General features: G+C 35.6%; 1 protein-coding gene, 2 long non-coding RNA genes and 1 pseudogene across 22 annotated transcripts; all 4 read left to right on the plus strand.

Moving 5' to 3' along the window:
* The window catches only part of LOC132615306 (TMV resistance protein N-like), a 14,294-nt pseudogene extending 13,179 nt beyond the window's left edge, over positions 1 to 1,115 (plus strand).
* Positions 1,116 to 3,727: 2,612 nt separating this feature from the next.
* On the plus strand, positions 3,728 to 7,756 carry LOC132615307 (uncharacterized). 5 transcript variants are annotated; one of them, XR_009572651.1, is made up of 8 exons: positions 3,728 to 3,951; positions 4,041 to 4,123; positions 4,253 to 4,324; positions 4,688 to 4,821; positions 4,917 to 5,045; positions 5,138 to 6,303; positions 6,979 to 7,100; positions 7,195 to 7,756. It is a non-coding gene; the product is annotated as an uncharacterized LOC132615307 (long non-coding RNA). The 5 variants fall into 5 exon arrangements; XR_009572652.1 differs by having other exon boundaries at positions 4,257 to 4,324; XR_009572648.1 differs by having other exon boundaries at positions 3,729 to 3,951; positions 4,253 to 4,335.
* A 7,701-nt stretch (positions 7,757 to 15,457) lies between these two features.
* On the plus strand, positions 15,458 to 16,982 carry LOC132615357 (uncharacterized). Its single transcript, XR_009572663.1, has 4 exons — positions 15,458 to 15,849; positions 15,986 to 16,056; positions 16,302 to 16,372; positions 16,433 to 16,982. It is a non-coding gene; the product is annotated as an uncharacterized LOC132615357 (long non-coding RNA).
* A 19,351-nt stretch (positions 16,983 to 36,333) lies between these two features.
* LOC132615305 (TMV resistance protein N-like) lies at positions 36,334 to 53,328 on the plus strand. Of its 16 annotated transcripts, none has more exons than XM_060329883.1 (21): positions 36,336 to 37,167; positions 37,464 to 38,535; positions 39,237 to 39,509; positions 44,004 to 46,453; positions 46,672 to 46,976; positions 47,495 to 47,559; positions 48,102 to 48,200; positions 48,315 to 48,388; positions 48,971 to 49,052; positions 49,167 to 49,264; positions 49,505 to 49,587; positions 49,980 to 50,132; positions 50,229 to 50,358; positions 50,456 to 50,561; positions 50,957 to 51,109; positions 51,214 to 51,297; positions 51,460 to 51,536; positions 51,673 to 51,749; positions 51,843 to 51,907; positions 52,487 to 52,561; positions 52,653 to 53,328. In XM_060329883.1, the coding sequence occupies exons 1-4, from the start codon at positions 36,668 to 36,670 to the stop codon at positions 46,263 to 46,265; spliced, it is 4,107 nt and encodes a 1,368-aa protein (XP_060185866.1). In that variant the 5' UTR covers positions 36,336 to 36,667; the 3' UTR covers positions 46,266 to 46,453; positions 46,672 to 46,976; positions 47,495 to 47,559; positions 48,102 to 48,200; positions 48,315 to 48,388; positions 48,971 to 49,052; positions 49,167 to 49,264; positions 49,505 to 49,587; positions 49,980 to 50,132; positions 50,229 to 50,358; positions 50,456 to 50,561; positions 50,957 to 51,109; positions 51,214 to 51,297; positions 51,460 to 51,536; positions 51,673 to 51,749; positions 51,843 to 51,907; positions 52,487 to 52,561; positions 52,653 to 53,328. The 16 variants fall into 16 exon arrangements, with proteins under 16 accessions (XP_060185872.1, XP_060185866.1, XP_060185869.1 ...); XM_060329886.1 differs by having other exon boundaries at positions 51,218 to 51,297; XM_060329889.1 differs by lacking the exon at positions 51,460 to 51,536 and having other exon boundaries at positions 36,334 to 37,167; positions 44,004 to 45,934.
* Positions 53,329 to 72,089: the final 18,761 nt, after the last annotated feature.

Consider the following 72,089-nt stretch of genomic DNA (forward strand, 5'->3'; position numbering starts at 1 on the left):
CCGGAAGACATTGGATCCTTATCCTTTTTGAAAAAGTTAAATCTCAATGGAAATAATTTTGAGCATTTGCCTCTAAGCATAGCACAGCTTGGTAATCTTCGGTTCTTGGATGTATCAAATTGCAATAGGCTTAAGGAGTTGCCAGACTTAATGGGGATGCCAAATTTGGAGACTTTATATCTGTCAAATTGTATGAATCTTGAAGTGGTTCATCATTTTCTGGGATTTTTAAAAAAGTTCTGTACATTGGATTTGACTAACTGTAAACGCCTTAAGAGGCTTCCAGCTCTGTGCATTGATTCCCTTGAATATCTGTGGCTACAGGGGTGCTCTAGTTTACAAAATTTTCTAGAAATCCTCGGAATCATGAAACTAGAGTTAGATATTCATATGCTAGACAGTGTAATAAGGGATCTAGATTTGAGGGGTTTAGAAGTTGTAGCACTTCCGAGCATCATTTGTAAGTTGAAAAGTTTGGTTAGTCTAAATGTATCAAATTTCTCAAAACTTGAAAGCTTTCCAGAAACTATAGGGGATTTAGAAAATTTAGAGTGGATTGATGCCAAAGATACTCTTATTTCACAACCTGCACCTTCCATTGTCCGGTTGAACAAGCTTAAATTCTTGAGTTTTTCCAAACAAAAATCAAAAGTATGCCTAAAAAATGAAGTGTACTTTGTGTTCCCTCAAGTGAATGAAGGGTTACGGTCATTGGAAATTCTAAATCTCGGTTACTGCAATCTAATTGATGGAGGACTTCCGGAGGACATTGGATGTTTATACTCTTTGAAAGAGTTGTATCTTACAGGAAATAATCTCGAGCATTTGACTCGAAGCATAGCCCAACTTGCTGCTATTCGATACTTGGATTTATCACATTACAAGAGGCTTAAAGAGTTCCCTCAGGTGAATGACGGGTTACGCTCATTGGAAATTTTGAATCTCAGTTACTGCAATCTAATAGACGGAGGACTTCCGGAACACATTGGATCCTTATCCTCTTTGAAAAAGTTGTATCTCACTGGAAATAATTTTGAGCATTTGCCTCGAAGCATAGCCCAACTTAATGCTCTTCAATCCATGTGCTTACTTTTCCTTCTTCTTGTTGCTGGATATCTCGTTCATACACATCTTTTCTTTGTTTCTCGGTGTCACACCCCTTTTTAATCGGGTTGAAGTAGAAGTATGACGTATTGGTGATTCCTGTTTATTTTGTTTTAAGGAGTCGCCACCTAATTAATTTCACGGTGAATTAGGACACCTAGAGTTTAACTAAGGCAAAGTTAAAACTAAACCTCAATTAATAGTCTGCTTAACCAATGTGATTCTAGGTAAGGGCTCTATATTATTCTAAAGGAAAGGGGTTAAGCATCCTTTAGAATCCGTTAACTTACAGTTATCTGACCAAATTTGGGTTAATTAATTAAGATGAGAACTTGTATAAAAGAGGACCGTGAATGCTATAAAAACTTGTAAATATTACTAAGGCTTTAGATAAAATGTGGTTTAGAAATAAAAGTTATAAAAGGTAGTTTGCATAAAAGAGAATTTTAAATGCTATTTAAAGAAAGCTTAAAATGTTGCTAAGACCTTATATGAAATATAGTAAATGCTGTTGAAGATAAGATTTGTAAGAAATTTAATGATTGCCCATAGATAATAGCTTTTGAGAAAAAGATTTAGCAATTTTAAACTTTGGGATAACTTATGTTATATCAATGTGACAATATAGAAGAATCTAGACTTATAAATAGGATTCAAGAGGAAGTGAGTTTCCTTGCTTAATTAAAAGTATGCATGATTGATTCAAACTTGAGTTATTTATAGAATACACTTGAGTTTATATTTGCCTATTAGTGACTTCTTGGAATTTCTAGGATAGAAAGATAAAACACAATTCTTTTGATTCAAAATATAATCATGCTATTTTTTTATAATCAATTATTCGGAAAGTGAATTAATCGTTAATTGCCTTAAATTATCTACCCGTTACTAAACCCACTAATGTCTCTAAGGTTCATCTGAATTAGCAAAAATAAAAAAAATTAGACATACAAGTTAAATGTAAAAGATAAAATAGAGGAGAGCGTTAAATGGGATCAGCCCATTTTAAAGGACAACAACAATCTGTTTGTCATTGGGCTTGGCCCAGAATTCCTCTCCCTTTTTTTATGCTTGCGGGTTGCTGCTGCTATGTACATGGGCCAAGGCCCAAATATTTTATTTTTTTTGCTGCGAATAGGCCTGATGGGAAAGTGACTCGAGAATATTGTGCTGGGTTTTTAGCCCAACACCGAATGCGGGAGAGATGAGTCCCTTGGACTCGTATGCGAATTTTCATGCAAAAGTGAAAGAGAAAGGATTAGTAAATGGGAATTTATAAAAAAAAGATAATTTGGGTTCTAAACAAGGAAAGCAGTAGCTAAGAAGGATATCACATAATTAATGAACGAAGCATCTTAAAGCATATGTTAAAGAGTTAGCGAACTACCGCAAGAATTAAGAGGCAACACTTATAATGCCTATATAAATAATAGGTGACGCTTGTGTAAAAAAAAAAACAATCTACGACATAACAAGGTAACAAGGCATGGCACATTTCATTCGCACAGGAGAATATACTAACTAATCAGAACTATAGGAAAGCACGACCAGTAGCAACTGGTACCGTTGAGCAATGACGATAAACAAACAGCTATTCTAAGACGCAGATAGAGACCAGTCTTTAAAAGGGACAATATCCAATTCCTATTGAAAGGCAACAGATTTTCAATGGCAAAGTATACCAAACAACAATTGTTCTCTGGCCAAAGTGTATGCTATATCCTTCTACGGTTCAGCGAACAAAACAATCAACCATGAGAGTGAGCTCGTCAAAGCGGCAACCATTAAGACAGAAGTTAAAGTGGTTTAGGATTGACGAGCGGCAACCATTAAGACAGAAGTTAAAGTGGTTTAGGATCTAGAGCTATTTTAAAAAAATCTTATAAGCAGCAGCTGGGTTATTAAGGAAAGAATTTCGATATGACAGTCATGAAATTCTATATTATTAGCCTATTTGAGGATGTAAGAACAAAGATTTCAACATTCTAACTCTCAGACCATGTATTTCAAACAGCAAGATAGCGATAAAAGGTAATGAAGATGCAAGTAAGGAAATCACTCAAAGGGATAATTTTGTTATGCACATTTATCATACGTGCTCGAAATGGAACTTCACATAACTCAAACAATGGCAAAGCACTTCCTCATCTTCAAGACGAATACATACTTAATGATCACATTCGACTTACCAGAATAAAGAGAAAACAAATTATGATTAAGATCATGACTCAACTAAATTTTGAAAGAAATGATAATCAGAGATAAATACCACTGGCTACTGTCATTAACTCTTAGAGCTGCGCATGATGTCTTTTGGCCTCATACAAATCACAAAATCAAACTTATTTCATAATGAAAAGGAAGTACTTGTCACATATTCCTCATGAGAAAAAATAAGACCAAGGATTTCAGGGGTTTAGGCCCCAGAACAGGTTACAAAAAAGAACTTCACACCCTGAACCTGGTTCCTTTAACTTAAAACTCTCCAATTGATCTCATTGAGGCCCAATACAAATCATCTATTATTACATGGAACATATATCAGTCAACACTGTTATCAATGGTGGTTTCAACATTTATTATCTAACATAAGAGTTGTTTACTACTAGTCATACTGATATAATGCATATCTAACTGGTGACATACTTAGCTCTACACAACATTATACTAACCATGTAATACCAAATTAAACAAAACAGACTAACATAATAACTAAAAATATAGTGACTAACACATAATCAAGCAAACAAAAAAAAACTAAAATAGAGTGAAAGGATAGAAGACTAATAAACCTAACAACCACAAACTAGAAACTGAAACAAGCTGCATTGAAACCCAAAGTGAGAGGTAAGAGAAGAAAGCTATCTGCTTTTTTGAGTACCAAATTTCAAATATCAATCCTTTGTATGATTTTCATGTGGAAAGATGTTTCACAGATATAAGGATTTCACTGAGTTATCATTGGTAGATGAAGATGCCTTTTAATTTCTTCTCATTAAGTCCACAGAAAAAATAAAAGGTTTGTTATTTCCCAAAGAATCCACTGATCCATGGGTTTAAAATGTCTTAAATCTATCATTTTGATGCTCTCTGATTGTTATATTAGAGGAATCTCTGTTTTAGATATAAGTGTCTCTCTTGTTGGCAGGAAGGTCGGGAAAAGATGAAACAATTGAAGATGCAGCACAGTGTGAGACAGTGGAGGAAGCTGGAATACAAGGTGAAGTTGAGGTTTGTTCTCCTTCATTTCTTTCAGTTCCTTTTATGCTTTAATTTTTAGGGAAAAGGTGAAAACTAAGAAACAAAGTCTGTTATCTAGTTGTCTATTGCATCAGATAAATCACAGTATACTAATTGTGGTAGAGTTTAGGGCTTATCATCTATCAAATTTCTTGCAAAAACATTCAGTGCTTGATAGCAGCTCTTTTATCTCTAGACTGTTTGCACTAATTGATGACTAAATGTGATGTTGTGATCGCTCCTTTTGGATTAGGAATACACGATTTTTTTAATCGTACAGTCTTTAGTCTTGTTGACATTGATTGATAAAGTAATAACATCTATTTTTGGATTACTTTTGCAGTGCAAACTGGGAGAGGAAGATGGTACTTTTAGAACAAAAGCGGTGACATTGCCTGTGAAGGGCACATGTTCCCTTTGTTAGTAACAGAACAACTAGACTCTTTGACCGAGAAATAGATTTGGGAATGAAATTGGGTATGCTATAAGCCATTCTTCTTGAATCCATATTTTGATTACTTATAAGTGGTTTTAACAAGTTTCACTCTTTTGGTTTTGGATCACTTTTGCAGTGTAAAATGGGAAGATGGCACTTTGAGAACAAAGCCGGTGACACTGCCTATGAAGGCAATGTGTTTCCTCTGTTTGTAACAGAACAACTAGACTATTGTCCCGAGAAAGGGATTCGCGAAAGAACTTGGGTATGGAATAGTTCATTCTTTTTAAATTTCATTTTCATATATATTCACACTTCCGTTTGCTGACAAGTAGCTTGTCCAAAAACCAATTACAGATGAGTGTGCACGAAGCAAGAAAATTTTGCCCAAATGGGGCCGCAGAACTATTAGTAAGTCGCCTCACATCACAAAGCAAACAGACCAAAGGGGAACTATTTCCAGTAATCGAACGTAGCTCCGTTGTTTGAGTAGCTATTCTTCCTTTTAGATTTGGAGCTCAAATACTTTCTCTGCCCCTTCCAAGTTCTACTGAAGAAGTGTAGACTTTATTGATACCGATCCACTGTCAAATCTACATGTGGTAGAAATAGTTAGCGGATAGGAACTAATTACTAAAATTGGTCAATCTAGCAGGTGGATTAAATAGTTCACAGCAACTCCATTGTTAAGGGAACAACGAAAAAAAGTACTGGAAGTATAATTTTTGTTATCTCAGAATTGGAGTTGTGTGACATAATAGATAATTAGAATCAGAGCTATCAAAGGAGGTGAACATGTACATAGCTACCAGATATATTGATGTTGGAAAATAACTGCATCGAATTATTGGATTTTCTCTTGATTTTCTAATTATTTTTCCCTAGATCTCTAGCATTCTTTAATTCTTCATATTGCTGGCAAAGCTAGAAGGTTACAGTCATTTATCATAACATTCAGAAGGTCTAATAGGTTTTAATTTTGCTTGAATATTACGCATTCAGATGATAAAAAAAGTTGCACAGGATTTTTTTAGTATCAAGCTTACTCTGGAAGCCATTATTTTGCATTTTTTAGGACCAAGTTTCAGATTTTGACTTTGTTGTTTATATGATTTATGTGGAAAGATGTATTTTTTTTTGTTAAGGTTGTAGTCACTTTATTAACTATACCTGTTCCCCTGGTCATGTCTTCTGCTGATGTATACCCTACCAATATAAATATTTCACCGTGTTATCATTGGTGGATGAAGATGCCTTTGATGTTTGTCTAATAAGTCCACACAGAAAAGGCAAAGGGTTGTTATTTCCCAAAGGTAGCGACTGATCCATGGGTTTAAAACTTCTTAATATTTCCCAAAAAAGGTATCATTTTGATGCTCTCTCTGATTGTTATATTAGAGCTTATCTCTTTTTTAAATACATCTCTCTTGTTCTAACAGGGAGGTCGGGAAAAAGACGAAACAATCAAAGATGCAGCAGAACGTGAGCTAGTGGAGGAAGCTGGAGTATGAGGGGATGTTAAGGTTTGTTCTCTTCATGATCTCTTACAATTCTTTTTTATACTTCACCCTCCTCTTCATTTTATATGATATGTTTGACTAAAAGTGGAGTTTAAGAAAAAGGACTTTTTGCACTTATCAAAAGTACCCTTTAGAACTTATGGTTTTTAAACATGGCATTGACATTTTTATGTCTATAAGAGCATGTCATTAAGGGTAAAATAAGAAATTCAAAGTTAAAGAGCTTCCAAAAATAAAAAAGTGTCATTCTTTTTGGAACAGACTAAAAAGAGAGGACGACATATAAAATGAAACAACAGGAGTACTTCTTTTAAAGGGAAAAGGGGAAAAATAAGCAACAAAGTATTGTCTTAAAAGAAAAGCAACAAAGTCTTTGTGGTAACTTGTCAATTACATGAGATGAATGGCAGCATGCTAGCTGTGGTAGTGATAATGGTTCATGACATTTCAATTTCTTGCAAATCTTTGAGTGCTAGATTTGTAAGCCCTTTGCTCAAGACTGAATGCACTAATTCACGATTATATGTTTTGATGATTTCGGATTAGGAATATGTGATTATCTTGCTGGCTGCTCTCTTATTTGACATTTATACTGATAAAGTAATAATTTTTTATCATTGATTACTTATAAGTGGTTCTAATACGTTATATTCTGGTTTTGGATTTTTACTTTGGCAGAGCAAACTGGGAAGATGGTACTTTAGAATGGAAATGTTGACACTGCCTATGAAGAGAACATGTTTCCTCTGTTTGTAACAGAACAACTCTTGGCCTGAGAAAGAGACTCATGAAAAAACTTGGTATGCAGTAGTTTGTTCTTTTTAAATTTCATTTCGAAACATAATCACATCTTTGTCTTTGCTGACCAGTAGCTTGTCCAAAATCCAAATGCAGATGAATGTGCGTGAAGCCAGAGAACTTTGCCAAAATGGGTGCATGAAAGAGGCCGTAGAGCTATTAGTAAGTCGCTTAACATCACTGAGCAAGCGGACCAAAGGGGAATTATTTCCAGGAATAGAACGTACCTCCAGTGGTAGAGCAACTATTCTTCCTTTGGCATGTAGAGATCGAGAAGCGTAGACTCCATTGATATCCGCTGTCAAATCTAAATACTAGAAGAAGTTTATGAATATGAATCACTGAAAATGGTTAATCTAGCATGCGGATTAAGTAGTTCAGATCAACTCCAATTTTAAGGAAACAAAGAAGTACGAAATGTAGTCATAATAGTACACTGTTTGATTGTTATCTCAGAACTGGAATAATTAGTAGTAACCTACAAATAAGCTTAATGAAGTAATGATCATTTGTAAATAGCTACTTGAAACAGTGGTGTTAGAAAATTATTGCATTTAGTTATTGAATGTTCTCTTTGATTTCTAAGCTTAATGAAGTAATGATCATTTGTAAATAGCTACCTGAAACGGTGGTGTTAGAAAATTATTGCATTTAGTTATTGAATGTTCTCTTTGATTTCTTAATTCTTTGTCCCAAGATCTCTTACCATTCTTTCATTCTTATCTTGGTGAAGGTCTGAAGGATTCAGCCATTAAGCATATTGATTGGAAGTCCCACTAAAACCCTTGTTGGTCGTTCATAGTATTAGATGTTTGAGAAATTAAATTGATGTATGAACCTATAGTTTCAAGTCGAACCATCTCGGTTAATAAAATGGATTATAGTTTAAATGCCAGATCGTTGGAATCATTTGTCATCCATCAGATGTTGTGCTTTAGCAACATCTACCCCAAATATTTCCACTGTACAAACTGAAACCACACAAGTAGTACATTAACAAAGTCATGTCACATTGACTTGCAAGTGGGGTGGATCTGTTAGTTTCTTCAAACAAAGTCTAACCGGAAGATGACTTTTGTTATCTTCAAGGCACTTTAGTCTTTAAGGATGTTTTTTGTTCATAGTGGTAGTTTAAGATGTCCCTTTAAGTTTTGGGTATAGTTAAGGGCATGGATATAGATGCGGAGCCAAGATTTGAGATTTTAGTCATTTTAAATTACTGAGTTATAAATTAATAATTAATAATTTTTATAATCTTAAATGATTTTTTAAAGATAAATACTGAAGAAAGTTGCAAGTTCGGTCGAACCCGTAAAGCTATAGTCTAGCTCTGCCGACGGGCATGAAAGGAATTGAAGTTATGGATATTATTAAGAAGGCACAATACATAAACAAGTCCTTTAATTTGGCGAAAATTAGCAACTATGACCTTAAACTTTGCTAGTGCACAAGTAGGCATTTAAACTTGTCAAAAGTTGAATATATAAACATATATGCTAACGTGATGCTAATGTGGCAGTGACATAACACTGAACAAAATTATGTGTCACGTCAGCGCCACATTAGCATTTGTGTTTACATGTTCAACTTTTGGCAAGTTTAAGTGTCTACTTGTGCACTAGCAAAGTTTAAGGTCATAGTTGTCAGCTCGTACCAAGTTAAAGGACTTGTTTATGTGTTTTGCCTATTAAGAATAACAATCATAAAAATGAATGTGTGATTTATGAGCTCTTTCATATAAGAAAACTTGAAAAATTAGGACCTTAAAAAAAGAGCAAAAAAGATAAGATTCCTATTCTATGAGAAATGACACATCAATTTCTTAGGATCACAATTAGATGATATATAAATTCAAATTTTACAATTAGACCCAACGGCAAAGGCCAACAGACCTACAGTATACTTTAGGAAAGTAGGCCAAAAGGTATGGACCAACTTTTGCTTTCACTTTCCATCTACAGAAAAAATGAAAAAAAGAAAAAGGACCATAGCGCTTTCCATCTCAATAAAGGAAGTCCTCTTGTGCAGCTGTTGTTCATGACAAATAAATAAATAAATTACATTATACAACAAAGTCAAGTCGTCGTGCAGTTATCAACGACAAAAAAATTACTCGGATATTACCTTGATTTTAGGCTTTATCCATTGATATATATGTGCTAGTTGGAGATACAAGAAAAATAGTCGAGGTTGCGACACCACAATCATAAAATTAAAAGAAGAAAAAAAAAGAGGGATATTTGGTGGATGAAGACTTTTTCAACTATTGTGTCAGGTCTTTTTACTTTGGTAGAGAAGAGAGATGTGGACTTTGGAGCAATAATTTACACATTCCTTATTATTGTAGGCCCAATTTTTGTTTTCGGTTTATGCACAAGGAAATTATAAGGTGCAAAATAAACCGTAGTGCTTTTAATATCTTCAATCACAATGAAGTCCAGTTATGAATTATCGTGTCTACAAAGAAATTACTTGGTTATTACCTTATTTTTAGCCATTAACATTTTACAATTTTAAATAATTAGACATGCTCATAATTTTTTGATTAACGCGTTTTATTTATCTGTTTTATTCCAATTATTTTTATTAATTCAGTTTGCTGAAGATTGAGAAATATTTTGATTTAAAGATGTGCCGAATAGTCAATAAGTGGGAAAAAACCATGACGTTTCAGGTTTAAACTACATTGGACATTACTAGGGTTTATGGGAAACAACGTAGCCTATCTACCTTTTCAAGGTAAGGGTTACCTTTTCAAGGTAGGAGTTAAGTCTCTGTGCACTTGACCCTCGACCCTCCGCAAATTCCACAAGTTGTTGTTGGTCTTTGTAAGTTGTGTTGGGTCAAGCAAGCCTCTCTAGCCACTATAACAGTAGAAGATCTAGAGAGGGTATCTTTGTTGTTGTTGTTTGGACATTACGATATATGCCATAGTGCAAAGTTTCTATGCTTTACGAGATGTGAAATAATACTATGAACCAAACATCCACTAAAATTATTAATCTATATATTACAATACTTGTATTTTAATCTTTGTATTAAGTTATCCGTGAACCAAATGACCTCTTGTATGTTTTATTTTGCATTTCTAACCATTCGGAATTTACAATTTACTCCTTAATTGTCAGTCAGTATTCAGCCCCGCCACTTCTTCTTCCTAAAAGTAAAAAGGTGACGATAGAGATCGATTTTCAAAGTCATCCAAAGGATTTCACGACAAATATGCCAAGTTGCAGCACAAGCAACATTGCGAGTACAAGATACTGGGTGAAATTCAGTCATAATAATTCAATTCAACTGGAATATTTTCCAAAGGTTATACTCTTTCTTGGCAGCTTCATCCCCTTGTATTTTTTAGCTGTCCATTGTGTTCATATTACTGTAGAGTTATGGTTCAAAGATCATTAAGAAGCTTCATAGGAGATACACAATATACAGAACCTGTGGTGCTGCTTTATTAAACTAACAGATAAGACCAATGAATAGTATAGTACTGCTTTCGAAAGGTCCTTGTCTTCCATTTCAATGAATGAATGAAGTCGAGTCATTATGCATTTTCAGTGACAAAGAAATTGCTCGAGCATTAGCCATTAACATATTTTATTGTTTCAAATAAACATGGCTCACAATTTGTTGAGTATTCATCTTATCCATTCTTTTTAGATTATTTTTGTTAATTCAGTCGTTTTTTGACAGAGAAATATTTTGATCTAAAGGTGAGGTCTAATGGTCAATAAATTTGGTATGAGCATTTCAAGTGCAAATTATACCAAAGGCAAAAATTATTAGGTGATTTATTTCTATATTTGTACTGGTAGGAGATAACAATACCCAATAAAAAGAGATGGCGACACCACCCTCATAAAATTTTTAAAAAGAAAAAGAAAAAATGCATAGAGATAATTTGCTTCACGAAGACTTTTCAACCTCCAGGTGGGATCTTTTTCTTTGACAGAGGAGAGAGATGTGGACTTTAGTGCAATTAATTCTATTCAACTGGGATAGAAAAAATACGTTCCTTATTATTTCTAGGCGCACTTTTGTTTTCAATTTGTGCACAAAGAAAATGTAAGATGTTAAATACACCACAATACTTTTAATTGGTTATTATCTTCAATTACAATGAAGGAAAGACAACTTGCATTTGTTGTTGGTGACAAAGAAATTGCTCGAATATTTTGTTACTTTTACCCATTAACATGGAGTTGTATTCTACAATTCTCAATATAGACTCACAAGTTATTGAGTAAAGTTTCATAATTATCCGTTTTATTTAGATTATTTTTATTAATTCAATCTGTTGAAGACTGAGAAAAATTTTGCTGGATGAAGAGTTTTTCAACTTTGGTGAAAAATTAAAAATATAATAATTGGTTAGTAGGACAACAAATTTTTGGCAGAGAAGAGAAAGAGACTTGGCGTTTGGACTTCTTTAGCAATAATATTCAAGTGGGATAGAAAAGACATGCTCCTTATTACTTATAGTCCCACTTTTTGTTTTCCGTTTATGCACCACAAAGAAAATGTAAGGTGCAAAATAGACGTACTTTTGATATCTTCAATCAGAATGAAGTCAAATATTCATGAATTGTTTTATTTGTGACAAAGAAACTACTCAATTATTACTTTACTTTTAACCATAAACATATTTTAGAATTTCAAGTAATTAAAAACAGGCTCATAATTTGAAACTTTGGATATCAGAGAAAACATCATATTATTTGCAGAGGTGTAATTGGTCAATCCATCCTGCGTGTTGCTTAATCTTTTGAGAGAAAATTATTGAATTATATATAACTAATTGTGGTCTCTTTTGATGAAATGGAATTATATATTTCTAAAGTTTGTTATAGCGGATTATCCACTAGCTAGGTCACAAAATATCCTTCTTGTGTATTTTGATCTAGTTCAGTAGCAAGCAAATGTATGAAAAATTTGGTCATAATACATAAACAAGTCCTCAAACTTGGTCTCAGCTGACAAATATGCTCTCTAACTTTGGGTGCGCACAAGAAGGCGCCTCAACCGTATAAAGCTAAACAGATAAACACTAATACTGACGTGACACATAAATTATGAGGTGCCATGTCAATTCCATGTTAGTGCCCCATCAGCATTTATGCTTATCTGTTCAACTTTATACAAGTTGAGGTGTCTACTTGTGCATAACCAAAGTTGAAGGGCATACTTGCCAGCCGAAGCTAAGTTTGAGGGCATGTTTATATTTTAGTGACAAGTAGGGTTGTACAGAAAAAACCGTCAAACCACATCAAACTGATAACCCGAGTCAAATCGAAAAAAAAAATCGACTAGTGGTTTAGTTTGACAAAAAAAACTCAACCATAATTGGTTCGGTTTGGTTTTAACTAAAAAAAGTCAAACCGAGCCCAACCAACCTGACAGTACATTTATATGATTTTTAAAATTATTTTATACCTAAAGATATTTATTTGTAATGCGATTTATAAATACTTCTCAAATTTTTTTCATAGTTTTTGTCTTTTAACATATTATGTCAAGCTTGGACTTAGAATTTTGAATAGTCCAATAAGTTTTAGCCCATAGAATGTTAGCATATCAAATAAAGAACAAACCAAAATCAAATCAATACTATGCTAACAAAAGAAATTCAATTCTATCACTAGGAATGTCAATAATGTTGGATATTTATTACTCCTTCCGGATAAAAAAGAGTGTTCACTTAGTTATTTGCACACCCCTTAAGAAAACACTAACTTCTAAACAAAAATAGATAATTTGATTAAACTGTCTCTAAATCACATAACACTAGGGGCAAATTTGAAAAGATAAGGTTAATTATTTCTTAATTTGATAAGAGGACACACTTTTTGACCCAAGAAAAAAAAAGGCTTAGTGGACACTCTTTTTGATCCAGAGGGAGTAGTATTTATTTTTGCATTGGTTTAAACAGTGAAAATACATAGGGTCACTACCCAGTGTAATCCCACAATAGTGGGGTCTGGGGAGGGTAAGATGTACGCAGCCTTACCCCTACCTGGGTAGGGAGGCTATTTCCGATTGACCCTCGGCAACCCTCCTCCTTTATCCGGGCTTGGGACCGGCAATGTGAGCGAGCTCACACGGGCGGAGTTAAAATAGTGAAAATACATAACTTTATCTTATCTTTGTCATGTAATTAATAATTATTAGCCGCACTTATTTTACCATGACTTAATATTTTTAGATTATGATCATTTTCATTATGGTTTAATTAGCAATATCTATTTTATGCAATTTCATTTACTTTTTTGTTGAATATTTTATTACAATGTCATCATTCACCTCACATTATGTGTTATTTTCACAGAAACACCTTAATTATATAGTTGAATCTTTACCATGACTAAACGAATATCTAAAGTAAAATTATATATTTTATATGACTACTTTTTTGAAAAAACCCGAAAATCCAAAAAAAAACTCGAGATTGAAAAATTCGACTTATGTTGGTTTGGTTTATAGATTTTAAAACCGAACACAATTGGTTTGGTTTGATATTGAAAAAACCTGAACCAATTCAGTCCACGCACACCCCTAATCACAAGCATGTATTTGGAGTATATGTTTTCTTTATTTTTATTTGTGCTATTTTTTATCTGACAAAATTGATGTATATGAAGGTCTTGTGATATGTTGGAATCGTGCATGTTGTCAAATGAAAAGGGGCTGTATTATAATATTCGTATTAAGTTATCCGGGAACCAAATAATCTTCTAACCATTTATATGAAGGTCTTGTGATATGTTGGAATCGTGCATGTTGTCAAATGAAAAGGGACTGTATTATAATATTCGTATTAAGTTATCCGGGAACCAAATAATCTTCTAACCATTTATTAGTTCACTTTCCATGGGCACAAAGAAAATAGAATCATACACTGCTTTTGATTGGTTTTTTAATCTTCGATCACAATGAAATCCTTCCATTTCGATGTCCGATTCCGAATACCATGACCTCAAATGAATTTAACTCTTTCTACTTTCAAGCTACACTGGACGCAAAATCTTTTCCCCACTAAGAAGCCGTCATGAGTTGTTAGTGACAAAGAAATCGCTGGGACATTTTTTTTTTTAGAAAAGCAATTGCTCGGACATTACTTTATTTTTTGTCATTAACATATTTTTACAATTTCAAATATATAGGCTTACAATTTGATGACATTTTTTATTTTATCCTTTCTGTTTATATTATTCTTATTAATTCAATACATTTCAACTGAGAATTTTTTTGATTCAAAGGTGAAGTCCAATGATTAGTGAAGTCAGTAAGAGATTTCAAGTTCAAATTATATCAGAGGGAAAACCCATTACGTGATTTAGTTCTTTTTGCCAAAATCTTTTTGAGCAGAGATATCTAGCAATTATATTGGTGGGAGGTAACTATAATGAGTAACAAGATCGAGATGACGACACAATTATTATAAAATTAAAAAAAGAGAGGGAAAAAAGCATTAAAGTCTTTTGTTGGAGGAAAACTGTTTCAACCTGTGTGTGAGGTCTTTTCCTTTTGGCAAGAGAAGAGGGGGACATGGAGTCTTTGAAGGAATTTCCTACAGTATATACCAGTTGACTAGCAAGGTATATATAAGTTTCCATACTTGAAGTCCTATATATAACTTTGTCCCAAATATCATTAATTTATCACTTATCACATCCATAATCTATCAACAATCACTACTGAAATTTATCAAAACAAAAAACTCAATTAAAATTATTCTAAAATAAAAGTAATACAAAAATTTAACAAAAGAAAAGATAATAAAAAATTGCATATTAAAGCATAGACTTTTATTTTTTGGTTGTTCTTTTTTCTTGGATTATCTAAATTTATTTATTTCTTTTTCTTCTTCTTCAAAATTCAATATTTTTTCTAGTAACAGTATATTCAGTTGAAAAATCATATCTCTAAATTAACAGTATTTTTTTTTTTTTAAAAACAACGTACCAACCATAATCTCACCAGCTAGGGTCTGGGGAGGGTAGAGTGTATGGAGAGTTTACACCTACTTTGAGAAGGTAGAGATGTTGTTTCTGATAAACCCTCAGCTCAAAAAAAGATACAAAAGATAAAAATGTAAAATAAGCAATAGCAGTAAACCTAATTGCAAATCCAAACAAACTGTACTCAATAATAATAATAAACTCGATTAAAAGGTTTGAATATTAAAGCATACTTAAAATAAATATTGTGCCCACGTCATGAGTTATGTCTTTTCAATTGAGTCTACTAGTAAAATGCCACATAAATGCTCTTTTTGACTTATATTTTAAGAAATTTAAAATAAAAAATATTATAGTTCAAGGGTCGCAACAACACCCCCATAATCTACGTATAATATAAAACTAGACATAAATAAGGTGATGTGGCGCCTCTCTATGGTCACCATTCCTATTTATCTTTTTTTTTTTTTGCATTTTTCTCATTTTCTTTTTCCATTTATGTGCCATATTAAAAAACCAAAATATGCTCCTTTAATTCTCTTCCTAATATCTTAATAAATATAATTATATTAAATGTGATACATTTAACACTTTCTATAACATTTAAAAGGAAAACGTTTAGATTCATTTTATTGTCATAAAAGATCTGATATTATTACCCAACATTTCTCATTCCTTATAATTTACTCTCATTATTTTTTCAATTTTGTGATCTTATAGAAATTTAAGGCAGAACGTGGGAAGACCACGAACCTTCTAATTAAACTGAATAATTAGTTCATATTAATGTGTATGCCTTTTCATCTTCATTGTTTGTTGTTTTCCTATTTTGTTACTTCATGTGTTATTGCTGTGCTTCTTTAGATTTGCACTACAGCAAAGCATAGGTGGGTAAGCCATTAATTTTATTCTTCTTCTGATTTCAGGACGGAATTCTCTATTTTGGTGGTACTAAGATATATCCCGGGAAGAGCAATTTATTCATTTAGATTTTCAGGTAATTTCATAAAAGATCAGATGTACGTTGTAGTAACTTTTTCCCTTGTAGCTTTGATTTTAGACACTATCTAAAAAAAATAGAAGTTAGCAAAAAATTCTATTGTTAAACAACAAATCAGTTGCTAATCTTATTTAGTGACGGATTAGCATGGATTATCAAAAAAAAAAATATTAGCTACGGGCAATTAAATGATAGATTAGCAACGAAGTTTATAGCAAAAAAATTTTTTCTTCTGATTTCAGGACGAAATTCCCCATTTTGGTGGTGCCAAGATATATCCTGGGCAGAGCAATTTATTCAGTCATATTCTCAGGTAGTTTTTAAAAAGATAAGATGCAGTAGTAACTTTTTTCCTCGTGGCTTTGATTTCCAGACACTACTAAAAGAATAGAAATTAGCAATGGACAAATTCTATTGCAACAACAAATCAGTTGGTAATTTTATTTAGGACGGATTTAGCACTTAGAGCAATTTAATGATGGATTAGCAATGAAATTTATAGCTAATTTCAATTTTTTTTCCTAATGAAATACGAGAAATGGAGGGAATGATTGCATGGGAAGCTCATGAGAAGAAGATGCAAGCATTTTACTCCTGTCGAAGAAGGGGAATTATCCCATTTAAAATAACAGATAGGTGATCCATATCAATATTTTTGTTTCGTTTACCCGCCATTGTAAATGATTCTCTTGCTAATGAATATGTTTGTATTTCATTTATCTTCTCAATATACAACGTAAATAACAACATTAATTTAATTTTTTATTTGTCTGTTTGAAGTTTAAAGATGAGGTTATGTAATCTAAAGTCGTATTTGGGTTATTTATTTCTCTAATACTCCTTTTGAATCTTTCTATGTTAGATAAAAGTTAAATACACTTCATTTTATATATAATTAACTATATACTACATATATAGAAGCATTTCTAAATTTAACCTGAATGTGCATTTCTAAATTTAACCTAAATGTATGTTGTGTTATAAGCGTTTTCTATCTAAAAAAAAGGATAGTATTTAACTTTGTAAAGCAGCCTGCAGATTGTTTTAAAAGGAATTCATTGATATTTTTACAATAGTGTAAGTGGTCCGGCCCTTCTCCGGATCCCATGCATAACAGAAGCTTAGTGCACCGGACTGTCCTTTAGTTTAAGTGGTTTTGAGATACTAACTCAAAACGAATAGGTTGAGAAAAAAGAGAAGACGAACAGCGACCCTCTCATTTTCAAGTGGGGTTTCATGAAGGTTATTACAAGGTAATTTACATAAAGAAATATTTTGTAGTCTTCTTCCTCCATATCATCTTATTACTTTCAATCAATTGGTCAGTAGGGACATTGGTGTTTGGACTTGGTCCATCAATAATTCTACCGAAACTGTTGAAACTTTGAGCTGTTCATGGTGTACATATTACTGTTGGATAGAGAGCGGAGGGGTCTTCTATCACAGAAGAAAAAATTTCCTTCTCTATTATGAATGAATACTATTCAATGAAAATGTACCACTTGACTGCTCCTCTAGCTAATAATTCTATTGGAGTAGACCCCATCTTCATAGAAACTTTTCATAACTTTGTCCTAAATATCAATAATTTATAAATTATCACAGCCACGATCTATACACCATCACGGTTGAATTTTATCATAACAATAAAACTTAATTACTCCCTTCGTCCATTTTTTACTTATTCATTATGAATTTTGCACACTCCTTAAAAATAATAAATAAAGTACATAATTTACTATGATGCCCATATTAATTGGTGTATAGTATTAATGAATTTGAAAAACGAGTTGCAAAGAGTAGTTATTGCTAAAGGTAAAACAGGAAAAATAAATTTCTTTTCTCTTGATATGAGAAAATAGACAAATAAAAATGAAAATCTATTTTTAAAATAGTGAATAACTAAAAGTGTGCGGAGGGAGTAAAGAGAATAACTCTAAAATAATTGAAATATGTATAAATTGACAAAATGATAAAAAATGGTAGATGAAGATGCATTTGAAGTTCTTCTCATCCACAAATTCCCAAAGGTAGCTACTGATCCATAGCTTTAAAATTTACTATTCCCTGATTCGTCCCAACTTATATGATGATATTTGACTTCGGTTAGTATCTAAAAGAGAGAGAAAATCTTTCTAGCTTGTGGTCTAAATGAAAATGTACAAATTGACTGGTCAATACCAATAATTCAATTGGTGTAGACCCATATTCATAGAAACTTTGTACCAAATACCATCATTTATCTCTTATCACAACCACAATCTATCCACACAATTTTTTTCTTTTATCTTCTCAAATTTCAACGAATTAATTAGCTCAAGTGGAACATGACAAACATATCCGGGCAAAGAAGACACATTAACGTACGTTCTTCATATTGGAAAGAAAGCTAGAGGATGAGATCACTTGCTTAGCTGGTAGAGTATCTTCATGGTGAAAACTTACCCCCACCCGCTGTTTATATCAACCTAATAAATGTTTGACATGTGTTTGTACATTTACCTTTAGCATTTAATCATGGTTAATTAACATGTATTCTGATCTCATTAAATTATTTAAATAAAGTAAGTTTACAAGATTTGGTGTAAATATTAGACGTGATCTTATCCATCATACCACAACTCTTGTTGGTTGTCCATAGTATTGGATGGTTGTGAAACTAAATTGATAAATGGACCTATAGTTTCAATTCGAGTCATCATGGTTAATAACATAAATAGGGTGTACATTTGATTTTGCCCTTTTTTTTTCTTTTTTATTTTTTTCCTTCCATTGTTATCATCATTGATGTGTATTTATCTATATCAAACAAAGTAGTACCTATATACCGGAAAACCAAAAACGAGTTCATTTCTGAAGGATAAAATCCAAATATTACAATTATTAGACCTAAAATTAAAAAGAAGTAAGTTGTGAAAAGGGAAGCAGAGGAGGAACCTTCAATTTTCAAGTGGGATTTCATGGAGGTTATTACAAGGTAATCTGCATAAAGAAATTTTGTAGGAATTTAATCAATTGGTTAGCAGGACCACAAATTTTTGGTAGAGAAGAGAAAGGGACATTGGTGTATGTTTGGACTTGTGGAGCAATAATTCTGTTCAACTGGTGAAACTTCCAACGAAGTATATACAATCAAATTAATATATAATAATAACTGAGTTTACAATCAAATATCTATACTTATTTAGTATATTTCTTAATAATTTATATAAAAGCTACTGCCTCACTTATCATTCTATAAATCCACCCTTGATTGTAGCTCCCATGGCGGAGTCATGAATTTTATGTAAGGTATTCAAAAAAAAAAAAAACTAGAATGTCACTAGTAACTTTTGAACGGTAAAAGCTTACCCACATCAGATTTTTACACCAAATAAATAGATGTTTGTCACGTTTTGCACATGCACTATTTCCATTTAATCATGGTTAGTTAGTATTAATTTTCACCTCATTAAATCACTTAATCATGTGGATACCGGTGCGGATAAAATTTTGCTCTCTTGAACCCTTGCTGACTAAACTAAAATCTTCCTTATGCTACAGGAATTCAACAGCTTATATATAACCATAAATAGTGTCTTTTGCTCAATCGGTCCCCAAATAAAATAAGTTATCTGCTATCATAGATAAATATAACCCGAAAATGTAATTTTTTTTCTTACACTAACAACATATACTATAACTTAAAACTCTTTCACAAAAATTACATACAATGGCAGATTTGAAAATTTGATCCCCTAGTTTATTCAAAAAAAAAAAATCATCCCCTAACCCATTAGGAAATCTCATCTTTTTCCTAATGCTTTTTCGAAGGACAACTGGGCGTAAATAGCGACATTTTCGGTGTTTTTCGGCTGTGAGTTGTTTCACCTTTTTTTTCTCTGTAATTTTATATTAATTTGATAGAGCTGAGTTGTTAATATTTGCTGATGAGTTATGACATTTCATAGTTTTGATAATCCTCAGACTTTCATACTTAGAAACAGGGCTTTTATGTTCCAACTTCTGTATTACTCAAGCCTCACATTCGGTTAGTGGTGCCCTGAAAGGTTTTCACCAACTAACCTCTCTCGTTTATTGTCTCTCTCTCAACTCACAATCGCCTTACAGTGCCTGTGAGGGTTTCCACCAATAAGACTCCCTCATTTTTCTTCTTCAAGTCCTTGTGCGAGTAACATGCTGTTGTTCGTCATATGACAAATGATACTCAAGGCGTGATTTTCTTGGCATTCTCAAAGACTAATCTAGAGGTCTTCATTTGGAAAGTATTTGGATATGGTTAGAAAGAAAGGAATGCATAAAGGCTCAAAATTAAGTCAGAACGATAGGGTTATACACTTACCACTCTTGGAATCGACTCTTTTCATTTATTTTTAATTTTTTAAATAAAGAAAAAAATTCTGCCCCAGTTTCAGATACTGGGATTTTTTTTTTTTTTGGCTTGGTGGGACCGAACCCCAGAGTAGGGTTGCCTACGTATCCTTTAAAGGAATCAGGTCGAACGTAGTTCATGAAGACTACTAATGATTTGTTGTTTTTGTATTCCTTTTTTCTTTCTTTTAACTTTCTTATTTTTCTTTTTCTTTATATTTTTTTTTAAATGAAATTTCTAAAAAATTGCCCAGTTTTTTGCCTTTTGGGGATGCTGAACATTTGTTTTCTTTTAGATTCCACGAGAGGGGGGATCAAAGAAAATGACACAGGCTCAAAAGGGGTAGCGAATGATATAAAGTATTTGGGTAGCAAAAAAAGGGCCTCCTAGCCTCAAGAACGCCAAAATAAACATATCATCTCTTCACAACCTCGGCTTTAATGGACATGGTTGCCTTCTTAGTCTTCTTCTCAGGTGTAAGACGTTATAGGCAACGCCCTCTTCAAAATGAATGACCCTTGTTAATATGACACGCCAAATGCTCCAATCCTTCAACTATTTACTTATTCGCAAATCGTTTTTTTTTTCTTTTTTTCAGTTTTCCAATTTTAAGATTTGATTTATTAGGCCGAAAATTCTGCATGCATGTTATGTCACTAAAACCAAAGTGGAAAGAATTATACTCAAGAAGAACGGATTAGAATGGATTCAAATGACACGGAACAGAGAATTGTATTTCATCAATTAAAGGATAGAAAGGTTTGACTACAAGACCGACAAACTAAACTCTAGGTTACAACCCAGAAATAACCTGAATAACAAAACTATGACAAAACAAACTAACATGACTCATCAAACAAACATAATAAAAGGATAGAAGGGTTTGACTCAAACAAACAAAATAAAATCTATATTACAACCCTGAAATAACCAAATAACAGAAATGACGACAAAATAAACTACCACAACTCCTTCTTGGAGAAGAGAGAAATGGATTTCCATTCAGCAAGCTTGACATCTTAGCCACTTTGCACATTAGAATCAACAGAACCTCCACCAATTTCAGTTGTCTTTTCTTCAACAAAGAGGTTCTTCACTCTTTTGACCAAACCCTCATTCATATCGGGATCCAGAGTCACCATGGGAGATTTCGCAACTGATTTGCTAAATGATTTGGAGAATTCCCTATACTCTTTATCATCACAGATTATCCCAACAAAGTGTGTATCAGTATGTGCTGGTAGAGGATTCTCAGTGATGTTTGGGGTGTCACTGTCTTGGATCACAATCATCTTTGCTTGGATCATCTTTTCCACCTCTCTCTTCAAAGTTCGACAATCTTCAGTACTGTGCCCAGGGGTATCAGAATGGTATGCATATCGTGCAGTAGGATTGAAACCTTTTGCACGAGGATCTGTATAATTTTGAGGTATAGTACCTATCATGTCTAAACGTTTCAGTTTCTCAAACAAGCTTGTGTAGGACTCTTCAATTGGCGTGAAATTGTCTCTAGGCCTTTGCTCTCATCCATATTCCTGCCTTGGACGAGGGTTATAGGGTGCTCGAAAATTCTGGGAAGGATAACGAGAGTTTTGGTGTGGTGGTGCTCGCCATTGGCAGTATGTTGGTGGTCGGTCATATGACTCTGCATTAAAGACCGCATATTGAGCTGGGTTAGCAGAGTATTGCGGGTCCTGTACGGGGTAATAATGTTGGGGTGGAGCTTGAGAATAGTTTTGGGTACAGTGATGTGATGTTCCCCTTGGGCCTTGTCTTGGTCCTTGCGCGACTATGGCTACATCATCCTTTTTCTTTTTTATCCCAAAATTTCCTGAACCTTTCGGAATTGCTTGTGTAGTTGCCTTTAAAGCAGAGTAACTCAATATTCGGCCCAACTTGATTCCTTCTTCTATCATTTCTCCCATTTTCACCACATCATTGAAAGGTCTACCCATAGCTGTGATTAAATAACTAAAGTGTGTGGGATCCTGAGCTTGAAGAAAATAATCAACCATTTCACTTTCCTGCATAGGTGGATTAACCCGAGTAGCTTGCTCCCTTCATCTGATTCCATACTCACGGAAGGTTTCATTAGGTTTCCTTGTCATTTTTGTTGGGGAAACATGGTCTGGCACAATGCATATGTTATATTGAAACTGTTGGACAAAAGCTTGAGCCATATCATCCCATGTGTACCACTTGCTAGCATCTTGACGAGTGTACTATTCAGAGGCTGACCCACTCAAACTTTGACTAAAATATGCCATTAACAATTCATTTTTTCCACCAGCCCCTCTCATTTTGCTATAATAACCCCTCATATGGGCTACCGGATCCCCATGCCCGTTATACAGTTCAAATTTAGGCTTGAAACCCACAGGAAGCTGGATATCGGGGAATAAACATAAGTCTTTGTAAGACACATTCATCGGTCCTCCAGTACCCTGCATGTTCCTTAGGGCTTGCTCTAAACTTTTGACCTTTCTAGATATCTAATCCTGCTCCCCCGTCCTATTAAACTTATCATTCTCAACGAGTGAATCATATTAAGTGGCATGGTTGTACGGGCCTGGGGCCCTGAAAGTCATTTCTAGAGAGTCATATCAGCCTTCATAAGCATTAGGCTGAAGCTCATTATGAGGCCTAGCTGCGGGAGGTGGTTGTGGTATTGTGTAGACAGTGGTAGTGGGTACGACAAGAGGGGTTTTTCTGGGTGGTGCAGCTGGAGGTCGCACAGTGGAGGTACTAGCGATGTTGGGAAGATTATAGGTTGGGAAAAATCCCGGGGGACAAAGCGGGTCACTTGTTTCGACAGGGGGAGCTTGAGTTGAAACTGGCATGGTAGGAATGCCCTCTGAAAAACCCTAAGGTAGTGGAGGAGGAGGTTGACCAGTCATCCAAGCTTGATACACATAGGCCAATTGTTGTTTAAGCCTTCTCACCTCCTCAGGTGACCCTAACTCTTGTTTAGCTAACAGACCTTGGTGATCGTCATTACTCAAATTGTTTACTTCTTCAGTTATTAGTACTTTTCCTTTTGATTTTGTGAAATAAGGATGTTCTGCCAGCGTACCACAAACCAACCACCTTAAACTAACTGGATAGTAGAGATAGCAATTGTGTTAGGGTTAAACTTTTACGAATTTTGAATAAAGAATAAAAAGGTCTTTTCTAAATAAGGATAAAAACCTTTACTTTTTTTTTTTTGGAATTTTGAATAAGGATCACCGAACTCGAGGAGGGCTGCCTACGCATCGTCGCCTCGAGAGACGGGAATCAGGTGTGCGTAGTTCGTGCGGATCTTTTTAAAAGGGGTTGATTTTGAAAGACTTGTTCTTGTGTTGAACTTCATTTTTTTTTTTGCAAGAGCCGAGCAAGGTGGAGGTTTATGAAAAACAGGTGTAAAAGTAAAAGGAACATGTCTCTCTCTTCCATTTCACCGATTAGCCTAAATTCGTTCTACAACCATGTAAACCTTTCAAGTATATTACAAATAGCACATTGGATGCATATGTTGGTCAGATAAAAGGGTCACCTGTCCTAGACAGACCCGACCCCTGTGTTGAGTCCCACTAAGTCAAATACAAGTGATGCATATAAGTGGAGCCTACTAGGGATAATCATGTGTATGTTCAATTCTGTTAGGTTAAAATCTAATGGAAAAGGTGTCTAGACTGGCTTACCCCAGCGGACAACTCGAGCCGGGGAGGGGCAACACTGTTGGTAGCAGTGCTATTCTGACTTCATTGCCTATCCAACCCCACCTAACATGTGTGACTAAAATCCTTCACCGGGTGCCAAAACGCTCCGGTTTTATCTTGATAGAAAATAGGATGCATAATTGCATTCCTGTGATGTGTGTGAAGTGTTTCAGAGACTCAAAGGGGTGCGTAAGAGAAGACAATTTATATAATAGTCCAACAATATCAAAGCGATAAATGAGCGGCAAGTAGCATATTAGGTTAACAAACACAATATATCCAAAAATAATGATAAAAGCGAAGTACAAATCACATTTACAAAGCTCAAACTCTGGTTATCTCCAGCGGAGTCGCCAGAGATGTCACATCCATTTTTTTGCCCCCGCACAATAAACACGCAATGGTTTTTTATTATTAAAGGGTTTTTCCAATTGAAGTGACGGTTTTAAAAAAGGATTATTTTATTTTTACAGAGTTGCCACTTGGAATTGAGTTTTGGTGTTCCAAGTCATCTTATGAATCCCTAATCAAAAGGAAATGACTCTTTTATTATTGATCCGCGAAAACAAAAGACCGGGTAAGGAATTCTGTTAACCAGGGAGAAGGTGTTAGGCATTCGGAATTCTGTTGACCAGGGAGAAGGTGTTAGGCATTTTGAATTCTATTGACCAGGGAGAAGGTGTTAGGCATTTCCCGAGTCCCGTGGTTCTAGCACGGTCGCTTTATCGACTTATACTTAGCTTAAACTAATTTTTGATATATTATGCATCTAAGTCTTGATTTGCTCGTACTTTTATTGTTGAACTTTTTATTGATGTTAACTCGGAAAACACATGAAGTAATATCTGTAACAAAGATTTGAATAAAGATTGGACCTTTATTGCTGAAACTTTCATTAGCTACATAAGGACCCAAGAAACTTCGATTCGCGTATAAAAGCTAATTGCTACCAAAGTTGGACGCCGGCTGGAGCTTTGATCGGAGGACCTCGAATTCGACCAAGAGATAAATACAAAGAGAGATGGAGATTTATACGTGCGAAGGTGGTGCTTCGGAACAGTGATAGCCACTGGTTCAGCTGGGGGAAGAAGGAAGGATGTGATTAACCGGTTGTTGCATTTTTCATGGTGGTATTAAGTGTTTGCGGCTAAATATTGTATAAATCAGTGTATGTTTTGCGGCTGCTGACGATGATGTGTAGGTCTATTAGGTTTCTATATTTAGCTATTTATAGTGTGTTTAGGTGTAGCGTTTGAGGGTGTTTTCTTTTTTCCCCTTTTCCTAAAATGTCCCTTGTGGTTAAAAATAATATCTTGGGAAGGAAGAATGGAATATTCCTTCCCAAAATGAAATGTGCTTTTTGTGTGGAAGAGAGAAATTTTGTCAAGTGGCAATACACTATTGGTTTTATTTTTTATTTAATTAATAAAAATACTACTCCTAATTTAGAAAAAGCAAGATTAAAAATACTCAGTTACTCGATACTCTTTTATTACAATCTTTAACGTGGAAATTAACTAAAATAGATAAAAAAAAATGTATTTTTTGGGAAATTTTCTTTCTTTTGTCACAAATGAAAACAAAACTTATATTCTAAAAATGAGACTTTTTTTTTTCAAACGTCCCGGGAGTGTCAAAAATCACGTGTCTACAGTCATGACTTGTATGTCACAGTTCTAAAGCATATTATTTTCTCTTTTTTGTTTATAACTTTGGAATCATAAGGACCTAAAGATCATGAAGCCTCTTTTGTCGTTCAACTTTAGGGTGTTTTAGTTCATAATTTTTTTCATTAAACTTAAATGGTGACACTAGAGATCAATCTAGAGATCATTTACAAGGATTTCATGGACTTTGTGACAATCATTGGCTCTATTTCGTATAGTTGAGGGGCGTTTTTAACCCTTTTTCTTTTAAAAAAAAGAAGATAAAGTGCATGAGAGAAGAACGTACAGTTAAAAATAGACAAGAAAGTTAACAACGGGGGTCTTATTGGTTAAGCTTTAAAACTTAATGGATGTTTCAGGTTAAGCGTAATAATTAAAGGATGTAATGAAACTTATGATGAAAAAATAGAGACTATTTTGGTTAAAAATTCAAAACTCTTTGCCAAATCTTTGGTTTTTCCGAGGTGGAATACATCGGCACAACCTTAAAAACTATTTTTTTAGCTTCTGAAAACAACTTATACTAAAATACTTATTTTCTCTTAAAAACTTAGTCAAATACCTCACTTTTTAAAAGTAAGCATTTTTTTGAAGAAAAAAACTAAGGTACTTTTGGCCTCCCAAAAACTTGACCAAATAGACTATTAGACAATGCTCGAATTATAATCTGTTCCAGTTAAACACTTGTATTTCCTATTAGACATTTTCGACTCAAATTTCGAAAAGTTTTTTTAAGTGCTATATAAATAATTTAACGAAAGTTGTGATGAAACAATAAGGTTGACTTTTGGTCAAATATTCAAAAATCTTTGCCAAATATTTCCTTATTTTCCTATGGATGGCAGAGAACAAAAATAATCGATATATCTACTAAATTAGTCCATCAAAATTAATGAACTAGAATTGAGAATTTAGCTTAGATACATTTATGTAAAGTTTGAGTAAATTCCATCATGTGTTGGTAGGAATTATTTATGACAAAAAAAAAAAAATAGAATTGCAACACAAAAAGTGATAGTATTACGGGAACTGGGGTACCCATGGAATTGGAACTTATTGCCATGGGTGAGTGTTGGAATTGATTCAATTGTTTTAACAGTGAAATTATTATGCAGAGTATTCAACCCACAACAACAAAGTGGCAGCACAACAACTTTGCTCCAACATTCACAGGGAGATGATACACAATTTTCGTTCAGAAGAGAATTACAAGGTATTTATTTGTTAACAATCTACTGTATATTAGTGGTTTCTTAATCATTATTGGTAATGGTCAAGAAGATTCAAAATATATAGCTGTTGGAATTCTAGAGGCTCTAATAAATTACCTTACACAGTGCTTTTAAATACTTATTTTTAGGCAAAGAAAAGTATAAAAATTAGCTTTTAGCTTATAAGCTACTTTTAAAAAGTCAATTCATACACCAGTTAAACCGCATCATCGATGGGTGTAGCCCAAGTCTCAATCAAGTGGGAGGTGAACCATAAGGTGTCTGGTTCAAATTTCAGCGGAGACAAAGAAGTTGCTCTGTGATTTATTTCCGCATGCCTACGTCTTGATGAATAGAGTTACCCTAATAGTAGACATTCGGGTGCAAATTAAAAAATGGGACCTATATTTGGGAGTAAATATTAGCATCCAGGAATGTAGCCTAATATTCATGAAGTGGGAGGAGAATCATAAGTATCAAGAGCGATTAATAGTAATCTTTATTTTTCAATAGTAACATTTAATAGTCAATGACATAAATAAAAGTAATTTAGTAAATTATAGGTTGAAAATTATATTTCCTTAATGAAGGTGCTAAAGCCTTAAAAGACGGGTAATTTTTGTTACAAGATACTAATTTTTGTTACATCTTCGTCTATTCTTCTGTTCCTTATTGACTCATATATGGTCCTACTTTTTTGTTTCACTCTCTCCATCTGAACAAAGAAAATTAGGACCATACAACTCTTTTGAAAAGTCAAGTCGTGCTGTCGATGACAAAGAAATTATTGGGATATTACCCTTCTTTTTCTTTGCAGCTTCATCCACTTGTACTTTGAGCTGCATATATTACTAAGTAAAATACAAAAACATTAATTAATTTTATCTTAAATTTGTAAATTGACAAATATTATGGGATGAATATTTTTAGTAATGTTAGACAACTAATATAGAACAAAGGCAGTATAAAGTTTGAACGGAAATTCGGCCGAACCTGTAAGATATAGTTTGGCTCTACCCTAGGAATTGAATAGAAGATATGTATATTATTAAATAATGAGTTAGTAGTAGCAAAATCGTGGCCGAGTATTTTCTAGTCTATCAAAGGATTCATGGAGGTTATTACAAGGTAATTTACATAAAAAAAAATGTTGTAGTCTTCTTCCTCCACCTCATCTTATTACTTTGGTGGAAAATGGAAAAGCAATTCAATCAATTGGTCAGTAGGAACATGGGTGTTTGGACTTGTCCATCAATAATTCTACCCAACTGTTGAAACTACTCAGAAAGTACTTTGAGCTGTTCATTGTGTACATATTACTGTGGATAGAGGGTGGAGAGGTGGGTCTTCTGTCACACAAATTTCCATCTCTATTCAATGAAAATGTACCAGCTGACAGCTCCAATAGCCAATAATTCAATTGGAGTAGACCCCATGTTCATAGAAACTTTTCATATTTGATGTCTTTCTTATATATAACTTTGTCCCAAATATCATCAATTTATCATTTATCACAACCACAACACGTACACCATCACGATTGAATTTTACCATAACGATAGACTTAATTTAAAAAAAAAAAAAAAAAAAACTCTAAAAGAACAGTAATACAAAAAATTAACAAAGAAAATAAAAAAATGGCAGATGAAGATGCATTTGAAGTTCTTCTCATAAATCTATAAAGAAAAAGCAAAGGGTTGTTATTCTCAAAGGTATCTACTGATCCATAGCTACTTATTATTCCCTCTGTCCTAACTTATGTGGCGGTGTTTGACACTGTCCCGAATGTTGCCTATTTATGTATTATATCATTTTTTTTATATTCAAAAGTGTCACATAAATTGAGAATGGAGTAATAAATATGCTAAAAGCCAGTAAAATGAGGGAGAGGGAGTATTGCAGGAATTGGGGACTTACCCATAGAAATGGGTTTTGGGAATTGTTGTCTAATTAATTAATGGGTGAGAGAATTGGGTTATGAGAATATGAGGATTATGAATTTGGAAAATGGGCATAGTTAGAAGGAAGTAAAATCCCTAGTCCCTAGTAAAGATTGAGAATTTTCGTTGAGGACACACAAGATAATTTCTGTTACATCTTGGTCTATTCTTATGCTCCAAATGCTTGTCATTTATGGTTATGGACCCACTTTTTTGTTTTCACTCTCTACACCTGTACAAAGGAAAATAAGACCATAGCACTCTTGTTTATCTTCAATTATTACAATAAATAGCTAAAGTCAAGCCGTGTTGTCAGTGACAAAGAAATTATTGGGAAATTACGCTTTTCTTTGGAATCCGCAATTTTTTTAGCAAAAAAAAAAAAATTAAATCAAACTAGTAAAAAAAAACATCAACAACCATAATAAAACACATTCTAACATAATTATTCTTCCTTTCTACACTTCCATTCCAACTTCACAACATCAAGCTAATCTCAACATTTTCATATTCATTTACTAATTCAAGGTTATTCAAACATAATTCAATAACATTTCAAGCAATACTCTTGGGTTCAAGCATTCCTGACCAAACTGCAGAAATAACAGTATGGCCTTTCACGCATGAAATTCGTGCGTGAATGAGGCAAACCATCTCCCTGGCCATGTCAATAAAAAAAGAGAATAGAAAGCAATAATTTTTAGAAATCTTGTGAATTGTGGGGGCCAGGGAAGAGACTTGACAAAGCTTTTAACTCACATTTGTATTATTTTGCTGCATGTAGAAAGATTTTGCTTAAAAATATCGCTTCACATTAACGAGTCCCGAACCAAAATGCCCTAAAAAAATGTTGAACTAAAATACCCCAACAATTTTTTTTTTACCAAAGTACCTTTAGCGCAGTATTTTACTGCGCTACGGAACCGTTAAGTGCTATATAAAATATTGAAGTTCCCGAATTTCAAAGCATGATTAATATACGGCCAAACTACGTAAAAAAGATAAACTACGTAAAGAGAAGTGAAAAATGTGATGTTATTGGAAATGGCGGACTCCTATAACGCAGTAAAATAATGTGTTATAGGTGAGAGAAACTTTTGGATAGCGCAGTAAAATACTGCGTTACAGCACTTAACGGTTCCGTCTCCGTCAAGTGCTATAGCGCAGTAAAATACTGCGCTAAAGGTATTTTGATAATTTTTTTTGTTGGGGTATTTTAGTTCAAAATTTTTCTTTTGAGAGCATTTTGGTTCTGAACTCGTTAATGTGAATGGATATTTTTAAGCAAAATCTTTCTACATGCACCAAAATAATACAAATGTGAGTTAAAAGCTTGTCAAATCTCTTCCCTGGCCCCCAAAATTCACAAGATTTCTAAAAATTATTACTTTCTATTCTCTTTTTTTACTGACACGGCCAGGGAGATGGTTGGCCTCATTCAATTATGAATTTTGTGGGTGAAAGGCCAAACTGTTATTTTTACAGTTTGATCCTTTCACGCGCGAAATTTATGCGTGAATCCTATTTATGTGTTTTTTATATATTAGTTTAATTTAATTTTTTTTTGCTAGAAAAATTGCGGATTCTTTTCTTTACAGGTTCATCTGCTTTTACTTTTAGCTGTATAAGTTACTGTGGACAAGTGGGTCTTCTATCACAGAAAGAAATTTCTTGCACTACTTCTTAAAATCAATATACCACATTTAATGCTACACTGTATACCACTTTTACTTGACTAGACCCTAATCATCAGACAACTTTTTCTTAGTTGAAGTCCACAGTTCTTTTCTTTCTTCTCAAATTTCAACAAATTAACTGAATCCGCGATTTAAATAGCATAAAAAATAAAAAGTTAAATCAAACTAATACAAAAAAAACATAAGTAGTATTCACGCACGAAATTCGTGCGCGAAAGGACCAAACTGCATAAACGCAGTTTTGACCTTTCACGCACGAATTTTGTGCGTAAAAGGACCAAACTGCAAAATTGCAGATCAGGCCCTTCACGCACAAAATTCGTGCCTGAATGGGGTCAACATATATTGACCCCATCTTCCCCACCAGCGACTGCTCCCTTCCCCACCAGCGACTGCTCCAAGGCAATGGAGACGATGACGAGGGCGGTGGGGATGGTATGAGCCTTAGGCTTAGGGATAGTCTCCGGCATACTACATATGGGACCCATCCTCGATAGTGTATATACATTAGTGTTGTAAAATTTATCATAAATAACATATTTTTTTTGCATATTTAGTCTTTATTATTGTTTCAGATCGTAAATTGAAAGTGCAGCAACTACCACAGAAACCCTAAAATCTGTGCGTGAAAGTGGGAAAATGTATTTTACCCTTTCACGCACAGATTTCGTGCGTGCCTAATGAAAGCATATTTTCCCCTTTCACGCACAAATTTTGTGCGTGAAAGTGAAAAAATATATTTTACCCTTTCACGCATAGATTTTGTGCGTGAAAGTGCACCTCACATAAATCCTAAAATCTGTGCATGAAAGGGTAAAATATATTTTTTCACTTTCACGCACAAATTTTGTGCGTGAAAGTGCACCAAGTTGCCACGTAAACCCTAACATTTCAGGAATCTATGACACATAAAGGCTTGATTTGACAATACGTTGCTGCAATATTTGACCGTTTTGTATTGCGCACCATTTTAATGCGCACTACAAATATTGATTTGACAACATTTCAGGAATCTATGACACATAAAAGCTTGATTTGATAATACGTTGCTGCAATATTTGACCGTTTTGTATTGCGCACCATTTTAATGCGCACTATAAGTATTGATTTGACAACACACCACACATGACGATTTCAGGAATCTATTTAACTTGAAAGCTTGACGAGTGAAAAACTCATCAATTGCATAAGTCTAAGTCTTACAAGTCACAAAAAAAAATCAAGCTTCATTGAAAAAATGTCTCAAAAAGCTTCACGTGTTAAGGTTTCACTATTTTGGGATGGAGATATCGTCGAGGACAATTACTCCATTCGTTATAGTACCAAACCAAAAGCCTATGTTAAATTTTCAACAAATTTAGATTATGAAACACTAGTCATGTACATGCACGAAAGAATGACAACTACACCCACTGAGTTTGGAATCTCAATAACTGGCAGATATCCACAAACAATATCAAACGGTGTAGTGCGTTATGGCATGCACAATATCAACGATGATGAATCTTTGAGTGATTATTTGGGATCGCCGGAAGAATATCGTGATTTAGTATTCATTAATGTTCTTGAGATGTATGTTGAAAAGATACCTCGGGAAGAAATCCCTCAAGTCCAGCCTATTCATGGTAACACATATGGGGACTTTAATTCCTATGGAGACATTTTGAGTGGTCAAGTGCCGCTGGAAAATCTAAGCCGGCAATTTAATCAAGCTTACAATGAAAATTGGTAAATATGAGTTTTTTATATTATTATTACGTGTAGTAGCATATGTTTGTTGTATGAATTGGTAATAACCAGTTTTCAAATCTTTATAGGAACTATTCTCAAAACTCACCAGTGGTACCAAATATGGATGTTGGTCAATCCTCTCAGTTCGGTGGAGTTGATCATTATCCACACCATGACAGTGCTTATGAACAACAGTAAGTTCATCACCTTGATATTAATTTATCTATATATATGTATGAAGTTGGTATTTAAAATATGTTATTTTTCATGTAGGAGGATGAATGCACTTAATAATAAAGATTTTCCTAATTATTATGAGTCATCATCAAGTGATGATGATGAAATAGATAATAATGCAGAGGTAACCGATGATGAAGACGATGACGATGTTCAAGTTGGTATGACCAACAGTATTCCTCAAAGCCAAAACTAACAAGAACCAATACACCATCACATACCACCATCGATGGCTGAAAAACCAACTTCTGAAAGCCCAATTCAGTGGCATTCTAACAATATCCCTTATCTTGATAGCCTGCAGGGTCGTGATGATGCATTTGTCTTCACAAGAGAAGATTATGATAGTCGCTTAAAAACCTGGATTGAACCTAAGGATCTCAACAAAGATCAATGCTACCTTGCAAAGGGAATGTTGTTCGCATCCAAAAAAGCTTTGCAACGGGCTGTCAAAATTTATTGTTTTAAGGACATGAGGGAGTTTAAGGTTCATCTATCAACCTCAAAGATATGGAGGCTAGTTTGTAAACGACGGTATCAAGGCTGTGAGTGGTTGCTTCGGGGAATTGTTAAGCCTGATGGTATGTGGGCTATCACAAAATTCCGCGAAAGACACACTTGTGATATGGAAGAAAATCGAGCAGATCATTATAATTTAGATACAAACATGATTGCTCAAATGTTACTTAAAGACATTGCCGAAACGCCAAGGTAACTTATCCTACCTAGTACATTATATGTCTTATATCAATGGAAAGATCATTACTAAATGTTGTTTGTTTAAACTTGTGCAGGTTCCCCATCAAAGATTGTATTCGAAACGTTCAAGCCGTATATAGTAAAACTATAAGCAACAGAAAGGGATTTCTCGGGCGTAGACGCGCGTTTGAGATGGTCTTTGGAAATTGGCATACTTCTTTTTGATCGCTGCCAAGGTATATGGCAGCTCTACAACATTTTAATCATAGTACTGTTGTAGAGTGGCGACTTATAGAGGGTAAAATCTTCAACTACGTATTTTGGACATTCAACTATGCATTGATGGTTTTGCTCACTGCCGACCAGTGATATCCATAGATGGTACACATGTATATGGTGCCTACGACATCAAGCTCCTAATTGCAATAGGAATGGATGCCAATGGGTCAATATTTCCTCTTGCTTTCGCAATTGCCGCTAACGAGAGCAACGACACATGGGGGATCTTTTTGACCCATTTGAAAACTCATGTTATTAAGGATCGTACCGGCATATGCGTGTTGTCTGATCGTCATAAAGGTACATTGCACAATATGGATAATTTACCGGGGTGGCAGCCTCCCTTTGTTTACCATCGCTATTGTTTAAGGAACTTGAAGGCAAATTTGCAATCAACGTTTCACAATGGCACTCTAAACAAATTGATGTGGGGGGGCTGCGATGGAGCATCAACAACGAAAATGGGCTGCAAAAATGGATCTGATCAGGTTAGTGAGTGAACCCGCATACGTTTGGTTGATGAAGCTCGATGTTGAAAAATGGACGCTTCATGCTGATGGAGGAAAAAGATGGGGCATGCTCACAACAAACAGCTCAGAGTCTTTCAACGGCTTGCTGAAATCTGCTCGAGGACTACCTGTCACCGCAATGGTGAGAATGACTTTCAAGCAGGTGGTGGAGCGATTTGTTGTTAGGACAAGGCAGGCCAAAGCGATATTAGCCGACGGCGGGACATGGATGCCAAAGCCCTTCAAAACTATGGAGCAATATAGGAAAAAATGTGAGCGTCACCAAATGACCGAGTATGACCCAATTCAACATGTGTATGAAGTTAGGACGGGTTATTACAACGGTAAGGGTGGAAACGTGCATACCGTTTATGAGGCAACAAGAACATGCACTTGTGGTAAGTGGCAAACGTACCACATGTCGTGTTCTCATGCTGTCAAGTGCTTTGAGAGAATGAGAAAAACGGTAACAAATTATGTGGCGGGGGAATACAAGATCCACAGTTACCTTAGAGCATATTCCGGCCAATTCCACCCACTTGGTAATGAAGCTTATTGGCTAAACGAGTCGTTTTCGATGGTTGCTAACAAGGATTACATTAGAAAATTGGGCATTAACTCACGGAGTCGTAGACCCAATTAAATGGATGTTAGTGAAAGAACTTACTCTCGCAAGTGCTCTATATGTAAGCAATATGGCCATGACAAGCGTTCGTGTGGGCAACAAGGCCGTGGTAGTACAAGCACGTCTCGAAGTAATAGATCCTCTAGAACTTGAAGATTGTATTGTTATTGTATTGCTTTGAATTAGTATTGTAATTAAATGGAATGAATTATTTTTTAATTAGTATAGACCTCTCGTATTGGATGAATTATTATTAAATCAAATATTTAAATTTGTACATTCAAATATAATAAAACACTTAAATCAAAACCCTATAAATATTACAAGTTTCAAAACTTGCTTCGGGGCACTTTAGAACCCCTAAAACGACGATCCAAATGTTTAGGTGGACTTGATGTAATGAGCCGACATTATTTTACGCAAAAAAAGATATTAAGTTTTATATAAAATATTGATATTTTGGGATTTTGAAATATGACTAATCTTTGCCCAAAGTATGAAAAAAAACGTGATTGGAAAGGTAACGCAAAAAAAAAAAAAAAAAAAAAAACCGCACCATTAACGCACAAAATTCGTGCGTGAAAGTAGTACTCTTTTTTTTTTTTGGATGACCCATTCACGCACAAAATTCGTGCGTGAAAGGCCAAAACTGCATTTTTGTAGTTTGGTCCTTTCACGCACGAAATTCGTGCGTGAATACTACTTATGTTCTTTTTTTTTGTACTAGTTTGGTTCAACTTTTTATTTTTTGTACTACTTAAGTCGCGGATTCCAAATTAACTCAATCCATGGCATCTTCTTCTTGTGCGAGTAATTTACAGTACTGTCCTTGATGAAAGTAACATGTCTTTTTAATTTACTGTGTCTCGTGGATACCCGATACAGACGTGACACATAAATTTTAGCGGTGTCTAGATGATCATTTTGTAAATTAGAGCGTTCAACTGACATAGTAAACACGAGTTGTTTCTATTTCGCTTTAATTATTTGTGTAAACAGAAAACTTAACTTGGCCATTGTGTCCATTGTGTCAGTTGAACACTTCAACTTATAAAATGATCATCTAGACACCTTCAAAATTTATGTGCCACATCAACTTCCTGATCGAAAGTAATACAGAGTATAATTAATAACACTTGTTTTCCAATAATAGCATTAAATAGTTAAAGAAGTAATAAAAATAATCTAGTAAATTATAGATTGCACATACTCTCTCAATTTCAATTTATTTGCCGTACTGTTCTTTTTGGTCTGTTTAAAAAAGAATATTTCTTCCTAATTTGATAACTCTATAATTATAGCAATCCACGTGCATGTCAAGATCATAAAATTAAATTAAAAGACATTATGTAGATATCTTTAGTTTAAAAATACAAAATTTAATTTTTTTTTATTTTCTTAAATTCCATGCTAGTTAAACCACAAAAAAAAACAAATTTTCTTACTCCCTCCGTCTCAAATTATCTATCATTTTTTTTATTTTATACGTTCTTAAGAGAGGCACCTTGGAGCAGTAATACTTCTCAGAAAGTTCCTGTTTTTTTCTGATTTGTAGCTTCGTGGGCATGTACTTTTCGCTTTCCATTGTTTACATATTATAGTGGAGTTTTGGTGTAGGTATGGGTGGTCTTTGAAGGAATTTCCCACTTCTTTCTATTAAAGTTCAAAGAAAACGCAATATTATTAATAATACTAATCAACTTAGAGTAGAGCATTCAGAAGCTTCACATAAATTTCCTACCACATGCTATAGTTCAGTTCGGTAGTAAATATCAGTTGACTAGAGTATAGCCCCATCTTTAAAATTTGAAGTGGCACTTGTTTATTTCTTTTCTCCTGTATATAAATTCGTCGGAAGTATATAGCATCAATTAATCTCTTACGACAACCATAATCTCTCCACACATTTCTTTTTTCTTTTCAACCAATTAACTGAATCCATGGCATCATCTTCTTCTACTAGATCGTTGCAGTTGCCTCAACGGAAGTACGATGTCTTTTTAAGTTTTAGAGGTGAAGATACTCGCAAAAATTTTACAAGTCACCTGCACGAAGTTTTGAGAAACAGGGGAATCTTCACCTTTCTAGATGAAGAAAGGCTAGAGCATGGTGATTCGATCCCAGATGAACTCGTGAAAGCTATCAAAGATTCTCAAGTTGCCGTAATCATTTTCTCAAAGAAGTATGCTACGTCGAGATGGTGCTTGAATGAACTAGTGAAAATCATGGAATGCAAGGACAATAATAAACAAACTGTCATACCAGTCTTCTATAATGTGAATCCATCAGATGTTCGAAACCAGAGGGAGAGCTTTGCAGAAGCCTTTGCCAAACACGAATCGAACTATAAGGATGATATTGAGGGAATGCAGAAGGTGCAAGGATGGAAGAAAGCTTTAAGTGAAGTGGCCAATCTCAAAGGTTGTGATACCTGTGACAGGTGAGTTAAAAACACATAAACTGAAATGGAGGATATAACTATGAAGACAAGATCTTAAATAATTTTTTCATATTTTCTAAAAAAGAAATGATGGTTGACTATATATTTCTATCAGTAAGAAGGGATAGTTATTACTCAATGACATTGTTACATAGATAATAATTTAAATGGTTCTTCGGGAGTTTGATTTATGTGCTTAGACCTTTTTATCATAATTATGGACTCTACAGTGTGAAGTACTTCTTGTTAGTGACTTTCTTACCTGTATATATCAACAATCTTCTTATTTTTTGCAGGATTGAATCCGAATGTATTCGGGAACTTGTTGATCAAATTTCGTCCAAATTACGCAAGACTTCATCGTCGTATTTGCAAACTGTTGTGGGAATAGATACGCATTTAAAGGAAGTAAATTCCCTACTAAAGATGGAAATCGATGATGTTCGGATTGTGGGGATTTGGGGAATGGGCGGAATAGGTAAAACGACAATAGCAAGAGCCATTTTTGATACTCTTTATTATCAATTTGAAGCTGCCTCTTTTCTTGCGAATATTAAAGAAAATGAAAAAAAGTATAATCTACATTCTTTACAAAATACCCTTCTCTCTGACCTGTTAAGAAGAAAAGATAATTACGTGTCTAATGAGTATGATGGGAAGAATATGATTCAGAGCAGACTTCATTCTTTGAAGGTGCTAATTGTGCTTGATGACGTAGATCACAGTGATCATTTGGAGAATTTAGCAGGTGATCATGGTTGGTTTGGTAATGGCAGCAGAGTTATTGTAACAACAAGATATAGACATTTGATAGAGAACGATGATGCAATATATGAAGTACCTATACTACCTGATCGTGAAGCTGGGCAATTGTTCAATCAATATGCTTTCAAAAAAGAAGTTCCAAATGATCTTTTTACGAAGCTCTCCTCGGAAGTAGTAAATCATGCTAAAGGCCTTCCTTTAGCCCTCAAGGTGTGGGGTTCTTTGTTGCGTAAGAAAGGCCTAACTCAGTGGAGAAGAACTGTAGACCAAATAAAGAAAAATTCTAATTTAGAAATTGTTGAAAAACTCAAAATAAGTTATGATGGACTAGAGCGCGAAGAGAAAAGGATATTTTTAGATATAGCATGTTTCTTCCGAGGATATAAAAAAGAGAAAGTCATGCAAATCCTTGAGAGTTGTGGTTTTGGAGCTAAATGTGGATTGGATGTCCTAATTGAAAAATCTCTTGTGTTCTTATCTAAATATGATGAGATTGAAATGCATGACTTAATACAAGATATGGGTAAATATATAGTGAAAATGCAAAAGGATGCAGGTGAATGTAGCAGATTATGGGACTCTGAAGATTTCGAAGAAGTGATGGTAGGCTAAACAATGCAATAATATTTAATTTTCTTGTTTTTCATATTCAAAATACATATAGGGCAGTAATTTCCAATTATTTGTTCCTCTTGCTTCATAATCTTACAGGTACACCATTTTAGTTGTTTACTTTAATAGGAGAAAATTTATTGCCTAAACTGCCTAATTCGTCAAGTAGCCATTTTAGATACCGCTGCCTATTTCGTTTTTTCTTATGTTTACTAATCCATGAATTAGTCTAGTAGCCACTTAATCTGTCTAATACGAGTAAAGAGGACCAAGACTTACCTTATCAATATTTGGCCCTGGATTCACTTGATCATTGATTATTGTTTATTCAAATGATGAGAATTATAGGTACTGTTTCAATTACAATTTCGTTCTATCACAACATGAAACTTTTTTCGACCCAACTCTAAAGAACTTCTCAAAAAATATATTATTAGAAAATTGAATTATAGAATTAATTGCACAAAGTATTTCTCTCAAGCCACATATTTCTTAAGAAAAACCCAACTAATATTACTGTACCTTTTTTTTTAATGGTGCTAGCTCTTCAAGACTTCAAGTGCAATAATAGATAATACAGAACATGATGAAATTTGGCATTACGAGGAGCAAGAAAGTAGGCATACTATAGCATGCGAATTTTATACAGACATTTGAAGCTATACTTTGTAGATTAACGATCCTTTTATCAGGGGACAAAAGCAATGGAAGCAATTTGGGTACGACATATTCAAAAGCTATGCTTGAGCAAAAAAGCCATGAAAAAGATGAAAAAGCTTAGAATGTTATGCATCATGGGTTTCGACACATATGATGGCTCCATTGAGTACCTGCCCAACAGCTTGCGTTGGTTTGTTTTGAAGAGTTATCCTTGGGAATCATTGCCACAAAAGTTTGAACCCGAAAGACTTATTTATCTTGATCTCGAAAGGAGCTCGTTGCGTCATTTATGGACTGGAATAAAGGTATAATAGTTGAATTCAATTTTGGTTTTTTTTTTTTTTGGTCAAATACATATATATACCATCAAAGTTGATAACAACTGCCAGATAGACACCTTAACTATTCTAGTGATCATAGTTTAACCTTTTATTGACACATGTGTGTCTTTTGAGCACCCCAATCTGACTTGGCGACACACATGACATACAATTGCTTTGCATTGGGTGATTTATTAACCAGCTCTAACTGTTGAAAACATAGGGAGGTGATTTTTTTTGTTTGTGTTTAATGTCATATTTGTGTGAGATGTGATATGATAGAACACAAAATGCACGAATTCAGAGGTATTCTAGAGAGAAACAGATACATAGACAGAGAGAGCAAATAAATGCTTCAGAATTGTCATCGGAATTTAAACAACCTGCTTTCACAATCACTTGGATTTTTTTTTCTTGCTCATCTCTTCTTTCTTTTCATTTTCTTACTTTTTGGGGAGAGATTGGTGAGAGAAGGGTGGTCTCTGATTTTGGGAGAAGAAGAAATAAGAGCAGTAGGGGTGTTTTTTTATTTTTATTTTTTTTATAAAATATAAAATAAAGTGCAGATACCCCTCAAATTTTGCACATACATCCTTTTCGACGGAATTTATTAGAGTTATTTAGCTTATTTTTAATTAAAAATATCACGTGACTTTAAAAAAATAAGTCCATCCATTTTTTTTAATTGACTTATTTTTTAAGGCCACGTGGCTATATTTTTCTAGTGGGTTGCCTGGTTCGTTTAAACAAATATCTTCGTGGCTTTTAAAAAAATAAGTCTAGACATTTTTTAAATGAACTGGACCTGACGCACCAAGAAAAGGTTACCACATGGCTTTAAAAGAAAATATAAGTCTACTAAAAAAATGATTAGACTTATTTTTTTTTAAAGTTAAGTGCATTTTTTAATTAAAAAACAAGCTAAATATTTTTTTTAAAAAATGTTATCAGCCAAAAGGGTATATTTGCGTCATTTGTGTAACGACAGGGATATATATACATCATTATTTTAACGAGAGGTATATATAATTTAAATCGCAAAGTTGAGGGGTATATTTGCACCCTTCCCTAAAGTAAATTCTTGTAGTTCTTTCCTTTAATAACACATAACATTTTTTTCCTTTAAAATTACACGTGTGATTACTTCATTGGTGCATTTAACATGCCACAACGGTTGAAATTCTTTCGTGAAGACTGTCGGGCACAAGTGTGCACGATTCGCACTTATGACAGTGAGAAGTGTCTATATGGTTGTTTGGAGAGTTAAAATATCTATGTGGCAACAGGTAGTACCAGATATACCCTTATGTTAAACGGTCTGCCACGTGGCATCATCTTAGGTGCCCAACCCATTTTCCCCCAAATAATTTTTTACCCACCAACTTAATTCAAACCCGACCCGGGTATAATTTTTTCACCCAAACCATTTGCCCCTTATTTCAAATAACCCTACACTCTATCGTGCAGTCCTTCAAAAACTCTTCAACAGTCCTCCACGATACCATCATGGTATAAAAATATACTGAGATGATATATATGTTATATACTATATACTGACAGGATATCTAAAGGAATGGTTTCAAGAAAAATACAATTCTATCATCTACGATACATACATGGTATATATCATATACTTACATGGTATCACAAAGGATTGAGAATTCAAAAGAAAAAAGTTCTCAATCCTCTGTGATACTCACATGGTATGTTTCATAGACTGACAGGGTATCATAGATGATTGGTTAATTTCTTCAAAGGAAAATACTTTTTAGTCCTCTATGATACCCACATGGTATATACCAACCTGTTATATATCATACTAACATGGTATGATAGAGGACAAGTTCATTTTGAAAATTTAATGTTTATATTATTTTTAGTAAATTTTACTTGTGAAAATAATATAAACAATAGAATCATATTTTCGATATAAATTTGTTTCCATTGAAAATAAAAAAGAATTATAAAAATATGTTTCTATTAACTTAGATTTTAATAAATAAACTAGTAACTTTAGTTTAACTATTTTTATTTATTACTTCTTGTTGTAGTCTAATTATTTATTTTATATTTTTATTAATCTAAAATTAATTAGCTAATATTTTTATCTTTACATTTATCTTTTAGTCCTTCAAAAGAAAAAAAAAAGAAAAAAAGACAAAAACATAAAAGGGAAAAAATTAAAATAAAAAAAGACAAACAATAAATGGAAAAGTATCTACCTGCAATGATGCAAACACACAAACTCACATTTTGAAAGAAAGCAAAGGGCAGACTGGTGATTCAAAATGAAAAAGAAATTGACGTCCTACAATGAATAGCGGTGTGCACATGACTTAAAGGCTCAAGCTTTAGCAATAGGAACAGGGGGCGCATCGGGTAAAATTTTAGTACCGAATAGGTATTTTTGCTATTTAAATGTAAGGGGGCACATCAGGGTAAATACTGTATTTGATGGGTATTTGTGTAGCTTTTCCTTTTTTATTTGGATAAACATAATTGAAACTCCAATCATTTTTTTTATTACAGATTTAGCTTGAAAAAAGAAAATACACATTAGAATAAACGGAAAAGGTCCAAAAATACCCTTAACCTATTGAAAAAGGCTCATAAATACCCTCCTTCCACCTTTTGGTCTAAAAATACCCTTCCATCCACCTTTTAGGTCTAAAAATACCCTTAAGATTTGTTTTTGGCTCAAATATACCCCTCAAACTAACAAGTTAAAATTAAATCTTTTAAAAATCCAAATGGCAATTTGTAATTGGTCAATAATAAAATTCCGCAATTTAAAAAAAAAGAGATTTAAAAAGAATTGCCAATAATAAATTTCCAGTAATTTAAAATTCCATATTTAAAAAAAAAATTGCCAATAATAAAATTTCATAATTTACATATTTTTTTAAAAAAATTGTGTGGAAACTTAAAAATTAAAAATTAAAAAATATGAACGAAACTGATTTTTTTTTTTTGCATTTCGTGAATTAATCAACGAAATATGTTTTTTTTTGCATTTCGTGAATAAAAAAATGAAATAGGAAATTATAATTTTTTTTTTGCATTTCGTGTATTAAAAAACGAAATAGGATAAAAAAAATTTATTTTCGTTTCATATAAAAACGAAATTGGAAAATTGGACAAAATATATTTTCCAATTTCATTTTTATATGAACAAAATTAATTTTTTTATCCTATTTCATTTTTTAATACACGAAATGCAAAAAAAAAATTATAATTTCCTATTTCGTTTTTTTATTCACGAAATGAAAAAAAAAAAAAAACATATTTCGTTGATTAATTCACGAAATGCAAAAAAAAAACAGTTTTGTTCATATTTTTTAATTTTTAAATTAAATAATATATGTGTCCAATCACAAAATGCCATTTGGCTTTTTAAAAGAGTTAACTTTAACTTTGTTAGTTTGAGGGGTATATTTGAGCTAAAAACAAACCTTAAGGGTATTTTTAGACCAAAAGGTGGAAGGAGGGTATTTATGAGCCTTTTTCAATTGGTTAGGGGTATTTTTGGACCTTTTCCGTAGAATAAATAGTCATTACATCTAAAAAAAATATAAGCTAATTTCTAATTTCACACAAAATATTGTGGTGACTCTCGTAATCCAAATGACATTACTTTTTTTTCATTTGAGGGAGTAAATTATTTTTCAATACAATCAAACCTCTCTATAACATCATTCACATATAATAGCACTTTTTTTTATAACAGTTAAGTTTTTTCGAAACTATTTTTTTTGTTATATTTTACTTCAATTTAACAACATTTTACCTATAACAACAACAACAACCAACTTTATAACCGCACTTTCTTTGTAAAATTACCTTTTTCCCATATTACAACTATCTTCTTTTTTTTGGTAAAATAATACTCCCTCCGTCCCAATATGATTTGTATTACTTTCTTTTTTAGTCTGTCCTCAAAAGAGTGACTCTTTTTATATTTACTAAGTTTGATAATTTGAATAACCTACCTTGCATGTTTAAGACCACAAAATTTAAAGAATTACATATATCTTTAATTTAAGTTCACAAAATTTAAAAGTTTCTCTTTATTTCTTAAATTCCGTACACACTTACATTGAGACGAAGGGGTAAATTTAAACAAATAACCATTACAACTAAAGCATAAATTTTATAAATATAAAATTTGGGTTAAAATGTACATTGTATAGTAAAAAGCAAGAAGAAATATTAAAACTATAAACTAATTTCATATAAAATATTGTGTTGACTCATTTTTAATTTGAGGGAGTAAATTATATTTTAATAGTAACATAAAGGTTCTTTGATGCCCTCAAATCTCAAATATACAGAATTTAAAAAGAATAAAAAGGAAATGGGAACGGTATCACTCTAATACCTGCCCTTTCTAAACCCTAATTTTATGATAATATCACTCTTTTACCTGCCCTCTCTTCTTTTTCCTATAATTCATTCTTTCCGTCTTCTTCTTAATTGCAGCGTTTTCCTTATCTACGGGAGCTGAATCTCACGGGGTCTGAACACCTGATGCGAACACCAGATTTCAAGGGGATGCCAAATTTGGAGTATTTGGATCTGTCAGATTGTACTAATCTTGAAGAGGTTGATGAATCCCTGGGGTATTGCAGCAAGCTCATTAAGTGCGATTTGTGGGATTGCTCAAGCCTTAAGAGGTTTCCATGTGTTAACTTGGAATCTCTTAAATATCTGGGTCTACGGCTGTGCTCTAGTTTAGAGGAATTTCCAGAGGTCAAGGGAAGAAGTAAGCTGGGGTTAAAGATTAAGATCGAGGGATCTGGAGGCTGGTTACAGATAAGGGGGTTACTGATTAAGATCGATGGATCTGGGATAAGGGAAATACCATCATCTTTTTTTCAGTTTGGAGCTCATTTTACCAAGCTATATTTGAACTTTCTGGAACACCTTGTAGCTCTTCCAAGCAGCATTGGCACGCTGAAAAGCTTGGTGAAGCTAGATGTGTCGGATTGCTCAAGACTTGAGATCTTGCCAGAAGAGATAGAATATTTAGAAAACTTGGAGAAGCTTGATGCCCATAATACTCTGATTTCACGACCTCCGTCTTCCATCATCCACTTGAACAAGCTTAAACTCTTGAATTTCAAAATAAAAGAGTCACAAGTAGGCCTCGTAGATAGAGTGTGCTTTGAGTTCCCTCGGGTGAAAGACGGATTACGCGCATTGAAAAATCTGAATCTCAATAACTGCAATCTAATAGATGGAGGACTTCCGGAAGACATTGGATCGTTGTCCTCTTTGGAAGCGTTGTCTCTCAAAGGAAATAATTTTGAGCATTTGCCTCTAAGCATAGCCCAACTTGGTGCTCTTCGATTCTTGTGCTTATCAGATTGCAAGAGGCTTAAGGAGTTGCCACGTTTCATGGGGATGCCAAATTTGGATTCTTTGGATCTGGGCAATTGCAATGATCTTGAAGAGGTTGACGATTCACTGGGGTATTGCGGTAAACTCTTTTGGTTAAAGTTGGATTATTGCACAAGCCTTAAGAGGTTTCCATGTGTTAATGTGGAATCTCTTAATTTTCTCTACCTACGAGATTGCTCTAGTTTAGAGAAATTTCCAGAAATCAGGGGAAGAATGAATCTGAAGTTAAAGATTGAGATGAAAGACTCTGGGATAAGGGAACTGCCATCATCTTATTTTCAGTCCGGAACTCATCTTACAAAGCTAGATTTGAGCTTTATGAAACACTTTGTAGCTCTTCCAAGCAGCATTGGCATGCTGAAAAGCTTGGTGGAGCTAAATGTGTGTTTTTTCTCAAGCCTTGAGATCTTGCCAGAAGAGATAGGAGATTTAGAAAACTTGGAGAAGCTTGATGCCAGGGGTACTCTAATTTCACGTCCTCCGTCTTCCATTGCCCGATTGAACAAGCTTAAATTCTTGAGTTTTACAAAACATATATCAGAAGTAGGCCTCCAAGATGGAGTGTGCTTTGTGTTTCCTTCGGTGAATGACGGATTACGCTCATTGGAACGACTGTATCTCAGTTATTGCAATCTGAAAGATGGAGGACTTCCGGAAGACATTGGATCCTTGTCCTCTTTGAAAGAGTTGTATCTCAATGGAAATAATTTTGAGAATTTGCCTCGAAGCATAGCCCAACTTGGTGCTCTGCGAATCTTGGACGTATCAGATTGCCTGAAGCTTACACAGCTGCCAGAATTTCCACAACAATTAGTTAGAATAGATGCAGACTGGAGCAATGATTGGATCTGTAATTCGTTGTTTCAGAATATCTCTTCATTGCAGCATCACTTCTCTGCTTCAGATTCCTTGTCACTAAGAGTGTTTATCAGCGGGGGGAAGAATATCCCAAGTTGGTTCCACCACCAAGGAAAGAATACAATTGTATCTGTCAATTTGCCTGAGAATTGGTACGTACCTGATAACTTCTTGGGATTTGCTGTATGTTACTCTGGCATGTTAGGTAAAAGCACAGCTCAATTGATTCCCTTATGTGATGACGGGATGTCGACGATGACCCAGGAACTTGCCTTACCCAACCATCCATACTATGATAGAATATTTTTAAATTCTACTACTCAAATTTTTTTGGTGCCTCTTGCTGTCTTATGGGATACATCAAAGGCAAATGGAAAAACACCAAATGATTATGGGCTGATTAGGTTATTTTTCTATGGAGAATGGAAGAAATTTGGATTACGTTTGCTGTATAAAGATGAACCTAAGATTGGGAAAAGGTAGAGCAGATATGACGATAGTGAAGCGAGTTCCTCCTCTTGTAAGAAACAAAGGTCACATTATAATATTAGTGGGAGCCAGAAAGTTACTCTGCCATTTTGAAAAGATTTCATAAGTTTAGGTTTGATTCACAAAATTGTAATGTCAATTAGACAAGGCAGCTTTACCTGCATGAGAATCTGCTTTCATTGGTAAGTCTTGTATTGGAATTAAATGTTAGCTTTCTAAGTTCTATCCTATACTCAAATTTGTTTTTGGACTTGTTCATTTATGATGGTTCTTTTAACAACTTTGTTGGCTCTAAAATAGTTATTTTATATAAGCGTTTAGTTTCTTTAATTAGTTTATTCACCTTTTCAATGAGAATGAAATACTGGGCTTTCTCCTTAATAATTAATTTTCATGCCAGGGCATATGCTGAGGAGTTTATGCGGTAGTTGCCACTATTTGATCAACAATTGGCTAAGCATAGGCAAGAGATTGAAGATGTTAGGGAAGTGAATGTCACAGATGCTTACTATTGTGATTGCCATCTTATGCAAAAGAACCTACTGTCATATATTCTCCATCAGAAATTGATGTTCACCGTTTCTCTTTCAAAATAGTTTTCATTTTGGAAAAACCAGAAGTCTTTACACATTATGTAACTTCAAAAACTTTATGTGGGGCGGCTCAGTTTTACACTTCTGCAACCAAAATTTTTCTTGGCGGAAGGTAAAGATCTTCATTCTAACTTTAGCAATACATTTCCGCAGGGGCCATTTTCATATCTGTAACAAGTAAAAGATGGAAGTTCAGTCTAGGATATTGGGATACATTTTATAAAATCAACAACGGTAGGAAAGAAAAGCATTTAATATGTGTGCTTTTCTCGGTAAAAGTTGAATTAGCTGTTTCAGTTAGAATTTTAATAGCAAAAGTACCATATAAGTCATAGCATGTAGAGCTGTGTGCTTTATCATTGACTACTGGTTTGATCCAGTCTTTGAGCGAGAAAGGGAAAGAAGTCTGTCCGGAATTTGTCTGCAGACTTTTAAGTTGCTAATTTCTCAAGTATTTAACATAGGATTAGGTCACACGAATCATCGTTGTCTGACTCAATCTAGTTCAGCAGCAGCTCTTGCATGATAGGATATTTTCTTTGTCACAAGATTGAGTAGCTTCAAGCTTTTATCGTATGTTTTCTCTTGTGTTTCTGTAATTTTTATCTGACAAAATCAATGTATATGAAGGTCTTGAGATACGTTGTCGTGGATGTTGTCAACAGAAAAGGGACTCATCGAGCTGCAAAGATACAGTAAGGATTGTATTAACTACTGAAATATGTGCAAAGCAACCTCTAGTAACGCGTGGTCGGGGTTCTTTGACAGCTGGTGGAGTATTCTGTGACATCTTGAGTAACAATTTAGTCTGGAAAAAACTAGAAGTCTTCCTACACATTATGTAACTTTAATAACTTTATGTGGGACGACTCAGTTTAACACTTATGCATCCAAACATTTTCTTATCAAAAAGTAATAATTGTGTTCTAACTTTAGCAATACACTTTTACTTCCTCTATCCTGAGTTGAACCTCCACGTTTAACTTGGTATGTATAGGAAAATGGTAGTAAAACAACATTTTATAAGATAAACAACAATTGGAAAGAAAAGTAGTAAATGTATTTTTTTTTAATTAAAGTGACAGCTTCTGGAGTATTCCGTGACATCTTATGGCTTGCATTATAACTTGGTGGTCCATCGTAATTCATTTACTGCAACCCGTTATTCTTCTTTTTTTAGTACCACATTTCAGTTTTTGACTTTGTTGTATGATTTTCATGTGGAGATGTATCACAGATACACAGATTTCACTGAGTTATCATTGGTAGATGAAGATGCCCTTGAATTTCTTCTCATTATGTCCACAGAAAAGGCAAAGGGTTTTTATTTCCAAAGGTATCCACTGATCCATGGGTTTAAAACTTCTTAATCTATCATTTTGATGCTCGCTGACTGTTATATTAGAGGAAATCTCTGTTTTAGATATAAGTATTTCTCTTGTTATGGCAGGGAGGTTGGGAAAATGATGAAACAATCAAAAATACAGCACAGCATGAGACGGTGTAGTAGGAGGGGATGTTAAGGTTCGTTCTCCCTTATAATCTGTTTCAGTTCTTTTTGTACTTCGCCCTCTGTTCATTTTATATATATATATGACATGTTTGACTAAAGGTGGAGTTTAAGACAAAGGACTTTTTGCACTTATCAAAAGACATTTCTATGGCTATAAGAGCATGTCATTAAGGATAAAATGAGAAGTTTGAAGTTAAAGAGTTTCCAGAATAGAAAGGTGTCAATTCTTTTTTGAACAAACTAAAGGAGAGAATGTCATATAAAATGGAATAGTGGGAGTACTTCTTTTAAAGGAAAAAGGTGAAAAAATGAGCAACACCGTCTTGTGTGTTAACTTGTCTGTTACATGAGATGAATGACAGCATACTAGCTGTGGTAGAGATAATGGCTCATGACAGTTCGATTTCTTGCAAGATATTGAGTGCTAGATTTTTATGCCCTTTGCTCAAGTGTGAATGCACTAATTCATTATTAGATGTTGTGATTGTTTCGGATTAGGAATATGTGATTATCTTGTTCTTTGCTATTTAATTGACATTGATAAAGTAATAACATCTAGATCTTTATTCTGGTTTTGGATCACTTTTGCATAGCAAACTGGGGACATGGTAATTTGAGAACAAAACCGGTTACGCTGCCTATAAAGGGAACAATTAGAATATTGGCCCGAGAAAGGTACTCGTTAATATCCTGGTTATGTAGTAATTTATTTTTTTAAATTTCGTTTTGAAATATAATCACATCTTCCATTTGCTGACAAGTAGCTTGTCCAAAAAAATTTTTTTGCAGATGAATGGAAAGATAACTTTGCCAAAAATGGGTGGATGAAGGAAGCCTTGGAAATGTTAGTAAGTCGCCTCACAATTTGCGACTTGCATGATTTGATGGTAACTCCGTCTGCATTCATTTACTATGCAAGCCATTATTCTGCTTTTTAGTACCAAGTTTCAGATTTTGACTTTGTTGTATATTGATTCATGTGGAAAGATGTATTTTGTGTGAAGGCTGTAGCTGAATCACTAACAATATCTGTTCCCTTGATCATGAATTTCATTTTGATGCTCTCTCTGATTGTTATATTTGGGAAATCTCTGTTTTAAATACAAATATCTCTCCTGTTATGGCAGGGAGGTCGGGAAAAGATGAAACAGTTAGAGATGCATCACAGTGTGAGATAGTGGAGGAAGCTGGAGTACGAGGGGATGTTAAGGTTTGTTCTCCCTCATGATATCTTTCAGTTCTTTTTATGCTTTAAATTTTAGGAAAAAGATGAAAAATAAGAAACAAAGTCTGTCTTATCTAGTTATGTAATGCATCAGATGAATGAAGTATACTAGTTGTGGTAAAGGGCTTATTATCTGTCAAATTTATTGCAAAAATAGTCAGTGCTTGATAGTTAAGCGAAAAAGTTAGCAGCTCTTTTCTCTCTAGACTGTTTGCACTAATTGATGATTAAATGTGATGTTGTGATTGCTCCTTTTAGATTAGGAATACACGATTTTTTAAATCTTACAGTCTACTGTCTTGTTGACATTGAATTGATAAAGTAATAACATCTATATTTGGATTACTTATAAGTGGTTCTAACAAGTTTTACTCTAGTTTTGGATTACTTTTGCAGTGCAAACTGGGAAAGGAAGATGGTACGTTGAGAACAAAACCGATGACATTGCCTGTGAAGGGCACATGTTTCCTTTCTTAGTAACAGAACAACTAGACACTTGGCCCAAGAAAGAGATTTGCGAAAGAACTTGGGTATGCAATAAGCCATTCTTCTTGAATCTATATTTTGATTACTTGTAAGTGGTTCTAACAAGTTTCACTCTTTTTGGTTTTGGATCACTTTTGCAGTGTAAATTGGGAAGATGGAACTTTGAGAACAAAGCTGGTGACACTGCCAATGAAGGGCACATGTTTCCTCTGTTTGTAACAGAACAACTAAACTAATTGGCCTGAGAACGAGATTCGCGAAAGAACTTGGGTATGGAATAATTCATTCTTTTTAAATTTCATTTTGTGTGGCTGTAATTCGTTGTTTCAGAATATCTCATCATTGCAACACGACATCTCTGCTTCAGATTCCTTGTCACTAAGAGTGTTTAAGAGCTGGGGGAAGAATATCCCAAGTTGGTTCCACCATTGGCGAACTGGTAGAAGTCTATCAATCAATTTGCCTGAAAATTGGTATGTACGTGATAATTTCTTGGTATTTGCTGTATGGCACTCTGGCAGATTTATTGGAACCAGAGCTCATTTGATTCCCTTATGTAATGATGGAATGCCGTAGATCACCTAGAAACTTGCCTTATGCAACAATTCAGAATGTGATACAGAATGTATTATGTATTTTTCCTGTCTTGCTAGCTTATGGGATACATCTAAGGCAAATGAAAAAGCACCAAATGACTTTGGGCTTCTTAGGTAATGTGTTTATGGAGAAATAAAGGAGTATGGATTTCGTTTGTTTTGTAAAGATGAACCTAAGCTTGAGTCCTTGTTACAAATGATGGGAAATACTGATGAACCAACAGAACCTTGCTTCTTCTGTTCTAAAGCTCTTGTCTTTGATAATCTGCCAGTCTCTTCAGGAACTTTGCAGCGTTATCCTTCATACCAAGGCTATAAGGAGTAATTATATGAAGATGAAGATCCCATTGAACTTATTCTCATTAAGAACAGAAAGCGATGGCCAAGGACGGATTATGGGCTTAAAATTTTTTAATATATCAGAGGTAATCTCTTTGTTAAATACAAGTATCTCTATTGTTATGGAAACTTCTTAATGAATCAGAGGCAATCTCTGTTTTAAAAACAAATATCTCTCTTGTTATGGTAGGGAGGTTTCGAAAAAGATGAAACAGTAGAAGATGCAGCACAACGCGAGACAGTGGAGGAAGCTGGAGTTCAAGGTGAAGTTGAGGTTCGTTCTCCCTCGTGATCTCTTTCTTTTATGCTTTAAATTTTAGGGAAAAGGTGAAAAGCAAGAAACAAAGTCTTTGTGCTATCTAGTTGTGTATTACATCAGATAAATGACATAATGCTGTGGTAGAGTTAAGGGCTTATCATCTGTCAAATTTAGCAGGTCTTTGCTCTCAAGACCGTTTGCACTAATTAATGATTAAATCTGATCTGATGTTATGATCGCTCTTTTCGGATTAGGTTAGGAATATGAGATTTTCTTTATCTTACAGTCTACTGTCTTGTTGACACTGAATTGATTAAGTAATAACATCTATATTTCGATTACTTAATAATGGTTCTAACAAGTGTTATTCTGGTTATGTCACTTTGGCAGAGCAAACTGGTAACATGGTACTTTGAAAACAGAACAGTGACTCTTGGCCTGAGAAAGGGACACGCGAAAGAACTTGGGTATGCAATAATTCATTCTTTTTAAATGTCATTCTAAGATATAACTACATCTTCCGTTTTCTGACAAGTAGCTGGTCCAAAAACCAATTGCAGATGAATCTGTGCGAAGCAAGAAAATTTGGCAAAACTGGTGGATGAAAGAAGCCTTGGAACTATTAGTAAGTCATCTCACATCACAAAGCAAACGAACCAAAGAGGAACGATTTCCAGCAATCCAGTGTAGCTCTAACACTCGAGCTGAAATACATTTCCCCCATCACCAAGTTCTACTGAGAAGAAGTGTTGCCTCCATTGATATCTACTTTAAAATGTTACATGGTGGAAGCAGTTTGTAAATAGGAGTTAAGTACTGAAAATGGTCAATCGAGAACGCAGATTAAGTTGTTCCGAGGAATGAGTGGAACTAAAGAAGTACTAGAGGTAGTCATAGGAGTATATTGTCTGTTTGTTTTTTATCTCAGGATTGGAGTTTGTGTGACATAATAGAGGTTTAGAACCAGAGCTGGCAAATGACATCTGCACACTGGCAAGTAGAATAATTTTTTTATAAATATATATTAAATCTTGAGCTTAGGCCCTTGTGGTCTGGCCCTTCCCCGGACCCCGCGCATCGGGCTGCCCTTTTTTTTTAATATATATTAAATCTTGAACACTCTTGACAAAATTTCTGGTTTTATATTTTGATTATTTTAAGTGGTTCTAACAAGTTCTATTCTGGTTTTGGATTACTTTTGTAGTGATGCGACTGGGAACATGGTACTTTGTAGAACAGTGACTCTTGGCCTGAGAAAGAGATCCGCGAAAGAACTTAGGTGTGCAATAATTCATTCTTTTGAAATCATTTTATAATATAATCACATCTTCCATTTTCTGACAAGTAGTTGGTCCGAAAACCGATTGCAGATGAATATGCACGAAGCAACAGAACTTTGCCAAAACGGGTGGATGAAAGAAGTCTTGGAACTATTAGTAAGTCGCCTCCCATCACAAAGCAAACGGAACTATTTCCAGGAATGGACTGTAGCTCCAGCGCTCGAGCTCAAATACTTTCTCCCCACCACCAAGTTCTACTGAAGAAGCTTAGTCTCCACTGATATCTACTGTCAAATGTTACATGGTGGAAGCAGCATGTGAATAGGTGTTAAGTACTTAATGTGCTCAATCCAGCACGCGAAATAAAGTAGTTCAGAGGAATGAGTTTAGAGCAATTCTAATTTTGACGGAAAAAAGAAAATACTAGAGGTAGTATATTGTTTGTGTGTCATCTCAGAATTGTGCGACTTAATAGACACTTAGAACCACAACTGACAAATGACATCTGCACATTTGTTTTAGGCTTAGAAACAAAATCTTTTAGCAGTCAATGGTAGTAGAATAGCTTCTAGTCAGTTTAATGAAGTAGTGGCATATGTAATACTTTCCAGGAACAGAAGGATGGTGAGATGAACACCCTTCGTCGAAAAATTATATTGTATTATATTAAACCTTGAACAGCCTTGACGCAATTTCTGATTTCGCCACTGGGAACAGTGATGTTGGCAAATTATTGCATTGAATTAAGGATGTTCTGTTGGTTTTCTATTTATTTTCCCCGAGATATTTAGCATTCTTTAATTCCTCATCTTGGTGGCAAAAGCTAGAAGAATAGTCATTTACCATATTGATTGGAGGTTTTATCAAGGTCATAACACTGAGAAAGGTGAGAGATTATAATTTTATTGGAAAATAATGCACTCATAAGATGAAGGGTAGCCCGGTGCACGAAGGATTCTGCTTTTGCGCAAGTTTCGGGCTAGGATAGCGCCCCAAGGGGGTGCGATGTAGGCGGGCTAGACTCCAAATTTATACTCCTGACTATTAACGCATTGTTTCAGCTCAAATCATGTATATACATGCAAAAGAAAGTTTTAGTTAATGGTAATATAATGGCTTAATGCATATGCATCCCCTAAAACTTGTTTTTTTTTTTCATTTTGGCACCTCAACTAAGTGTTGTTCTATTAAATCCCTGAACTCGTCCTCAAGTGTGTCTATCAAACCCTCTAAATCTGATTTTTATTAGAATTAAAAAATAAATTGTGGTAATGAAGGTAAAGTAATATTTTAGACGTGTGGTAAGCTATTCTTTATGTCATAGATGTGTCGGTTTCTGTTGGTTCTGCTCTTTCACTGCCAGCTTAATTAAGAGCTTACTCTTCTTTTTTTCCTCTCAATTACTGCTATTTTTAGCTAAAAAATGACATAATTAAGTCAGAATATATATTAACATGTTGCTACATTGAAGATAGAATACTATGTAAGTCATATTGTATTTGATAGACACACTTGAGGATAAGTTCTGGGATTTAATAGGAACAACACTTAATTAAAGTGCCAAAATGAAAAAAAGAGACAAGTTCAGGGGACTGCATATGCATTAAGCCTAATATTATTGATCACAACTATTCTGAAAGGCACTTATATATATGTCATGCTCTTTTTCTTTCCCTACATGCAGGGGGTTGATACTAGATTTTACCTAATTGTGCAACAAAGATGACAAAAAAAGTTTCATCAAACATTATTTACATTTACTTCTTTAATTTAAATTCCTTTTGCAGTTTTTTTCTTTATTTCTCTTTGATATAGAGCGGACAATACGTGTCATGTTCTCTCTCTCTTTTTTTTTTACTATGATTTTTCTTATAGGTTCCAGGTTTAGGAAGTTGGTTTTGGGAAAATATTTACTGAAAGCTTAAATTCTAATGGAAAATGCATGCATTCACTATACTGTGAGTGGGTTTGTGTGTGTGCATAGACTGCAAGCTATGCCTGTGGAAAGAAAAGACACGAAAAGTGATCCATGTGATCATAAAAGGCTTGCCTATACGCATTTCTAGCATATGCGTTGCCACGACCCAACCCCGTAGGCCGTGACTGATGCCCGACATGGACATCCGTATACATACTCTTTAGCTATATGTTCATTTCACATCAACTCAATATGGATCTTATAACGACCAAACCATGGTCTCGAAATTTTCACATAAATATTCAAACAAAATGCAAGCCGACAAGGCTGCTACCATATAACAATATCATATGCAAGCCGGCAAGGCTGCCATCATATACGAATATCGTACCACAGCACATCGTATAGACACAGCTGAACAGAACCCACACATATGTCCACAGACCTCTAAGAGTTTCAACAGTAAAATATGACGGGACAGGGCCCCGCCGTACCCGTAGTCAACATATTCATTTATTTAGATAAAAAAGGATCTGTACCGAATCTGGGCTCCGGAACAACGGAACTCTCCAAGATAGCAGAGGGGAAATCTTAAATTGGCGGCTCACCAAAACGAGTATCTGCATCTGCGGGCATGAAACGCAGCCCCCCCCCCCCCCCCCCCCCCCCCCCCCGAAGAAAGGGGGTCAGTACGGAATATGTACCGAGCATGTAAAACATGAAATACAGTAAACGGGATCATAATTGAAATAAGAAGTACAGAAAATGAGTACAATAACCAGAATACCAAGTAATTGCTTTCGAAACATAAATCATGCATGTCAATATCATATATCATATCCGGCCCGATTATGGGACTCGGTGAACATGGTCGCCACCCCGTCTCTGGCGCCATAACACAGCATACTCCAGAATATAATATAACTCCGTAACACAGCATAACTTCATAACACAGCATAACACCATAACACAACATAACTTCAGAATATATATATATATATATATATATATATATATATATATATATATATATATATATATATATATATATATATTGCACCCGGCCCTTTAATGAGGGACTCGGCGAACAATGTAGTGGAATTGTGCACGATAACATACCCGGCCCGGGACTCGGTGAAAGATATATTGAGATATGCACGAGCAGAGTAGTGAGAAACTATATGCAATTCAAAACATTTTTAAGGACTCAATAGAATAGTCAACACGAACCATCGTTCGCAATTTCAAATAATAGTCATCTCATATACCTTTCGAATGTCCCTGTGGATTATATCAAAATGGAACTTTGAAATCATGTGTACACATTAATATATATGAATCAAAACATAAGTTATGGGAATCAAGATCAATAGCCATCCTAGTGGCTCTAGGAATAGGAGTTTCCTTTGGAATCGTATATATATCGTATATTCATTTCACAACGATCATGCCAAAAAGAAAGAAGGGTTAGGTTCACATACCTTTAGCGCTTATTCGTTTCACAATATGTATACGCTGCCCAATAATATCTCAACCTATATTAAGATGCCAACAACTACGTTTAAGTTACGGGGAGATTCAAAACGTATTCTAACGTTAGTAACTCCTTTCTAGATGTTTAGGCGACGTTTGCTCTTGTATCCAAACCAAGTACATACAACCAGCCCAACATCAATAATTATATGTTCAATATCAATCCGGACAACCCACACAATATTCCAAACAGCCCACATTCACAACATACAATAACGATTCACATACGGCTATTACATTCTCAAGTTACTTCTAATAGTTCGTAGCCTTAACGTTTGCATGTAACAACTTATAACAGCCCATCCAGCATACAACACAATGCATAATCTTAATTATCATTATTCTTCCAAGTTCAATAACAACAACATGTCAAAACAGCCCGTACCTTACAACACTAGATAATAGGTGTACATGCGATTATGACACATCCAATTTATTCTTGTTAGTCTATAGTCATAATATTTCGTCGAAACGATTCTATAACAGCCCAACCATTATGACAACATGATGTATACTCTTAACTATAATTATTTTTTCCAACTTGATGAAAACAACAAGTCCAAAACAGTCCCTACCAACAACACATCCAAAACAGTCTAACAATATGTCCAAAACAGTCCCTAAACAATGCTCGGAATTCTTGCAAACGTTTACGAACATACTAAGAAAACCACATATGATTCTTACACCTTATTTCATGTATTATTTTCATATAATTTCAGTAGGTTATGACCAACTATCCACACGACAAGTACAACATCAATTCATACGCAACTAAGCCACATTGTCATTTCTATAATCCTTACAACAACTCACAAACGACTTTAGTTTCAACTCCAACCATTAAACACCTTCATTTCCATCATAAAATTCATGATAATAAAAATCAAAATATCAAGTAAAAACAGTTCACTAACTTCCTCACAAAACAGTCCACACACGGCTACACCACGCTTCAACATTACTCACATAAAATCATAGATTCAATCATTTTCATACTAACATAACTTCACCTTTAACCTTCCAATTCTTTTCATTCTTTTTACCATGATATCTATGATAGTAACAACCATATTTATTAAAGAAAATCAGTCCATTAATTCCACCAAAACAGTCCCTACGGCCAACTACATTCCAACACCAACTTTCATGATTTTATGCATGCGATTCATGTTCATCAAGTTACAACCATACTTCAACATCAACACATATAACCCCATAACTACTATCATGTTCCAACATCAACACACATAATTTCATGTATACAACTTATATTTACTCATCTACATCACCCTTAATACAAGCAAAAGAAAGTTAAATCTAACCTTGACAACTTGACTTCTCAACTTGGCTAGAGTTTGTGAATTGAGATGAAAATGGTTCTTGTTGATACAAATACTATCTTCATGTTATAGGGACCTTATAAAGGGTTGAAACACCTTGGAAAATAATTTTTGGATCAAGACTCAAAGAGCTCAAAAATCAGCCAAGGTGGCCGAGAGTCTCTCTCTCTCTAGCTTTAGGTTTTTCTTTCTTTGTGTTGTGTAGTTGAAATGAATTGTGTTGGCTGATGTCTTATTCATTATTTGGTTCAACTTTGATGCCTACAAGTTGGTCACATGCTCCACTTATGGCATGAGCCACTCCATTAACTTTACACTTAAAATGCAATATCTTTCTCCCTCACTTTCGGCCATATGCCTTGGCCGAATTGTCCATGTTGTTTCCTTTCTTCTTTATTTTCAATTGTTTACAAGACAATTGTATGTGTGGTGAATGATTCATACACCACCCTTTATCCATTGTAATCATTCCAAGATGAATGATCAATATTTATTGTGAAATGATCCCTCCACCATGTTATGTCTTCCTAAAATAATGTATACTTTCATAAAGTAGTGGATGCTTAAATATTAAATTGCATGCTTCAACTTTTTCTCCTCCAATTTTTAGTCCTATGGCCGAATACAACATGTATATTTCTTCCATTTAATTGTCCACAATATATTGAAAATGTAGTGGATGAATCAACATTTAATTGCACATTTGTATGTCTTCCATTAGCCTTATTCTAGATGACTTTGAGTCATCCTTTTACCTTGGACGTTGATGTTCCCTCTTAGTTCATTGTTGTCACCAATTTTTACTTAACACCACAATTAAGTAATTCCTAATCTCCAATAACATTTTTATACTAAGTAAAATTTATAACCGATTAGTTCTAGTTTAGAAATTAAAAATCCGAGGTTTCTATCTCACGTCGATTCCTTCGCGAATAACTCGACGTATAAAATACGGGGTCTAACATGCGTGGTTGCTTTCGATTGGAGTTGTCCCTACATGGATCATTTGTTCCATTTAACGACCATAAAGGCCAAAATTTGCTCTTGCTCACTACTTGCCCTTTTTTACAACTTTGACAAGCGCTCGGCAAATGAATGATTTTCTCCCAAAGCTGACTTCCTTTATCGAGCGGCTCTCTCGGTTGAGTTACTTTATGAAAGTCGGTACGCATCAATGAAAGTACGATTGATTCCATGATCGAATGAAAACCGCTTCTTGCTTTTTTTCCTTCTCTATCTTGACTACTCTGTGTGCTTAACACAAGTCTTATTTAACTTTCATAGACCACTTCACTACCCAGCAAGCTCCCGTCTTAAGAGCAAGAAGCAAAAAGTCTCTGACAAGTGTGGTCAGTCTCTGACAAGTGTGGTCTTTCTCTGTCAATTAGAAATTGTAGAATTGTAGCTGCTCTCGAAATTGGTCGGTAGGTCCTTTCTCTATTTCAAGAGTTCTAGTACTTGCATTTCGATCCATGATCGTAATTGTTACACCTCGGAAAATCTTCCGTTGGTACGCAAGTGAATGAACTAGTGAAATATGAGTATCGGGTTAATGATGACTTAAGGGCATTTTGGGAAAGAGTTATAATGTCCCTTAGATCGGTATTGAAGTGTTGAACAAGTGTTAAGAAGGTTCCGCCAGGATCGGAGATCAAACGAAGTGATGAGAATAAGTTCAGTGAACTGATGAGTTTTACGGCTCATTATACGGACCGTAGAATGTTTTACGGACCGTATAATGGACCGTAAAACCATCATAGGGAAGGTTGTTCGCTGGTGGGATTCTACGGTCAGTTATACGGACCGTATAACGAACCGTCAAATGGTCACAGTGAAGGGGTGCAGGCAGACCCATTTCACGGTCTATTATATGGACCGTATAACCATTATACGGACCGTATAACCATTATACGGACCGTATAACCATTATACGGACCGTATAATGGAACCCGACAGTTCAGTGATGAGTTATTAAATAAGGGACCAAGTTCACAAAATCATTTCCACATTTCATCCTTCTCTCTAAAACATCTCTCTACATTTATTATACAAGTTTTCAAGGATTGTAAGCCATAAACAACATTAAATAAGTGAATCAAGAGTAAGAACCTATCAAGGATCATCTAAAGTCAAGAAATCCAAATGGAGGAAAGCTAGGGTTTTACTCAAAGTGGACTATTATCAACTAAGGCTCGTCCCTACAACATCTAAGGTAAGATTCATGCTATTTATATGTTGTTTAAGGTATTTGAGAGTTAAAATGCTTGGTCATTAGAAGAGGATAGCAAAATGGGTTACAAATGATGAATAGTGACGTTTTTGAGACATAGTTTGAATTGAATCATGATTGTTGTTGTGTTGTGATATGAATGTGTTATAAATGACGTTAAGATCATGAAATAGACATTGTATATGAATGGACGAAGTTGGGTGTTGTGACCATAAATAGGGATAAATGGAAGTGAATTGAGAATGTGGATAATGTAGATGATTAATGGCCATTGACATGATATTATGAATGTATTGTTGACGTTTGGGAGTTGAATTACGATATGGACAAATGTTGTATAAATAAAGGAGATGCTGTCCGATTTTCTCTAGCTTTAGCCATGTGTGGTAGTTATCGGTGCTAATGATAGTATGACCTTAATGAAGGTAGAAACGTGAGCATCGAAGGAATACGTGCAAGTGTAGAATAGTCCGACAAAAAGGTATGTGAGGCTAACCCTTCTTTCATAAGGCATGGTTCCTTGGTCAAATTCCTAATTTCTCTATATGAGTATATTGTTTCCAAATGATTGATATTCCGAGCTCATAAGCTCACGATCCTTGATATGTACTACGATTGTACTACGCACCTCATATGACGAGTAAGCCGATAATGTAGACGTGATGATAACGATGATGATAGTAATGATGATGATAATAATAATGATGTTAAAGGTGCCTATGGGCTATTATACTTATACGTGCCTATGAAGGGCTATAATGAAACCCCGAGCTTATAACGCCGGGTAGAATATATGTGTATGAATATGTATAGAGTATGTATACGATTACAAAACGCGCGCACACATATGAAGATGGTACGGATAACCCTGAAGCCTTGGTAGGGCCAGGTATGAGTAACATTGAGCCTTGGTTGGCCAAGTATGTATGAAACACCGAACCTACGAGGTCGGGTATGATATGCAAATACTATGTATATGATATGGCTATGTATACTATATGAATATGAATGTGACAAGACCATGTACACATGATACGTATTAGAAATGAGAAGTCCCTATGAAAAAGCAAGTATGTACCATGATGATGATAATGATGTCTCCCTTCTTATGCTATTTCACATGTTGCTTATTATGCCTCTATATCGATGTTGATCACGCTTTACATACTCAGTACATTCTTCGTACTGACGTCCTTTTGTTTGTGGACGCTGCGTCATGCCCGCAGGTGCACAGGGAGACAGACTTGATCCTTAGCTACTCATTCAGAGATTGCATAGCGGAGCTCCATTTCTTCGGAGCCACAGCTTTTGGGTACTCATTCTTTTGTGTACATAATTATGGGCATAGCAGGGTCCTGTCCCGCTAATATGATATGTCATACTCTTAGAGGCTCGTAGTCACACGTATGTGGGTAGAGATGTTCGGCCATGTCTGCCTATGTTTTGTATATCTTTTGTTGGCCTCGTCGGCCTTGTACAATTGACGTGGCATGACTGCCTATGATATGCTAAATGATGATGGTCGTCCAATGGGACTAGCTTGATTAATGACTAAAATGCATGAATTGATTTATGGTTCACCTAGATGTTATGCAATGTACAATAAGGGGTGCTCGGGTGGGGTAGCACCGGGTGCTCGTCGCAGCCCCCTAGGTGGGTCGCGACAGTAATACTCCACAACCCAACCGCCATCCACCCTAGGCTCGGCGAGCTGTCCTCCTAGAATTCCTGAAGGTAATGCCATATATATGCATTCTCAGCTTGGCAAAACCACGGGAAGCGGAATATGATGTTGCATGCACTAAATCCAGAATTGGACAATGGATTAAATGGGTGGTTCTCATTTGGAAAAGCAAAAATAGAGACACGAGAACAACAAAAGATGGAAACAATAACTACATATTGTTGCTTAATAATTCTAATAGAACTCAAACATTTGATAGTTTTTCTCAAGTGTTTTAATTACGCCATCTAACGAGTATTCATATAGTACTATTTCTAGTACGTAAATTCCATTAGTTGGCTTATTTATTGATTTCTTCATAAAATTTGTTCAACAATTAAATGGTAGGGGGAAAAAGTTAAAAGAGGAAATTGAGAATTTAGCCATGAAATAGGGTGTTGGAAATTGTTTTCCAATAAATGGGTAGGTAATCATCATTGGTGTGTGTTGGAATTGATGGAGAAATGTGACGTATTTGGTTCAAGGTGATAATGTTCGATTGAGAAAGCAGATTACTATTAGAACTTTTAGATAAATGACAACAGTAAATGTTAATGTCTTTTTTTTTTTAAATGTCAAATATTTTAGAACAAATTCAGTTTGACAAACGATTACTCCCTCCGATTTAAAATAAGTGTTCACTTAGCCTTTAGCCTAAATGACAGGTAAAATAAAGGATAAAAGGAACATACTATTTTAATTCATCCCTTTGTATGCTTTACCCTTCAAAAATGAGTTGGAAATCTCCTTTGTCTGCTTGAAATCGCTGGAAAAATAAGAGGAGATGGGTGAGATTAGGGTCTTTTTAATCGTATAATGAATGAGAGAGAGGGCAATAAGATTATGGTTGTAGGTTAAAGGAATTTGAGTGGATCGGGTGTTTGGGTCAGATTTTTTTTTAATTAATTTAAGATTTAACATTGAGCTGGTTTAATTAAACGACGTGGACCCCTAATTGGAGGTCACGTGTCATATCTGGTATAGTAAAACCGGCGTTAAGGAAAAATGACATGGATGAGCCATTTTGGTAACGACGATGTCATAAATGAGTCAAACTATTGACAAGTGACATAAATGAGTCATATCCAATAGTTCGATAACATATTTGAGCCTTTTCCGTTAAGAGAGAGTACACTAATGAGGTCTAGATGGGTATGAAAAGTATATACGAGTGTGACATATTTGAGCTTCTCCAACTATTAACGAATGACATGAATGAGACTTTTTTTATAGTTCTTCATATTTGAGCTTTTCCCCTACATATTTTAGTTTAATATCATAAGATTTAAAACTCTTCTTTAATTTCTTACTTTGTCCCCAAAACTAAGCTAAGACAAATAAATTTAAACATATGGGAATTGGGGATTTACCCATAGAAACTGGTTTAGGAAATTGTTGTCCAATTAATTAATTACCATGGGTGAGAGAGAACTGAGAACATGAGCTTTATTAATTCGGAAAATTGGCGATGATAGAGATGGTTTTAAAAGGATTTCATGACCATACATTTCACTATTTTCTATCCAAATTGACTCATTTACGGGACCCACTTTTTTGTTTTCACTTCCCATCTGCACAAAATAGATTGCTTGTTTCATCTTCAATTACAATGAAAGTCAAAGTCACAGTGCGCATAGAAATTACTCGGATATTACCTTACTTTTACCCATTAACATGCACTAATATTTTTCAATTTCAACCACAGATTGTTGAGTAAACTTTCAGTTTTATCTGTTTTGTTTAGATTATTTTTATTAGTAAATCAGTGTGTTGAAGAATAGAGAAATATTTTGTTGGATGAAGACTTTTTCAACTTTAATGGATATATAAAGGCAATAATTGGTCACCCAAGGCGACAAATATTTGGTAGAGAAGAGAAAGGAATTTTCGTTTCTTCTCATTTGGGAATATTCTTTTCTTTGCAGCTTCATCGTCTTGTACTTTTAGTTGTCCATTGTTGTACATATACTGTAGAGGAGTGGTCTTTGAAGGAATTTCCCACTTCCTTCTATTAAAGTTCAAAGAAAACCCACTAACAACCCAGAAAAGAAAAGAAAAGAAATTAAAAACTTCAAAAAGAAAATTAGGCGGGGTGGGTGGGTGTGGAGGTTGGTATGGTATGGGTCCACGCAGCGGGCAGGGAATGTGATGGTGTAGAAAATCTAGAAAAGTAATTAAAAACTTCAAAAAAAAAAAAATGGGGGCAGGGGGGTGGATGGGTGTGGGGGTTGGTGTGGTATGGGGTAGTGGGGTTGGGGTGGAGTTGGTGGGGTTTGGGTGGGTATTTTCAGGAAAATGTTTTCTATCAATCAAATGAACATGATAAAATAAGTATGAAATTTACTTATTTTCCACTATCCAGACGAACATGGAAAAATAAGTAGAAATTCACTTATTTTCCAAGAACACATTTTTCAGGAAAACTTTTTCCTTGGAAAACTTTTTCCTCCATACCGACCACACCCTGAAGATGTACAATTCAACTAATACCATGCATCAGTTTGACAAGAGAATTAAATTTACGTACATTTTCATACTCGGAAAGCAAGCTATAGAGTATGAGTCGATTACTTGGGAGAGTATCTTTGCCTTCAACTGGTAGGGCGTCAGAGGCTCGAGTTATACGAGAGTTAAGTGGGAATATTATTTATCTTCTCCCCCCGTCCCATTTTAATTATTGCTTTATCCCCAGACACTTGCAACTTATTTGTTGCTTTAAAAAATCAAGACAAATTATTCTTTCCCAATGTCGAAAATCAGTGATTAATAATACCCCGTTTGAATCAAACAAAGTGTCCACCTAACTTTTTTTTTATTTAGTCAAAAAGAGTGTCCACTAATCAAATCAAGAAAAAATTAATCTTATTTTTTTAGATTTGCCCCTATTAAGTGTTATGTTATGAAATCCCAATACCTATTTAATTAGAGATAGTTTAATCAAATTACCTATTTTTTCTAGGAATTAATATATTCTTAAGGGTGTGCAAATGGCTAAGTGGACACTCTTTTTTATTCGGGGGGAGTACTTCTTTTCCAACAATAGCATTCAAAAATATAAAATGTAAATAAAGATGATTTAGTAAATTATAGATTGGTCATATTACCTCACCTTTAATTTGTTAGTCTTACCTTTCTTTTTGATCTGTTTAATCAAGAATGTCTATTTCCTAATTTGGCAAGTATGTAATTTTAACATCCACATAGCATGTTTAAGACAACAAATTAAGGGTATTTGAGTACATTAAACATATCTTTAGTTTAAAACTCTTCTTTATTTCCTTACAAGATTTAAAACTCTTCTTTATTTCCTTACTCTGTGGCCACAGTTAAACTAAGACAAACAAATTTAAATGTATTTTCTTGCTACTTGCCTATCTCAATTTATGTGACACTTTTTGCTCATCGAGAGTCAATTTGACTAATTTTGAAACTAAATTGAATTAGATCAACTCAAAATTTTAAAATTAAAATTTAGATATTTAAAAATTATAGAAAAAGTACTATAAAATACTCTCTCTGTCTCAATTTATGTGATACACTTTTTTTTAGTCTGTCCCAAAAAGAATGATACATTTCTTTATTTGGCAAAAAGTTAACTTTAAACTATATATTTTACATTTAACGAGATGATCTATAACCATACAAATATTTTTGGCGTGTTTTAGACTACATGTTTCAAAAGTATTCCTTTATTTCTCTTGTGCCCGATCAAATTATATCACATAAATTGAGACGGAGGAAGGATAATTCTTTCTCATATCAATAGGATGAAATAATACATAATCACTACAAGAAAAATTATATTTGGCAACAATTTTTTTTTGTTGCCATAGATTGATTATTGTTGCAAAAAGTACTTTTGGTAACAAAAAAAAAATGTTGCATGAACTTTTCCCAACGGCTGTTATTGCAACAGCGTGCAACAACTTTTTTTTTCGTTGCAAAAAGTACTTTTTGCAACAATAATCAATACTATGATAACAAAATTAAATTCTTTGGCAACAAAAAAAATCATTTGCCAACAATAAAACTAAGTTGTTGCCAAATATAAAAAAATTTGTTGCGATTAATATAGGTCAAATTTCATATAATTTAAATTTTGATAAACTAAAAGTGTAACATAAATTGGGAGGGAGGGAGTAATAAACCTGGCAAAAGCCTAAAAGACAGGTAATAAAATGAGGGAGAATTATGGGAATTGGGGGATTTTATTTACCCATGGGTGAGAGATAATTGGATTATAAGAGCATCAGGAGACGGACTGCAAGCCTTTAACCAGCACCATATATCAAATTTGTCGATGGATTTGCAAAGGATTTCATGACTATACATTTAACTATTTTGTTTGGACTCAATTGTTTTTAACTTCTCAGAAAAGTATGTTCTTTTCTTTGTAGATTCATCGGCTTGTACTTTAGCTGTCCATTGTTGTACATATTACTGTAGAGTGTTGGTAGGGGAGTGGTCTTTGAAGGAATTTCACACTATATTCTATTAAAGTTCAAAGAGAACTCAACAAAAGTAATACTTCTAAATCAACTTAGAGTAGAGCATTCAGAAGCTTCACACTTCCTTCTATTAATTCTAATTCTATAGCCCATTTTCGCAGAAACTTTCATATTGGTACTTGTTTATATATAGCGTTTATATATAGCATCAATTGATCTCTTACCATAAACATAATCTATTCACACGGTTTTTTCTTCTATCATCCAATTAACTGAATCCATGGCGTCATCTTCTTCTTTTGCGAGTAATTAACAATACTGCCATCGGTGGAACTTCGATGCTAAAGGCCTTCCTTTATTCCTGATAGTGTGAGGTTCTTTATTACGCGGGAAAGATATAACTGTGTGGGAAAGTGCTGTAGACGGAATAAAGAATAACTCTAGCTCAGAAATTTATGAAAACCTCAAAATAAGTTATGATGGATTTGTGCCCGAAGAGCAAGAGATATTTCTAGATATAGCATGCTTCTTGCGAGGATATTGTTTATCCCGGATTCGAATAATCAATTAGATTTGTAGATGGGCATAGGATATGTGCTTTGTTATTGATGAATGTTAGTCAAAGAAAATAAAATATTTGAAGGTTCCTTGGTAGAATGGCTAACGACAACAGTTGGTTAGCGATATAAAGATTTGTGAGCAATATATGGTACTTGATGGATGCAATATAACAATCACGATCACAGGTGGCCTTGGCCGGATCAAATGACGGAAGAATTTGTATATATATATATATATATGCTATTCTATTACAAGTAGTTCTTAGTAAAATGCAGGAACCAACCCCTTCAAGAAATGAGGATATGCCCTATTTATAGTGTAACTTCCTCAAGTCTCATACAATAGTGAACCAATAAAATAATCATTTCTAGGACAGATCTGAGCGAATTTGGTGGGATTGGACTGACGGCGCCGCCTGACACACGTTTGGTAGGTAACTGACCATGACAGGACATCACTGACGCGTAGTCCCCATTTACCGACCAACCGGACCAATCGACCACCCGGTCCAACGACTATTTAGGACAACGGTCACGAATACTTGAACCAGCGGGTTTGGCCGTTTCGATAACGGAGAAGACACACCCGTTTATCTCCGATACAATCGTTTTCCCCGGAGAGAACCGGATAGCACCCGGTGTGTCCTTGTTCCCTTTCCATCGTCGGTCTACTTTACAACCGATCTGGAACCTATCCGGCTTTTACCGTATACAGATAGCCCTTCACTTCTCGTTATGTCGGTGCATCGGAATAACGGGGAGTGGATAACTTTTGAAACCGGTGATTCGGCCAGCTCGCTCTTATCTTCACACTTTTGGCGGGAACGGTCACGTGACGCCTCCCCTTTTAGCGGCCACGTGTCCTTTCCCGGACGATCCGCCTCTGTCAACCGCCTTTTGCACGTCGTTTCAAGTCGCCCCTCATTAATAATGGGGACACGTGGCGTCAACTGACTAGACATCCTCGATAACCGTTCCTCTTCCATGCTTATATAAAGCCCGCCGCTTCTTCATTTCACCATTTTCACTCTCCATTCTTCTTCAGCCCCTCCTCATTTCTGCATTTTTTCATAACCCCCCCCCCTCCCCCCCATAAACAGTCGTCTTCACATTTGACTTGCTGTCTGATTCACTGCTTCAAATTTTGTGCAAAAGAACTGATTCTGCCAATCGTTTTGGTTCGAGTGTTGCTGTTTCGTCGCCCCTGAATTACCAGTTTCTTCACCCTCCTTAAGTTCTATTTTTGAATCTTCTTTCTCTCATACTTTTAAGATGTTTGAATCCACTTCCCATGATGCACCACCGATGTCACCCCCGAGGTCCGGGCCTGCATCCCCGGCTAAAATCGAGCTCACGACTTCGGATATTATACCGGCCAAATTCAACTTTAACAAGGATCTCGAGGTCGACAAGCCTTCCTCCGTTTCGGACAGGGGGTACGACGTGAGGCGATATCCTTCGTCGGTAACCGAGGAGAGACTCGGCGTAGTCCGGACTGACTGCGGGTGGGGCGATTGCCCGGTAAGGGTTTTTGCACCCGGCCCGGATGAATCTGTCACCGACTACCGGGAGGGGTTCTTGTACGTATACACTTATCCCTTTACCCTCAAAACCGATCCTCCGATTGATCCGGTCATTCTTGATATGTGCCGGACCTACGGCGTGACCTTGGCACAGATCGGCCCGATCGTTTGGAGGGTCGTTGCGTGCCTCCAATTACTGGCTAACAATGCCGAGAAGGAATTTTCGCTGGGCCACTTGATACGTCTGTACTCCCCGAGGATCTTCCGGGGGGCGTGATAAAACTTGTTAAACGCAGCCGGAATCCGCTCTTCTCGAAGATGGATGAAGACCGGGATAGGGGTTGGTTAGAGCGATATGTCCGAGTGAAAACCGAGGACATCATCTCAGCCGACTACATGCCCTTCCCGGAGGAGTGGAATGATAAGCGTAAGTTCGAATCCCGAGCAATCGTCTTTACGCGTTTAGTCGTTCTTCGGTCTTGTTTTCTCACTATTGTCTCCTTGCTTTTATTTAGCCAACGGATATGTTCCCCCCTTCATTCGTGATCTGAGCGAATGGGTTACTGCGCTCCTCTGCCAACACCCATATGACAACCGGACATGGGCTCATCTATCCCGTGGCCGGTGGGTCGCGCAAAACCATGGTAGCACTTCGTTTTCTTTTATGTCTGTTATGTTCTCCCTTGCTCGTGGCCTTTTAAATTCTCAGCCTTTGTTACTGCCTTTGCCTTTCAGGTTTGCCCAAGGGTTCGGTGGCTTCTAGACCGGAATCGGGAACCGCCCGTCATGTATCGGCGTCCGAATTTGACACGGCGGGTTCTTCCCGCATTCTTGCCGATGCTGCATAAAGAAAAAGACCCTCCGAAAAGTCGCCGACACGAAAAAGAAAGAGAGCAAGAAGCGTTGCCCGGTCTTCAAGGGAAGAGGCGGAGCCCGACATTGTTGTTCGGAGAGTCAGCTCGGCCCCCACCGTGGCCCCGATACCGGAGGAGGCTGTCTTCGTTCCGCCCCTTCCTTCTATCGGCGAAGATCTGTTGGTTCCCGCTCCACATTCAGGTGCGGAAGAAATACTTTCACCGGCTCCTCTTCGGTCGATTGACTTTGTCGACATTTCAGGTGAAACTTCTTCGGAAGACACTCCCCTGCAAAGGAAAAGATCCGTGGGGACAACCGCTGCTGAGGCCGACGAAAGGACTGCTCCAGTACCGGAGAGCGAAGCCCCTGCAGGTGCTCGTCCGTCTCCCGAGCATGAGCCTGCCGTGACTACGGAGCCCCCGGCCTTTGCCAAAAACGTTGAGGCTGTCCCAAGTTCATCTGCTCCGGCTCTGCGGGCGGATGATTTTGACGATATGTTCTTGAGGACTCCCCCCGCCGCTTGTGAAGCAGCAGGCTTCGGTCATCTTCCTATTCCTCGAGCCACGAGGCCGGCCAATCGGGCCTCCGAATCTGGTGCCAGGGATAGTTTGGTGAAAATTTTCCCGGCCCCGAGTGTGGAGCCAAGGAGGACCCGATCAGCAGTAGTCACCGTCCCTGAAGACAGCAGCTTCTTGTCGCGTCCGGTGGGCGTTGCGAGCTATTTGCATCCCCTTGTTTCAGATTCGAACAAACGCAAAATGACCGGGGTCACTTGGCAGTGCCTCATTAATGAGGGCATGCATGCGGGCAACCGGGTAAGATTCTTAGCCACCTTTGTACATTTTAATTTTAGAATGCCATCCTTTCTTTGCCTAAGTTTTTTTTATTTTCGGTCTGTTTCATCCGCAGAGTGTGGTGCTGGTCAATGAGGCCTTCATCCGTGCCCAACATGAGATAGACGATCTTCGGGGTCAACTCGATGCCCAGGGCCGAGAAACAGAGAAATACCAACACCTTCTTCGGGAGAAGAAGGAAGAATTAAACCGGGCGGTCGTGCTGGCCAAACTTCGCCCCGAGCTCGATGCGGTCAAGGATGAAAACCGTCGTTTGAAGGGTGACCTGGTCGCCATGACCGATTATAATCGGAGGCTCGAGGCCGACAAGGTCGACCTTAGCCGTGATAAAACCCAATTCTCTTTGCGATTGGGTGAACTCGAGACCACGGTTTCCTAACTCCGGGGAGAACTGGATTTGGTGAAGGCTGATGCTACGGGTTTGACCGAGAGGAACCGGCAGCTCGAGTCCGAGGCTGCTTTGTTCAGCGAGCGCAGCAGGGTATTCGAGGAAAAAGCCGAGGAGCGGGCCCGGATATGTGAGGGCCTTAGAACTGATCTCGAGGGGGCGATAAGTGCTAACGACAGCCTTAAGGCCGAGCTGGATGCGGCCAATCATATGAGAGATGACCTCGAAAGGAGCCGGGCTTATTTGGAGGCCAAACTGGCCAAGGCTGAGGCCTATTTGGAGGAAGCCTGGAAAAGTGTAGAAGCGGTCGAGGCTCATACCGCTATTGTCGCCGAGTATGAGAAGTGGAAGTCTCGGCGCCTCACCCTCGAGCAAGCTGAGCACGGTTTTGAGGATCTTCCGGCCCTGATACTTGAAGCCAAAGGAATGGAGGGGAAGGCTAACCATGCTCTCGGGTCCGAGTCAGGCGACTCCCAGCGGACCGAGTCCGAGCATTCATCCTCCTCTAGTCATGCCGGATAGTGCAGGGCCAGTACTTTGGCGTCTATCTTTTTTTTTTTTTTTTATAATTTTTTGTCTTCGTAGGACTTTGTTTTTCTTTTGATGTAAAGACCATTTGTATAAATGAAAAGTGCATCTTTCTTGCTTCCCCGTTCGAATGTTCGTCATTATTTTTGCTACGATCGTTGGTCCGTTTTGGGACAAGGTGACCCATAGTTTATTGACCTATCGTGCCCGTTTGGATTTTGTCCGAAATTTCGAGAGTTCTGTCGTCTCCGAATTTCGGGGAGCGTTTTGTTAGAGCCGAAATTTTTCTTCGGCTTTACTTTAGGGCCGGTATCTTTCCAGCCAAGGCTAACAATGTTTTTTGGTGTGGCAGCCCCCGTTCGAGGAGTTTATCAAAATTTTGGCCAATTGCTCTTGCCGAGTTTCGGCCTTAGTGTGGTGACCACCGGGGCAGAGTGCATTTTAACAGAAAGTTGCTAACTTTGATAGCTTTTGCCCACTTTGCTTTTGCAAAACGTTCGTACATATGAGAGTTTTGACTCTGTTTTTCTTTGCCGTAGCAAGTGTAAAAATGGGACACGATTCATTATGATCGTTTGGTCCTTACATTGAAGGATATGGCCAGTGGCCGGGCCTTTGTTTTGCCGTAGCAAATGTTGAGTGGGACACGATTCACTATGATCGTTTGGTCCTTACATTGAAGGCTATGGCCAGTGGCCGGGCCTTTGTTTTGCCATAGCAAATGTTGAATTTTCCCCGTTCACTTTGATCGGTGTTATCTTCGGTGTGGGCATAGTACTCCCCAGCACTGATCCGAGCACCGAGGTCGGGTGAGTGCTGTTATGTTCTTCGTATTTGTTCAGTAACACGTTGTAATTGTTGCCTCATTAAAAACCTTGTCGAAAAACCCTTTTTGGGACAAAACCGTACTAAGGAAAAGAGTGCAACACGTGTTTTCAGACCTAAATTTTGTTTTCCTCCTGCTCTCTACCCCCTGCAAAAGAGAAAGGTGTTAATGGGAGAATATGGGTTATACCTTAGCAGTAGTATCTCTTTAGATGGGCTATGTTCCAGTTGTTGCGCAGGCATTGCCCATCCATGGACTCCAGCTGGCATGATCCTTTGCCCGTTACACCGGTTACCCTGTACGGTCCTTCCCAGTTCGGTCCTAGCTTTCCCTCATTGGGGTTCTTTGTATGTAATGTGACTTTTCGAAGCACTAGGTCCCCCACTTGGAAATTCCAAAAGTTGGCTCTCCGGTTGTAATATCTTTCCATCCTCTGTTTTTGTGCCGCTATGCGGACTGACGCTCCTTCGCGTAGCTCATCCGCGAGGTCGAGCTTCACGGCCATAACCTCCCCGTTTGATTCTTCGGTGGCATATCTGAAACGGAGGGTCGGTTCGCCAACCTCCACGGGGATGAGGGCTTCGGCTCCATAAACCAATGAGAACGGGGTTTCCCCCGTGCTCGTTTTGGATGTGGTTCTGTAAGCCCAGAGCATCTCCGGGAGTATTTCTCTCCAATTATGCTTCGATGCCTCAAGTCTCTTCCTCAGATTTTGGATTATCGTTTTGTTCGTCGATTCTGCCTGCCCGTTTGCACACGGGTGATACGGGGTTGACACGATTTTCTTGATCTTCAACC

This window comes from Lycium barbarum, chromosome 10 (genome assembly GCF_019175385.1).
Source record: "Lycium barbarum isolate Lr01 chromosome 10, ASM1917538v2, whole genome shotgun sequence".
Classification (NCBI taxonomy): domain Eukaryota; kingdom Viridiplantae; phylum Streptophyta; class Magnoliopsida; order Solanales; family Solanaceae; genus Lycium; species Lycium barbarum.

Bases quoted from the DNA above. Each gene is read 5' to 3' on its own strand.
- LOC132615305 (XM_060329876.1), top strand. From the start codon at position 36,668: ATGGCATCATCTTCTTCTACTAGATCGTTGCAGTTGCCTCAACGGAAG. The intron at 38,536-39,236 runs GTAGGCTAAACA...TCCTTTTATCAG, and splicing joins AAGATTTCGAAGAAGTGATG to GGGACAAAAGCAATGGAAGC. The intron at 39,510-44,003 runs GTATAATAGTTG...TCTTAATTGCAG, and splicing joins ATTTATGGACTGGAATAAAG to CGTTTTCCTTATCTACGGGA.